Source organism: Haliotis cracherodii, unplaced genomic scaffold, assembly GCF_022045235.1.
Source record: "Haliotis cracherodii isolate W230 unplaced genomic scaffold, xgHalCrac1.p SCAF_11, whole genome shotgun sequence".
NCBI lineage: Eukaryota > Metazoa > Mollusca > Gastropoda > Lepetellida > Haliotidae > Haliotis > Haliotis cracherodii.
This window is the reverse complement of record NW_027266266.1, coordinates 4,023,564-4,095,652: the sequence shown is the minus strand read 5'-3', so window position 1 is coordinate 4,095,652 and position 72,089 is coordinate 4,023,564. Positions and strand designations below refer to the sequence as shown.

The 72,089-nt window shown below is 41.6% G+C and overlaps 2 protein-coding genes across 2 annotated transcripts; both read left to right on the top strand.

The window, feature by feature from the left end:
• Positions 1-12,783: 12,783 nt before the first annotated feature.
• Positions 12,784-32,141, top strand: LOC139455252 (protein ABHD15-like). Its single transcript, XM_071236803.1, has 3 exons — positions 12,784-12,870; positions 26,777-26,880; positions 29,818-32,141. Exon 3 carries the CDS (start codon positions 29,834-29,836, stop codon positions 31,028-31,030), a length of 1,197 nt encoding a protein of 398 aa, XP_071092904.1. The 5' UTR covers positions 12,784-12,870; positions 26,777-26,880; positions 29,818-29,833; the 3' UTR covers positions 31,031-32,141.
• A 4,086-nt stretch (positions 32,142-36,227) lies between these two features.
• On the top strand, positions 36,228-64,324 carry LOC139455251 (cytochrome P450 3A24-like). Its single transcript, XM_071236802.1, has 14 exons — positions 36,228-36,418; positions 43,451-43,544; positions 45,014-45,069; positions 46,366-46,462; positions 49,157-49,279; positions 49,534-49,625; positions 52,304-52,455; positions 54,797-54,921; positions 58,377-58,485; positions 60,102-60,259; positions 60,954-61,042; positions 61,769-61,906; positions 62,644-62,806; positions 63,399-64,324. Exons 1-14 carry the CDS (start codon positions 36,261-36,263, stop codon positions 63,468-63,470), a joined length of 1,626 nt encoding a protein of 541 aa, XP_071092903.1. The 5' UTR covers positions 36,228-36,260; the 3' UTR covers positions 63,471-64,324.
• The last annotated feature ends 7,765 nt before the right edge of the window (positions 64,325-72,089 follow it).

Sequence of the window (72,089 nt, the reverse complement as noted above, 5' to 3'; positions counted from 1 at the left end):
ATGTTGTAGTTCCTAATAATGTAAAGTTCCGCCGTCAATTTAAGCTTCTCCCAGGTCGTGATGTGGGTTTGTCAGTGACATGGAGCTGGTGGGGTTCGTCAGAACAGTAAACGTCCAAAACCTGCATCTCTTCGGGCAGTCGCTCCACTGAGGTGCATGCCGTGCTGAAACTGACCCGAACATACTCCCTCGAATTAGCATTATAATGCATGCAATACATATATTACAATTGCCAGTTGTCCTGGAATATGCATTATAGTGCATGCAATGTACATTACACTTGTCAGTTGTCCCTAGAATATACATTGTAACGCATGCAATATACATCATAACTGCTAGTTGTACCTAGAGTATGAATTACACTGCATGCAATACGCATTATAATTGCCAGTTGTCCTGGAATATGCATTATAGTGCATGCAATGTACATTATAATTGTCAGTTGTCCTGGACTATGCATTGTAATGCATCATATGTACAGTATGTATAACTGCCGGTTGTTCCGAGAATATATCTTCATTTTAACACGTATAACTCATAACAAGGCACACTTATAAGGAGGCATCCTGAATCTGCAGGACCCATCAAGATCCGGGGTAGAGTAGGTCTTCAGCAACCCATGCTTGCTGTAAAAGGCGACGATGCTTGTCGTAAAAGGCGACTAACGGGATCGGGTGGTGAGGCTCACTGACTTGGTTTGATGCATGTCATCGATCCCAATTGCGTGGATCGATGCTCATGATATTAATCACTGGATTGTCTTGTCCAGACTCGATTATTTACAGACCGCCGTCATATAGCTGGAATATTGCTGAGTGCGGCGTTAAATAACCAAAAACCAACCAACCTGAATCTGCAGATTAACACAGCCATTCTAGGTAGTAATCACCACCCCCATCACGTGTTTGTAACCTTTGTGTTACACTTTCCATTCTGCAGCACCAATGGCAATATAACACAATAACACAATAACACAATAACAGCATTACAGATAACATCTTCAGAAAAAGGGTAAGATAACGGTGTGACTCTAATATCCATTACACTGAGAATATATTTTCTCAGATGAATTTTATGTAATTTCCTCGAAACAAATGTCCAATAATTACATTGTTACTTTTTACTTATTTTCATGCGGTGTACGTGTATACGAATATCAACGAGTATTTTGATAACACGATCAGATATACCTCTATTTTCGGCGCTTCTCTATTTGACGATTTCAATCAAACGTTTTCAGGAGATACAATGGGTCTTTTCATCTTATTCATATGATGTTTTCGGATATTGGTTAAAATACTGAATCAAACAGATTGCCAGTTCAAATACACTGCGTTATACACTACGTCATTCATGAGAACAAACTACATGTGTGATTCGTGCGTGTCTGCTTGCGTGCGTGCATACGTGTGTGCATGCGTGAGTGCGTGTGTGGCTGCTTGTAGTCCGGACTATTGCCAAGTTTATAGTTTAACATGAATGCACCACTCAGACACAGTATAGTGACTCCGAGCTGACCAGTCCTTGGTTTATCCATTCAAAATACCGAGCGCCAGGCAGGGTAACAACAAGTACCACCTTTTAACGTCTTTTGGTATGAAGCGGACGGGAATCGAACCCCAGACCTTCCGCTCTCCGGGCGGGCGCTTAATCCACTGGACACGGGAGGCGACCTGCGCACAAGGGAGTTTAGATGTGTATATAATGAGATAACGTAATAGCCACAAAGGATTACAAAAGCAGAACCACACGTGGATAAGTAAGACCTGATTTCACTTTGTGTGAGTTCCGTCAAAGAATGAGGACCAACTTGTATGAGGTGAGGTGAGGTGAAATTGGGTTTAACGTCGCGTCCAAGATTATTGCACTTATATAGCCACGTGCATGCACGTGTATGTCTGTGTGTGGCTGCTTGTACTAGTCAGGACTGATGCCGATTTATAGTGCTAGCTCACTGAGATACCATGCCGCAGTTTAACATGAATACCCCACTCAGACACAGTATACTGACTCCGAGCCGACCAGTCTTTGTCTTAGCCCCTTAATGCCGAGCGCCAGACAGGGTAACAACAAGTACAATCTTTTAACGTATTTTTGTATGATGCGGCCCGGGATTGAACCCTAGACCTTCCGCTCTCCGGGCGGACGCTCTACCACTAGACCACGGAGGCGGTCTCCACATTGTATGAACGTCGGGACATGCGACAAAGTCACAAAATGCAAAAGCGAGCTACATGTATATAGAAATGGAAGAGACATGAAGCACAGGAAGGAAGTTTATATCATATAATGATATAACAGCGAGTATTGAAGTGTATAGAACAAAAAGCAATAACGAGGTACACGTGTACAGTAACATATGAAAAAAGGAAAGTGTAGAGAATATAAAGAAATACAGTAAACTACGGTTATAGCGAACACGCTTATAACGAACTGACCGATATAACGAACTTATCTTTAGTCCCGCCCATCGGTTGTATATATGCTTATAACGAACTACGGTTATAACGAACTAAAATTAGTGGTCCCTTTGAGTTCGTTATAACCGTAGTTTACTGTAACGAGGTACACGTATATTACACAGAGGTAAACAAGGGTGTTGTACAAACAGTGAAATAAAGAAGTACATGTACTAAGGACGATGTGGAAATAGGAAAACGTGGCACACAGTGAAACAAGGAATCACATATTCACGGGCCTTTGTGAAAAGTGTATATTGCACAATATAACAAACACGTATATGTAGTGGGCGGGCGAGTGATGTCCGATTGGGGGACAAAAGAAATGGAGCACCTTCAGAATACAGTACCACAACTTCTCGTGAGGACGATCTCTGCGTGTAGAGATGATAGATCACTTGGAGGAGCTTATGCACACACGATGACCCCTGACGTCACAAGGCATTGTTTCGCCGGTGTGACTTTCAACCAAATACTACAAATTACGTCAAAGGGTATTGTCACGTGTTTGAAAAGTTTATGGTACTGTAGGTACTGTAAAGGTAGCCCCCAAAAATTGGCTTCACGGACAGTGCTCATGTGGAAATCGAACCCCGGATTTCGGCGTGACGGCTCGGTGCTTTAACCACGACGCTACCCAAACACATTTCTATGATTATAATATGAACAATGACAAGTGGAGAACTGTTGAATCAGGTTTTTTAATAGATCAACAGCAAATTATGTCTCTATGTGAAATGCATAATCGTGTTTGCTTCCATAAAAAGAGCAAAAGGCCGGGTAAGCATTCAGAGGAATTTACTGAATATGACACTGCTTGACAACATGATGCGCGATGTTGCCAGATACAGATAGCCTCTTCGTGGAGTGTTCACACCTCCTTACGCCTACTTCAGTGGTTTTTGTGGTCAGGCTTGGTGACTTGGTTGATAGCGTAATGACGTGGATCATTGCTCGGGAATAATATCACTGGATGTTTCTGGACTTGGCAATATTGTATAGCACTTACTTTGAACCGAAAACTGTGTGACAGGTAGAGCATCACATGCTTACTCATTTCGAAAACATCTGATGTCATTATTGATTTCAGTGACTGTTGTCATCACTATTTTGCCTTTTACGCCCTGGGGAATCTGTTTCAGCAGATACGGGAGAGTGATTATTCTCTGGCGATGACGTTTAAAATTAGTTACCATGTTGGATGTCTTGTGTGGTGTCCACATTACAAAACTTTTAGGTACAATCGAACATCTTTCTTCGGGAACCGTTAAGGCCTCAGTGATGCAATTATCTATTTTGACTTGGACCATACGTTCCCCTGTTGTTTTCAGAGCAGTTGACTTGCCTTTGCATGTGTTTGTTACAGGTGCCACCGATGGAGCAGGATACGTTCACCTTTTCACCAACACCCCGTACCGTCAGTATGTGATACTGATTCTTATGGTATATATGAATCAAACTATGGACTTATAGAGATTACTACACGAGTGTCTGTCAGATACCATTGATCTTACAACGAGTTGTTTCAAAACGTATCTAACGAGCGAAAGCGAGTTAGATACGCTTTGTAACAACGAGTTGTAAGATCAATGGTATCTGACAGGCACGAGTGCAGTAATCTGTTTCTTACACACCCTAAAATCGCACCTTTTTAGCATCGAACCGATGAATTTTGTCTATTCTCATGATTGCAGTAGCGCATTAATACGTAACACCTCTGTCATAAGTGACGTCATCCTAATTGCTGCTTACTACTCATAAATAATGTGACCTTACACAAAAAGGGTTTCCGTCATATCTGTGGATTATCAAGGCGATGATGAAAATGCATACTAGACAAAAACCAAGAACACGCTGGGTGCCAAGTTGAAAGTTAACACCTCAAAGAAATTACCAAATATGTACAACAATATTTACTTCCGTATGACATCACTACCGGTGACCGACTTTTATAAAATGGCGTGTTCACTGACAACAGTACGCGGGATTTCCAGAGAAGGTTTTCGTTGATTGAGGGATCGTATACACATAAATGTGTCACGTAGGTAAATAGAAACATTCTGACAATCTGCGTACTGTTATTTGTTTACCATGTTTTCCAATGTATCAAAGAGAATTAGTCAGAAATGCAGACAACTACCGTCATCGTTGTGCGTGATTTAGCGTCAGTCATGGCGTCACATAGGACGGAAACTTTTACGGCTTCTGTTGAATTTACAACATCATTGTAATGTATATATGTGTAATTCCATAATTAGTGCAACGATACTCTTCCCATGACTATTCTCAAACGCATGATGGAGCCAATGTGTGCAACAATTAGTCGAAAGTACCTCTAAAAATGCTACACAGTGTAAAATCTGAAATTTGCTTTGTTTACATTTCAGCAAGTACAGTTTTCTGAGCACAGTTTTCGTTTCCATACCTAATTTATTTCGCATGATTTCATCTAGATAAATTGCATTGGTGACAAAGACCATTTATCTGTTGTTTCGAAAATGTATGAGGAATTCAGGGATGCATGTATAGCAGCTGAGTTTGAAATATACCTGATCAAATAGGCGTCTCATAACCGGCATTTTGTAAACAATCCAATATGGCGGAACGTACACTTCGGCGTTCGGATATGCGTATTTTCCAAAACATTCTAAACGATTCTAGTCTTATCAGCGACGTTTCAGAATTGTCATTAGTGATGTGATACCCGTGATCACTAATATGCTATTTTTCTACTTTAATTATTCGAGTTAATATCCGATATTTAGATTTCTAAACACACACGCCGTGAATTGTGATTTGGCGAGATTGTAATTACAATGTACCTAACTTTCAGTCACTTTCAGTAATTTTGAATTGCCTAAAATGACAGTAAATGATAAACAGAAGGGGGAATTCAAAACTGTGAAGATTCTGCGTGATGTATTGTGAAATTTATTCGATTTCGAAGTGAGGGTTGAAGAGAAGGGACATATGTGTCGCTGTGGCATCCAGGGGGTTTACACTCTGAAAAAAACGATAATGTTGCCATAAACACAGACAATGTAACTGATAATAATAACAAACAAACTCGCAGACGAAGACGAGTTTGTTTATTTTTATTATTAATTACACGGTCTTGCTGTTCAATACAGACGTAGGTGAACATTCGACTGAAGCACGAGCTACTTATGAATGACTTACACTCAGGAAAGTAGTCCGTCATCATCTGACCCCAGGTCATCACCATGGAGTAGCCAATCACGGGCCTGGAATTTGATCTCACACATATGTTTGATACCAGTTATCTCAAATGGGTTTCTCACCCACAGGTGTGTAAGAAATATTCTTCTTCCTATTATTATTATTGTTGTTGTTGTTGTTTTGTGGTTTTTACTTTCAAAAGTGTGGTAAAAACTATACACAATGACACTTCCCCCGAAATGAAACTCGGAGATGTAAATACAATCTACGTTTAGATGCTGCAAGGAATAAAGTTTATTTGTCTTTTTCGCTTTTCCGCTGTTGTTTTCCTTTCTAGAGAAACTGGGTGCCAAGTGACAAAGAACAGCGGCAATGGTAAAGCGTAATCGCCCTTTACACAAACTAATGAGGTAACACTTGTCAGGAAACAGGAAAACGGATTGGCCAAGTAGGGTATTTACCTTCAGTACACAACAGTTCGCTTGTAAATCAACGCCGACGTTAGGTTCACCGCGTGTTTTCATCAACATGGTTCAAATGACAAGATAATACTGACTATTAGACCCGCCATTACCATACCGTGCCGTATTATAACATAGTTTTAAAGTTCACTACAATCACCAATAAAAAGTCGCCTGTTATGAGAAGGGCACAGTGACCAACTGTTGGTAGATACAGTAGACCTTTGTTGTACTACCACGAGGAATACCCAGTGCCGAGCGTCTCGGTCACAAGAGTCACATGACGTCATAGTCTATTGATATAAATCTTGTTGAACGACCCCCTGTGGTTGGGAGACATAATTCATAAGGGGACACAGACCAGGGGGTAGATGCAACAGAAAACGGGAACAATACGGTTCTGTTCTTGGTTTAAGCAGATAAATACTTGCTTTATCAGTGATGGATACAGAGAGTCGTAGCTTGGTAAGTCCCACTCATCTGTCAGTAACGATGAGGCGTTTGTCATTGTGTCAGCGTATGTCATTGTGTCAGCGTACACAGACACATATGTCAAGTGGAAATAGTTCGCAGCACATTTAAGGGCCCGGAATGCAACAACCACCCTCAAACAAAAACAAAACTTTCAATAATTAAGGATAATAACATTAACGCTGCTAAGTAGAATAAATGAAGATAACGACTGCCTGTGATTCATACAGTCGCGGCTGACATTATCGACGTCGTGTTTGCTTCTATTCAGTCTTGTTATGTTTGTATTGAATGTCAAGGTCAATCTTCTAATTCAAACAATAACGGCCGCTTGTTGCGAACAAATACAACAATCTTAAGCCACAGTAAACTTCATTCAGACGCTAAACCTTCAAAAAGCGCTACAATAACATTTAAATCGAGATGCAAAAGGAAAGTCAAACATTTCCCGTTATCTTTTTAAAAAAAATGACGTAAACATTATTTTTTGTTGAAATAAAACAATAGGATTTCAAAGATTTTGGCAAAATTATTTTCCTTTGCTAATTTTCCCTGCTTGAATTCAGTTTGAAATAAACACCATCATTGTGTTTCTTCTGTTCATCCCCTTGTTCATGTCGTCAAACTTTATCATGGCCAAATCCGTCACCCTGACCTTCCAAAATTGATTACTCAATCCATAATGTTGCTTCACTTTATGTCGAAGACGTACATAAAACACAACCAAACCCATTCATACAATTGTTCGTAAAAAGAGTGCAAATTATTCCCATGTGTGAATTAAAATGGCATTTGATGTTTTTCGAGGGTCTTTTAAACGTGAAGGATAAGTTCAACCAAAACTCCAACTCCATTAACTCGAAGAACAAAGTAATTTTATGGCCCGACAGAACCCCTCAAAGAATTTGTGCCTGTTTCGAACAGCGGATGAGTACATATATCGTGTTTTTCAAAAATATTTCTGGGTACGATTAACTTCTTTGTTTTTTTATGTTTCAATCAGATTGTATTTTTGTTTGTTGCTTAACACATAATCAGCAATATTCAAGCTATATGACAGCAGTCTGGTATACGATGACATGCATCAACCAAGTCAGCGGTTATCCGTCTCCTCAGTCGCCTCTTAAGACAAGCATAGTCGCCTTTTACGGCAAGCATGGGTTGCTGAAGACCTTTTATACCCCGGATCTTCACGTGTCGTTTTAATAAGATGTGGTCATTGTGATTTGAAACTTATTATGGCCGAGTATTTTTTCAATTATTTCTAGAATCAGCATTTTGTTATTTAGTAAATGTTATTTAAAGCATCACTTCAGTAATATCCCAGCAATACCACGACGGTATGTAAATAATTGAATCTGGCTAACACATTTGTGATTGATATTATGAGTCCCAAAGTCCCTCGCCGTCAGAGCACAATGACACGCCAAGTCACCAAGATCATGTATATGATAATCATAAGATATCAACAAATACATAACGCGACAAAATCTCTGCATAAAAGAGCCGATTCCGACTGTGTAATTAGCATGTATTTATGAAACACTGTCAAATAGTGATGACACCAGGTGTTCGCGAAAAGATGAGCGTATCCTGCCACACAGGTGGCACCCGTCACAAACAACAAACACATGCAAAGGCAAGTCAATTGCAAATCGAGGTGCTGATGAGTTTCGAACTGTACTACATGCAAAATATCAAATGTTAATACCACTGCGATGAGGCTCGTGCTAACTTCTGATGAGCCTTCGTAAAGATCATGTTGAATGTTGAATGAATTTTTCCTTTTTCATCAAAGAAACACATTTTCCTTCAACTGAACCGACACATGAAAGGAGCTTGTCGCCACGTGTAACCTGCAATTGGTTTTATCCGTTTTTCTTTTATTGACATAAGAGATACATCAAAGCCTAAAGATGCCGTTTGATTGTATGAGGGGCGGTAGGGTAGCCTGGTGGTTAAAGTGTTCGCTCGTCACGCTGAAGACCTGGGTTCGATTCCCCACATGGATACATTGTGTGAAGACCATTTCTGGTATTCCCCGCCGTAATATTGCTGGAATATTGCAAAATGCGGCGTAAAACCTCACTCACTCATTGTATGGCCGGTCTTCTGGTAGCGTGTAGTATAATATAGACGGCCGTTAACAACGCCAGGATCTTTAAGTCGTGACATGTACTTAATTGCATATACTGACTAACATATACACATCCTATTTCTCCCAGGAGATGTTATTGTAGCAACAGATTAATTTCAATGGTATATTTTCGTTTGGCTCACGGACGACCAGTTGATAACAGTTTTAAGATCAGAATCAACAATCTCTGCAATAGTCGTCATCGTACTTTACATGGACGTATTGCAAACACTATAAAAGATGTATAAATGTTAAAAAGTTTTCCAAGGCATGTCGACCGCCTCCGTGGTCTAGTGGTAGAGCGTCCGCCCGGAGAGCCATACGCACTCACGCACGCACGCACGCACCCACGCACGCACGCACGCAAGCACACGCACACGCACACGCACACTCGCTCATAAGAGGCGAACTGAGGCAAACTCTCAGAGGCGAACAAGTACGTCCATCTTAATAAATGAACACCCGATGTCATCACATTTTAATGACACCCATGATATAAGTCGGAATAGTACAATCGACTGTTTTGATCAGACATTATTTATATATATGGAAGGAGTTTTGTCGCTTTTTATCAAAATGGATAAAATCACATTCAAGCATATAAATATGCCATCAGTGACAATTTTAGATTCTTTTATACACACACACAGCGGATATCCCTAACTTTATACTCCAATAGTTTGCGATTTGTAAGATAACGAACGATGCATTTAACAGACGTACCCACTTAACTTTCTTTTCAAACGACCAGTTCACATATTTCCATGATACAGTTCGCTTGGTGGGTATATAACGTAGCTATAAGCAAACATGCAAAGTCATTGTAAGTGTGTTGTTGATACGGAAGAGCACTTCAGGGCAAATATACACTTATCTAGGCAAGTAATCGTCAACAGGTACGTGTTAATATGTCGGATATGGCTTCCTGGTCAAGGTAATGATTTCAAGTTTACTCGGGAGTTGAGTGACTTTGAAGATGCCATGTCATGTTGGTTTTGATTCACTGGCTGCAAAAAAGAATATGTACATAAAAGCTACAAGAACATTTCCATAGACTTCAGGCATCAGTGACAAAAATTATGTTCGATGCAATTCCCTTTATTGACCTGTCCCACGTCTTCCCTTGGATTTTTTTAGATGGACAATTTGCTTGCCTTTGCATGTGTTTGTGATGATTGCCACAGGTGGGGAAGGATAGATTGCCTCAAGTTTTCGCGTACTCCTTGTATCGTCATTTTATATTTAATTGTAATTAAAAACACATGCTTACGATACAGTTCGGATCGTACAGTAGCAAATTCTTGAAATGGAAAGGGTTTTGTCGCTTTTATGTAACGACTTATATCTAATACAAGATAACGAACAGGAAATATACATACATACATATACACACATACATGTATAGAATCGCCCCACCACCACGGCTTCAGCTACATCATTACCATTGAAGTAACTCTAATATGAAGTGGGTTCTGAAATTTGTTCGTTACAATTAATCAATATGTATTTTCTCTTTAGATATCAGAAACTTATCCATAATAGATATACAGAAAACTACGTTTATAACGAACACGCTTATAACGAACTTGTGGATATAACGAACTGTTTTTTTGCACTGGACATTTGCTGTGTAACAAGAACACATGATTCTAACGAATTAAAATTATGGTCCCTTTGAGTTGGTTATAACCGTAGTTTACTGTACAGTAAACTACGGTTACAACGAACACGCTTATAACGAACTGACCGATATAACGAACTTTTTTTAGTCCCGCCCATTGGTTGTATATATGCTGTATATTTGCTTATAACGAACTACGGTTATAACGAACTAAAATTAGTGGTCCCTTTGAGTTCGTTATAACCGTAGTTTACTGTACTTTGTTTAGTAGTATAGATGTATGATCATAAGCATCATTATTCTTCCTTTCAAAGAATTGGCATTGGTGACGTACATGCAATACTGTACCTTCTGTAGTGTTGACGTGCTATCTGATGATGACAAACATAGGATGGCAACGTCACCACTGTGTCAAAAAATGACGTTATAGTAAGATGTTTACTTAATACATAGTGAATGGAATAATAACGATGAAACATAAAACAGCAATAAATGCGATTTTTAATATGCCATCAATGACGTTACATGAAAGCGACAAAAACATTCCATGAATATAAGAATTCTTTACCAGTGAGTGAGTGAGGTTTACGCCGCTTTTAGCAATATTCCACCAATATCACGGCGGGGGACACCAGAAATGGGCTTCACACATTGTACCCATGTCGGGAAGCGAACCCGGGTCTTCGGCGTGACGAACGAACGCTTTAACCACCTGGCTACCCTCCCGCCCCGAATTATTTACTTAAATCAGTCAAGTGAACGATTCCGATTATAAAATAAGCAAGTGTTCATGAAAAATAGCAATGAGTGACGGTATCAGGTGTTCGCGAAAAGGTGAGCACATCCTGCCCCAACGGTGGTAGCCGTTACAAACACATGCAAAGGCAAGTCAATTGTTCACCTGACAAAACACGGGAACCTGTGGTACAAGCCAAAATAGGAAATGACATCGGCCATAATGTTCGTCACTGTTGCGTCAAATTTTGGAAAGCCCCTCATCCAACAACTTTAGAGCAAGAGTCGTATGACGCACTTTGAAATCGTAGGAAGAGCATGCTCGATTGTAACTCAAAAGTTGTTAAAGGTAGACATCAAAGGCTAGACCATCTAGAACATTAAATATTGCTCGCCATACAGGGAAAGTTGACAACTGGAAAATTATATTTTATACAGGCAGGGACGCGCATGGCTTTCCGTCAAAGCTTAATGGGGGGCTTGTTATATGCTCCAAAACATGACATCATCGAATGCTGGTACTTGTGTAGCAATTCCGATACCTTTGCACGGACCAGCAGCTGATTGAGCCATCTTATACCATACATAATAACTACTAAATCAACACAGTAAGTGTATATTGATGCTACCAATAGGTTAGTAGACCCCTACTGTGAGCCTTCATGCATGTGTGAACTACAATCAAGAGCCCGAGGCGACGGCTAGTCGGTAAGATGACGTCGAGGGACCTTGACCTGATTATCGGGGGAGAAAGTAAATCCTGGCTTACCACGGTTCTACCACACAGCTTGCATTGAGGCCTTGTCACATATCCCCCATCACTCATTCGGGACGCAGTGCTGACCATTGACGGCTCATACAGCTGCATTCTGACATATACAACTGTGTCACGGGCATCAGGGCAATTGACATCAGTCAATCACAGCCTCCTGTTGTGTGTATGTATCCGTACCTTCTCTTTGAACTGTCATCTACAACAGTTAGTGTGAACTTGGTGAAATTGACTTTGACAGAAGGTGCATCGTTTCAGTTCATGGTTTCTTCCATATTGCACCTCTGTGTTCAATGGAACAGGTTATAACGTGCTCAGAAATTACAACCGGCCATCTGTCATTACTGCAGTCTACCGTTAGATGACGAGCTGAAACTGATGACCACAGCCAATTATCAGAAGTAGAAGTTGACCTGGTCCTTCACAACCTCATCAATCTCAGACTCGACCGTCTTGCCCATTTGGGCGATAGCTGTTATACATGTATCGACGAACATGGAAGCCTGACTGTTTATTGTGAATTGGGATACACTGAAGATATTAATTATCAGTACAGTGAAGTCACCTATTACCAGAAAACAGATTGTACTATCGTTTGAAATCAGATTGATAAGTGTACAACACCTGCTCATAAGAGTCTGTGAGATCACACATCGGAACTGGCGATCCGCTCAATTAATATTATCCTGTTATATTTGACGCGTCAGATAATCAACCCTCCCGTTGATTTACACCTGTACGGGGGAACGTTGAACCTAACGTTGTCCGTGCTACGGGAGTGCAGGTGGAGCAATCATCGCACCTGGCGCAGATGTTGTCATAGTCGAGTGTAACAGTGTGAAGCCAAGCCCTAGCTCGGTCACATCCTAATATTGACGCCCGGGCCTACTGCTAACACAGAAACATCCACACTACTACCGTTTCCTCTACCAATTGTCAACACCGTCGGTGGCCCGTCCACTTCCCCGCCACAACATCGTGAGAAGACGTGCAAGACCCCGGCACTCTCATACCTCTCCTGGACGATTGCACAGGTAGGACACACTTTCACCTGTGTTGTGTCACAGGCTGTGGTTAGAACTATATGAACAGGATTTAGGAACTTTAATCCAAATCTAACTGTAGCCTTTGGCATAAATGTATCGTTTCAAACAAAATCAACTAACCCTTTGTTGGAAGTGTTCTTCTTCGTGTTGTTACATTTGAACATTTGAGTTTATATTTCTTGACCATGTAAATGCTGCAGTCGTGATATCTCGCCTGCTTTGTAATACGTCAATGCCATCTGTTAAACAGTGTTAAACCTACTGCTGTGTGTACATTGCAGGGTCTGTAGTCAGACATCGGACGATAACATGGTTACTTTTATTGCATTTTTATGACATACACGAAGACCAATGTTATTGTTTCGCAATAGAGGTTTGTTCTGTATAATCAGTTCAGGGTTTAATAGCCGTCATAGAGTTCAACACAGTGTAGGTTTCGCTGCTGTAACCAATACATGTGCCTGGTATGGGTGTGTTTGAACATCTTGAACTCATTAAGATACAGAGGGTTTCGTGTAGCTGTAGCTCACCAGCTAAGACAATGACGTTAGCATACAGCTCCAATCCTCAGAGATTTGTATATATATGTCCGATCGTGCCAGCGTGACACTGTCGAGATGTTAGTCCATCTTTCACGCTAAAAATATTCACAATAATCAAAAGATAGAGAATATTTTCTGACAGGACAACTCTCAAAAGTTACGTTCAATATCTTCTATGTGGGATATTTCTGTTTTGTTTATATTTTAATTTCTTGAATCTTGATAAAAATCTTTATAATTTATTTCAAAATGTATTAGCAAATAAATATGAGCCGTTACCTAAACCTATATGGATAAAAGTTAACGTCTTAAACCTATCCTTAATTACGGAAGGCAAGGTGATGTTATGTGTCCTATTGTTTTAACATCAAAGTGACATTTTCTCGTTACTTCCCCATACCAAAACTAATGCTTGTAATAACACAACAAATTCGTCCTCCAACGCATATCTTCCTAATTACTAACTGACCACCTCATGCTTGAGGTCAAACAATCACAATGACAAGAGTCGCTGATCAAAGGTCCACGTAATTATATTATAGTTTATCAGAGTAATTAGCGCCGAGGACATACCCTTGTTTGCATCAAGTGGAGATTGTTTAGTCCACATTTTTTTCTAAAACTGTGGCTTAAGTTTCTTGTAATAAGGATAGATCCTCATTTCACAAATGTGAATAATATATACAGGTATATATCCTCTCGCGCTGCACTTGTTGGTGTAATATTTAAAGGGCGAACCAGTTGTTTTATGATTACTGTGTTTGGCTATGATCATTTTCATGCCAATGATAATATGTTACAGGGCGTTTGAGGTCATAATTATTGATGGTTATCATAGGACAAAGAACGAGGTTGTGTGTTGTTGGACAACACTTCCGCTCACCTCTTCCTGTGTTGTGAACAAACACTTCCTGGCTCACGCCCACTGTCATATAGTGCTTATTAAGAATGACAAATCTTAACAAGCATCATTTATACTACATTGTGTGCAAAGAATAGTAAAAAATTAGTATTATGTTATAAGCGTTAATATTTTTACCAAAAATGACAAACTCAATATTGCTATACTTAAGACCATATAAACTATTGTAGATTTTCGCAGAAAAAAGGACAAAATTTGACCGTTCGGTTTAAAGAGGTTTTATTGTACTATTTAGTCAATATCATACACTGGAACCATAATGCTCCCGGAATCGATATCCCCAGCAATCAGTGGTAAAACTGTTATTAGAACTTGATTCCAACAAAGAACGGTAAATATGCTGTTTGTTACCGTCCTACGGATAATCTTGGGGGCAGTTTCACTTTAAGACATGTTAAACTTCTACAAACTTTTTATTCATTGTGACACGTTAATGATAGCCATGGTTGGCGGTACAGATTTGTGGCAGAGGCTTTGAAACATTAACACTGGCGTGAATGCCTCCACATATGACAAGATTTAACCTAAAATATCTCCCTAAACTATGGTTAATCCGTGACCCTCCTCAGCAACAACTTGGGAAGGCCAGAGGACTTTTCGACAGCCTTGGAAGGGGATTTCCTCCGCCTCGCTTCAGCATCTGTGTGCCACATTCCCCCCGTCGAGTTCCGCGTTGTGGGGAGGAGGCAATGGTCAACAGGGCCGTGTTTGAAGAGTGTGAGACCAGTTTGCTCCTCATATCGTTACAACGCTCCCGTGATGTCCCGCAGGTGATCACGTCTCTCCGGACAGGGACGTTGTAGTCACTGCCATCATCGTACAAGGTTCAGGATGTCGCGATATCTGGACCATGACGTAGTCGTGTCGATGTCGTCGCTGGTGGCGCTGGTTGGCGTACATGACATACTTGCGGTGAGCCGGCGGTGACTCACTGAGAACATGACAGTGTGAAGAGCCTGCGACTCTTGTCACGGACCCACACAAGTTTCTATTGTCTCGCGCTGACCTGACGGGGTGCTGTCTTACACCGGACCGCTGACTCAGCACTTGCAGCACATTGCTTTCTACATGTGGAGCACGCGTGACATACAGATGATCACAGGTCATCTTTCACAGTAAATTCAACCAAAGACATATTTAGATACACCAGCATCGGTGGAAACACGAGAGTCTGATAAACAGGGAATCTGAATCTGAAGTGATGCGGAGATGGATTGTTAATAGACATCCACATGGATGATGGTTGGATGGTGGGTCGATGGGCATACAGACGGGTGGGTGATTGGGCTAGCGGGTGGGCTGGGTGGTTGGCTAGGTTGACGGGTGTGTAGGTAGAATTGTACCAATAGTCAGTGGATGTATAGGTGTGTAAATAGAAACGGGTATGTGCACCATTCGGTAAAGTAGATCTGTCAGTAGACACTTGCCCGAGGGAGTAGTGAGGAAGGGACGGACAGAAGGAGGCAGATAGGTAGGGTTGTTTGGGAGGGATGGTAGATAGGAAGGGAGGGTAGATAGGTAGGAGAGGTAGATACGGAGGGAGGGTAGATAGGGTGGGGTGGTACTTAGGGAGGGATGGTACTTAGGGAGGGATGGTAGATAGGGATGGGTGGTATTTAGGGAGGGAGGGTAGATGGTAGAAAGGGAGGGATGGTAGATGATGGATAGAGAGGGGATGTAGATAGGGAGGGAGGGTAGATGATAGGTAGAGAGGGGGCGTAGATAGGAGGGATGGCAGATAGGTAGGCGTGGTAGATAGGTAGGGATGGTACTTAGAGAGGGAGGGTAGTTGGTAGATAGGGATGGATGGTAGATGTTAGATAGGAAGGGATGGTAGATGTTAGATAGGAAGGGATGGTAGATGATGGATGGAGAGGGGATGTAGATAGGGAGGGGGTAGATAGGTAGGCGTGGTAGATAGGTAGGGATGGTAATTAGGGAGGAAGGGTAGATGGGGGCTGGGGTGGTAGATGGTAGATAGAGAGGGGCGTAGATAGGGAGGGATGGTAGATAGGTAGGAGAGGTAGATAGGTAGGGATGGTACTTAGGGAGGGAGGGTAGATGGTAGATGGGGGCTGGGGTGGTAGATGGTAGATAGAGAGGGGCGTAGATAGGGAGGGATGGTAGATAGGTAGGAGAGGTAGATAGGTAGGGATGGTACTTAGGGAGGGAGGGTAGATGGTAGATGGGGGCTGGGGTGGTAGATGATAGATAGAGAGGGGGTGTAGATAGGGAGGAATGGTAGATAGGGAGGGGCGGTAGATGATAGATAGAGAGGGAGTGTAGATAGGGGGGTAGATAGGTAGGAGAGGTAGATACGGAGGGAGGGTAGATAGGGAGGGAGGGTAGATAGGGAGGGATGGTACTTAGGGAGGAAGGGTAGATGGTAGATAGGGGTGGGGTGGTAGATGATAGGTAGAGAGGGGGGTGTAGATAGGGAGGCAGGGTAGATAGGTAGGAGAGGTAGATAGTGAGGGAGGGTAGATGATAGGTAGAGAGGGGGGTGTATATAGGGAGGGAGGGTAGATAGTTAGGAGCGGTAGGTAGGGAGGGAGGGTAGATGGAAGAAAGGGAGGGAGGGTAGATAGGGTGGGAGGGTAGACAGGGAGGGAGGGTAGATATGTAGGCGCGGTAGGTAGGGAGGGAGGGTAGATGGAAGAAAGGGAGGGAGGGTAGATAGGGTGGGAGGGTAGACAGGGAGGGAGGGTAGATATGTAGGCGCGGTAGATAGGGAGGGAGGGTAGATAAGGAGGGGTGGTAGATATGGAGGGATGGTAGATAGGTGGGGATAATAGAAAGGGGGGGGGCTGTATATAAGGAGAGGTGGTAGATATGGAGTGGTAGATATGGAGGGACTATTTCATCAGCATTTGTTTATGGATCACTATCAAGTAGTGATGATACCAGGTATCAGCCAAAGTTTAGCATATCCTGCCCCACCGTTGACATCCATTACAAATACATGCAAAGGCAAGTCAAATGTTCAACTGCACAAAAACGGCATCAAAGTAAAACTAGCGCGTCGCGTAACGCATAAACGTTAGATACACCTGGTCATCCCACAATTCATACTGGATGCGACAGATGCATGAAGCGTCCTCGCCCACTCATGACATCGTCGTGGGGTAATAGCGAAGACGTCAACAGTGAACCTGCCGAGATCAATACCACACCTGTCATCACAGCCATTAATTGCCACCGCTCAATACTAATATGATACCTGTCACGTTTACTTATAGCGCAGCACCTGGGGGGCAGTCAGTGGGTGCGTGGACGTACTTCAAGGAGAGTGTACAGCTTTTAGGCCAGGAGTGAATGAAGTGTCAGGGAAGTTACCATAACAGATTAGTGGACGGGATGGGGCAGGATGCCTTCAGGGGGACAATGAGCAGCTTATTTATATACTATGATAAGTAATATAGCAGGTTAATTAGGTGTTTTTATTGGGTAAAATCCCTTCGTCATGTTTGTGATGTTAGATAAGATAAGAATTATGAGGGTGTTTATGAAGTTTTTGATAGGTGTTTATGTTGCTTTCCTTCACAAATATCGGGTTATTGAATTATGTAGTTTAATCAGTAGCTCGGTTGATACCAGTAATTCTTAAATTTATTTATTATTAGTATATGTGCAGAGTTGCGTCCCTTGGGCACGCCAGAAACCTATGATTATGGGTTCGAATCCCAGTTCGCCCCGATTATGTTTCTAGGTTTGTCAGCACCAAACCCGTGCTCGTGGGTTTCACCGAATTGGTAAACGTCTGAGACCTGCATCACTTGGGGCTTTCCTCCCACATTAAGCTGACACGCCGCGATATAACTGGAATACTGTTAAAAGCGGCGTAAAACCCAACTCACCCACTAATAATATTATTAGTATAATACCTTTAAAAAGATATTTCGAAAAAACAAATTGAGATTTTACCGGTGTGCGCATGTATCGAATGGTAATCAAAGTATTTTTTAAAAAGTGTTCTTGGATATAACAAATAAAATCGGTTCACTGTATAAAACCTACATTAGCATGGACCTGCACTGACCTGGAGAATGTGAGACTTACTCCTTACTTTTGGAGCGGATACAGTGACCGCTTACAATTACCGCGGCCCACTTTCTCCGTGTAGCCATGCATATACAAGCGCCCAAGCAGGTTCAGCGTCCACACGCTGACTCAACATTGTGCAACCACCGGGGTTCAAGTCACAGCTGTCTGTAGTACTAATGCTCTGAGTCTATCTTTGGCAGAGTATAGATTAGCGAGTGAGTTACAATTTAACGTCGCATCGGCATTATTTCAGCCATATAGCGACGAGTACAGCGTTAGAAACTAACAGTTTTCGTCCACTAGTCCTTATAATGATAACATACAGCAAAACCCTTAAACATGGCAATTTTCTACTAGTCCTTATGATACCTTTACCATTGAGCAGTTTGGCAAGGACTGTAGGACTAGTGCCAATTTCTAACCCTGGAGTATAGATTAAAGCCAGTTTATAGCAAACAGTGTGTATATCAATGTAATAAATAGAATATGAAATTGTATTATTTATAAAGATGTAGATGACGAATTCAATTTCATATTTATCCATATTACTGGAATATGCCCAACAGTGGTCAAACTTATACAACTTTTACGTTTAAAAAATGTCAAACAGTTTCGTACTCATTGAATATTTTATATAAAGCCTGTTGTTTCGAAATGAACTCTAAAGTGATGATATATTAAATATTAAGTACATTCTTCATACATACACAGTCCATTGCTACTGATATTAATTAACAGTCTACCTATATCAAGTTGTCTGCATGTGTCAGCAGCCGCCGATTGTCTGTAAAGATAATGGTTAATTAAGAATTGAATTGAACTGTGTTCGTACGTCAGGTGCATATATGTAGGTCATCGCCATATGTTAAAGACGAGGCTGCTATTGTTCCATCTACTTCGTGACAACCTTTGACGTATTACCGGCCGTGTTTCATAGCAATTATAACATCTAAAGGGTTATTAAGAGCACAGGTCATTGCTCTACGCTGACCTTGGTGCGTGCTCTCTTATGGTCATGTAAATACGTAATAATATTTAAACAACATATTTTAAAATGAATACAGACAGGTCAATTGCACTTGAAGTCAGAATATAAAATATATATATATAAAATATAAAATATGTATGTACGTATGAGTATGTTATCTCAGTGTGCTGATAACAGCTTTATCTTCATCGATATAGCGTTATATGACGTTATACTTAATGAATTCAGTTTTAATAGACTTGAAAATATGAGCATGGGGCGTTTTGATTACAGATTTCATTCCATCGAGATATGTTTTTACAAAATTAATTAAGAAATTTACAATGACTTTTAAACATATTTTATTACAGAAATAGCTAAAAATGTTTCTACCTAGATGTGCACCTTGCGCGACGTTCTAACTTAAATAGGTAGTTTTATCGAAATGTGAAAATATATGTTATGAAATGTTGTCATTCAACATCCATATTAAACTATTCATATTTCATATTAGAATCGACTTTATAAGATAGTGTACCTTTAACTACATTTGTTTAAAATGGCTGAGCAGCTATTCTAAAACATGCACACAATACAAATAAAAAAAACGAAATATGATTTTATCAAAAGAATATCCCCCTACATTCAACAATAGAGTCTGTGAATGTAATCGAAGCACGAGGCCAGGGTGGGTCGTCCCTCGGATCCCTTCAATCAATTTTGATTTCAAGTTTTAATTCTACTTAATTCTACGTCAAGTGGTACTCAGCATAAAATCACCAAAGCCCTTATCGTAAGTAAGAAACCTAGTTTCCTACTCCTGTGTTTTAACAAGTAAGACTCGGCAAATATTGTCTTTACGTTTACGCCAAGGAGGAAGGGAAGACCCCCCGGAGAGCATACCAAGTGACGTCACCGATGGCTGTGTTTGACCAATGAGGCACAAGCAGAGGTATGCCGTTTGGAGGGAGGACAAATAAAAGGGAGACTTCACATGTCAACAAATATCAAGAAACTTCAGAAATTTAAAGAGAATCGGATTCCTTGTTGGTTGTGACGTCAATGAAGTTCAGAGGTCATGAAATGTGGATCGCGAAGCTGAATGGCAATCTCTCTGCACACATGCGAATTTTCAAATTTCCCCTTCAAATGATTTTGTCCCCATTCGAAACAGTTATAGACCGTCGATATGTAGTTTAGAATGTTTGTGCTATATTTCGCTGTAAAGAAATATGTATTTTTTGTTAAAATTATTGTCTTGGTGGTAGGCATTGTCTGTTGGATGCATTATGTGAGTCCGGGCGTAATGACGTCAATAGCCTACAAAGGTCCCGTTGAAGGCACGTTTTTCTCATCACAAACCAGCTCCAAGGTTGTTTTTATCTTACGCCCAGAAAACGACCGTGTTAAAAAAAATAACAGCCGCTTCCAATTCTAACCGTTCTCCAAGAAATGAATTTTAACTTGGTCAATTTTATTTTGATTTAATAAAAAACGCAGTCAAGTAGGCCCAAAGGGTTGACATCTACACTGTGTTATCTATAGTATATTCTCAGCATTGCCGTTTTTTAACAATTGTGCCTTGGTGTAACAGTGGAATGTTCGGTATTCGTGATACGTTTTCCACAAAGCTCTTGCCCCAGATCTGTAGATGTAATTAACATAATGTACGTGTCTTGTATGTAATAAAATATGAACTAAAACTAAAGTTAAACTTAAACATCAATCGTACGTTTCGAATTGTATCTTCTCTCGCATTGCATCACGGTACAGTGTTTATTTACGTGGAAGTATGTCCCGCGTAATGTTTATCAAAGTAAATCCTTATCACTCTGTAATACACGTCTGTGGTAATGCGCTGACAACCTGCCTTATTTTTGTACAAATTTAGAATTAAACAGACTAAAATAATCTCATGCAGATACAGCACACGGACAGTGGTATAAGCATAAGTTTAATTAAATCAACATGAGGATGTTTCGTACTGTTTCACTTTCTTCATAGTATTAGAGTGCGAGCGAACTCATTCATGAAAGGGGCGGTCGGGTAGCCTAGTGGTTAAAGCGTTCGCTCGTCACGCCGAAGACCCGGGTTCGATTCCCGACATGGGTACAATGTGTGAAGCCCATTTCTGGTGTCCCCCGCCGTGATATTGCTGAAATATTGCTAAAAGCGGCGTAAAACCATACTCACTCACTCATTCATGAAAACCTACCTAGGCCTAAGATCAATTGCGTTTACACAAGATATATATGGTTTCTTTCAATACACAACTTTTGATGGCGTCAATCGAAATAATTGGCATCTTAAATGACTGGTTTCTATGGAGACAGTTGGTGATACATAGTTGTGCCTGTGTCCACGCAGTGTATTTATCCTCCATTTAATTTCTTATTGAATTTAGTAAAACAATGGTTAGACTAACACACGCCACCGGAACATGGTGTAAATATTTTCCCCGTAACTGTTTCTTTCATTTTCTACTATATGTTCATTTCATTATCATTGCCACGTCCTGTTTTAAATGTTTTTCAATTATTTCAATTTAATAAGTTTCAAAACACAAATTTGATTACTTATTGTCAGGGTTTAAAAATCTTTTTATAATTTTCTCATCTGACCTGAATCAAATCGAGCATCTGTCAATCTTTTTGTTTGTTTGTTTGTTTGTTTGTTTTGTTTGTTGTTTAACAAAGCACTCAGTCATGTTCCAATTATATGACGGCGGTCTGTAATTAATAATCGAGTCTTGACCAGACAATTCAGTTATTGATTCCCACTCAATTGGGATACGAAGACATGCATCAACCAAGTCAGCGAGCCTGACCAACCGATCCCGTTAGTCGCCTCTTTCTACAAGCATAGCCGCCTTTTACGGCAAGCATGGGTTGCTGAAGACCTATTCTACCCCGGATCTTCACGGGTCACCTATCAATCTGGACAATGCCGTTTGCTATGATGTCTTCCAAATTAATTAAGTACGAGAACGTATTAACGATTTTTAGTTATAATTAGACACATCGGAATAACGGTGCCAGACTAAAAGGGTTGAGCTGTATTTGAATGACGTCATCAACGCAATCGGTTTCCGCCATGTTGTTTTTTGCGGAAATATAGACTCATTGTGAAACATTCATCACCAAATTATTGACCGCTGTCTAATAACGGGCACATTATATTATCACGTGAGAAGAAACTCAGAAGCATGACATTATCGTTAGAACATTGTTCCTCGTCATATGATCAATAGGTTTCTAAATAGTCATTGCGTGAATATAATCAATCCTGTCGTATTTCTTGCGACCGATAGTGCCTCATAAGAATATATTGATCATAAAGCCACACAACAACGAATTCGTCCACTGTTTGGAATTATTTTATGGTGATATTATTTCGTTTTTTGTTTTTTGTTCTTATTTATGCTTTTTTATTTAATTAATTTTCAGAGATGTTATCATTGTTCTATAGTTTTCATTTTTAATCTATTTGTTATGTCATTCTTTATATCTTCTTTTGTTACTTGTTTTGAGAGTTAGGTTCATCCTTGTTTACGTTCTACTTCACTCGAGACTTTAAGGAAATGTTGAAATAAAGCAACAAAAAATATCGCTATGAAAGCGCCATTCCCATATTTTACATTGCAAAACATTAACACTATCAGAGGCGGATCCAGGAAATTTATGGGGTGGGGGTGGGAGGTTGTGTCGGAGAAAACCCCGGCAGAATAATTGAATTCGCATAGGTGATACATATATGACGTCAAAGCTCTTTGTTGTAACAACTTCATACGAACATCGTTGATTCCCTCCTGGCGAAGCAGTTAATTGATTGATCTTGGTTCAAAGTGTTCACTTTCAACCACACCTGGTGGCCCCCTGCACTTGTGTACGTATGGCGCAGGTTCCATGCGAGACCACATGCCGCTTGCGGCCTCTAGAACCTTGTCAGTGTAAGTCGCCTTATGAGTTGTCATCACAAATGACTCCCTTGCGTTGTAAATGCCAACTGAATATTTCTGAATATCGTATGAATCAGTAAATTTAAACTACCAGAGCAGGCTTTCTGTGTTATCATCCTTTCAAACCGTACCTTGTTTGATGTGTCTTGTTGGGAGGTACGGCATCAAACAACATTCAGTCAGTCACTTACGCTTTGTTGGTGTGAGCTTGGGCCATGTCGTGTCCCCGACTGTACTTAAAGCTTGTCTGCAGGCAGCCATTTAGACTTCGGTGTTGGAAGTTGGGATACGATGACATGCATCAACCAAGTCAGCGAGCCTGACCAACCGATCCTGTTAGTCGCTTCTTACGACAAGCATAGTCGCCTTTTACGGCAAACATGGGTTGCTGAAGACCTATTCTAACCCGGATCTTCACTGGTCTCGTAGTGAAAACTAAATTTTGCGTTCTTCTTGTTTTTGACTTCCTCCGACGATAGCTTAGTAAATTGTTTGGTCCTTAAAAATTGAAACTTCCGATTACGACGAATAAGAATATTTACGTTATTGAATAATGTTTATTACTAACGAGTCTCATGCAATAAACTTAGGAACGAACACTTATGAATAACAACACTGCGTGGCGATGTATTTAATACATCATGACATGAGGCAGATGCCTTATCAGGTCATCGATGCCACGAACAACATCTACAACCCTACTACGACATTAAATGACCAGGACATCACATCCCCAACAACACATCTGCATGTGAAGGAGTACGGCTTCTTCGCTGCGAGTTGCGCATTCGATCATATAGATAACGCCAGTTTATTGCAAAGCACCCACTCCACATGTCAGTGTTTTGCCCGCAAGCTGTCAACTATTGAGGGAATCCTAAAGTAGGATGACGGTGACGGGGTTGGGAGAGGCTGCAGACGTTGTACTTTCCGCACACTTCGATTTTTATAGAAGTTCCGAAGGTTTGAAGATTAACTCATACCTAAAAAACCCGTGAAGATCCGGGTTAGAATAGGTCTTCAGCAACAGGCGTAAAAGGCGACTACGCTTGTTGTAAGAGGCGACTGACGGGATCGGGTGGTCAGACTCTCTGACTTGGTTGATGCAAATCGTATCCCAATTGCGTGGATCAAAGATCATGATGTCAATCACTGGATTGTGTGGTCCAGACTCGATTATTCCATACAAGCTTTCTTATCGAAGTATATGGTTGGTTTGTCTCGATACTGGGGCGGTCGGGTAGCCTGGTGGTTAAAGCGTTCGCTCGTCACGCTGAAGACCCAGGTTCGAATCTAGACATGAGTACAATGTGTGAACCCCATAGCTGGTGTCCCCCGCCTTGACATTGCTGAAATATTGCTAAAAGCGGCTTAAAACCATACTCACTCACTCACTCACTGTCTCGATACCCCGATGTGGAAGTACATGCATGTATCGACGTACCTCTTTATCTCGACACGATAACAGTTCAGGGAATAGTAAAACACATTTATACTCATCCTGATATAGTTTCCGCTACTTTATGTCTCCGCTATTAGGGGCGGTCGGGTAGCCTAGTGGTTAAAGCGTTCGCTCGTCACGCCGAAGACCCGGGTTCGATTCCCGACATGGGTAGAATGTATGAAGCCCATTTCTGGTGACCCCCGCTCACTCTCCGCTATTATATTTTTGTGTAACTATTCCACGTGTCTTTTTTTCTATTTCTTTTGGTTTCAACATTTTAACATATAAGAAACGGGCTGCGCATATTGAACCCACGTGGGGAATCGAACCCTGGCTTTCGGAGTGACGAGTGAACGCATTAACCTCATGGCTACACCACCGCTCCCAGTGGAGGATAGCTTCCCTACTACATCCGGCTCGGTAAACAAAATTGCGTAACCGGAGAACGTCAACACGAATGACTTGTCGCTATTCTTGTAACAGAGAAAACATCGTCATCGATTGGCTTTTCCAAAACTATTGTTATTTATTTTGCATTTAGTGACGTAACACTATATTTATCTTAAAGTATGAAATCGAAATTTCATTCCAGTGAAATATCATTTTAGCGGGAAACAGTTTGACAAGATCAGACAATATTCTCCACAACAAACAGCAACAATCGTAAGTGAAGCGTAAATCCTAAGAGATAGTGGGTCAGTCAGCGCTGAACTAATGAATACAAATCATGTACCGTGTAAAAGGAGGTGTAGGCGTCACTCCCCTGTTTTTAACTACCGCTCACGGGGGTAGATCGGACCCTTTCTAACAAATCCCGCCAAACACCCTTAAATATATGTCATTGTTGTCCATGACAACCACCTTTCACTTCTCTACGAGGGAGTGCTGTTGTTGACAGACATTCACGGATCTTCCTTTGAAAGGACATAAATAACGAGTAGCCATTAATCACAATGTTACACATATTCATAATCATAGCTTCTTATAGGTTCACTCGCTTTGTCCGTTGTACTATGCACGGGTATGGCACCAGATCGCACCGAACGGCGCCTTTAAGACCATATCACACGGACTTAACAAATACATGTATAATCAGTGTGTGGTATTCAGGCTGCCATCCCCTTTTGGTACGCGGTATTCGGGGGTGTATAGAGAGGGTATTCGACCTATAGCAGTGTAGTACACAGAACGCAAATAAAATCGTGTTTGGTACGCAGGTTCAACGTTTTATAAAATATATAAGGTGTATGTAAAAATTTCATTTGTGTAGTTTATTATTTTGATATATTATTTCGATTTTTTTTCGGAAATTCAACTTCAAATCCCACACTTGTCTCAATGCTTTTGGGATTTGTGTTAGTAGAATTCGGTATTCAGGAGATGGGGTGGGGGTAGGGGGGTGGCACCTTCAACAAGGATATTGATGCAACCACATGGAGATTGGAAATTAGTCGCATAATAGAGTTATTATTATCATCAGCATTATTATTATTATTATTATTATTAACCCAAACTCATATTCTTATTTATATCAGTGTTGTAAAGGTGTCACGAAGTTTCCATTTGCAAAACATCATTTGTTATTGAAGTTCAGGTACGCAGACAATCGCTTGATATCTTATCAACACCTTTTCACCAGCTGATATTTGGCGAATGTCAGAATTCCACCAGATATATATCTCACCGCAGAGTTCGCATTGTTCGGTTCAGTGGGTAATCGGTTTAAAATATCCGAGAATTTAGTACATTGGTATTCGAGCAGTAGATAACATCGACCCCGGAGCAGGGAAGCGGTGTGGCATGAACCATGTCTCCAGCCCGGACTGGCTCGCGCTGTATATTCGACGGCTTTGCGAGATAGCATTTGTAGCGAGCGCTGTCCGCTCTGTTTGCTTGCATCCCAGCTCCCGTCAGAGCGTGTCCCGGAGCGACACCTATCAAACGACCAGACTGCTGTAACTGTCAGGCACAGCTCCTTGCTCCTCACGACTAACAGCCTCAATTAAATCTCTTACAGGACCAGAGCGGCGCGCGCCGGGTGTGACGTCACAAGCTCTAGCCTAGTTAACGGAAAACACCGTGGTGCAACTAGAATCTTTCTTCCGACCGAGCACTTGCGAGGTAGGTTTGTTTGCCTTTCTCACTACTGTAGATAACTGGCAGTGAATTTCATACGATGTCGCAACCGTTTTGCTTAGCTATAAGTACCTTTAGATTTAGATTTCACTAATTTTATCATAATTATACATATCTGCCGATACTGTTTTATTAATAGTTATAGTTTACTTGTACAAATTGTTGTACGACTATTATTTTAATTGTATTCTATTTAATATTATAACAATGTTTCGAAAATCCTATATTGTGTATGTGTAAAATTAATGTTGATCTCAACAGATCATTAATGTATTTCATAATATTTTGAATATCTAATTAATGGATTTATTTTAAATTAAATTTTAAATTTTTCAAATTCTGATTAGTTAACCACTTAATGGTTCCTTTTATAACATGTATACGTTTATTTAGTTAATGGACTCAATTAAAATGTGTCACCTAATACACTTAATTAACAGTGGAATAAGGTGTGCAGTTGTGATAATCTCCTTAAGCAAACTCAACAAAAAGCAGGAATTATTGTAAGACAAAATGATTAATAAACATGCGAGATACCACAGATTTCGAGATTACTCTGTGATAATCTCATAAATAGAGGGTATTAGGAGCCTTAGTAAAGCTTAGCCTGTGACGAAAGCTCCGACACCTATGTCTACTGACGTTCGTAACTTGTAAGAACGAGACAATCTCTTCCGACTGATTATGTTTTGACTGACATGATGGTATTGAAGATTAATCAGACTTGACTAACAGACCCTGTCTGGGGAAGAGGTTGACTTAGGTACAATTATAACTAGGTCGGATGACATGCGATGTGATTTGGACCATTTAGTTTGAGAGATGAAATTGACACACCTGCGCGCGGACGTCGGAGAAAGCTGAAGGCTTTCTTTACAAAGCTGACTTTCACAGTGTCGGTCTATTTTCATTTCCTGAAACGAGTAATGACACTTTGTACGTGTCTCTTTTTCTTGCTCGTGATGAGGTAGTGGAACGGAAATGTCTTCCTGGTTTAATCCGACAAAAAATGAACGGTAATCAATAGCAGCCTGAGCAAATACCATTTACGACATGCTTGAAAGAACAGCTTTTGTTAATGCGAACAAGGATGTTTACAAAGATCTACATCTTTACTCAACCACGGACTAAAACCATGAATTAAGGACGTGACAGCGCTATGTTCACGTTGACACGATACGTTTAAGATGAAATTGAGATATATGTCTGGATGCAGTGTATGAAAGAGTCATAATTATTTAATACAAAAGAGATATTCAGGTTTTTTATTTACATAGGAATATCTGAGAAAATACTATTTCAATTAATATAAAATGCAATGGTAGTGCACGAAAATCACGACTGTGAAATGTTACTGCAATATTATTGCATCATGCCATATGTCGTGTAGGACATACTGTTCAATACTATAGAGTGGGTGGGATCGCCTCTTCACAGTTTCCCGACAGATGTCATCAAAACGATCAATTTGAAATGTCTTTTTGTGTGTTAACGTCGACAATGTGTCCATAAACACCCCTGGACGTATCGACAGCTTCGGCTTTGAGTATCGACAGGTGCTAGTTATTTCATTATTATATATATTGATATGTTTTATTATGTGTGGGCAGCGAATAACGGATACAAATCACTGAAATCATCCGGAAAGCACTATAACCCACGCATTAGTTGGAATATGCATGTGCCTTTGATGAAATACGTCACAATAAAAAAAAGAAGTTTAGGCTTGGCAAACTTGGCAGCAACCCAGATGCAGATCAAATACGAAAATGATACGTGTTAATGATACGGAACAGTGGTTCTCCCTCAAACCTACCAGAAATGTCGTATACAAGGGCGCCGTATTGTCAAAGCCGAATTAGTTTGAAGATATTAGTCACGGTGCGTCTCTGATTACATGTGCAAGATGCGGCCACACGGCCCCACAGGGTCGTTCAACTCAGTTTATTAAACTCAAATTATGTATCTGACTCTGTGGATATGCAGCCCGAAAACCCAAACCAAAATAATCTTCCCAACGTTGACTGCAGCTGTGGCAACGTGACTGGGTGCTTTTGTGTCACTCTCGTCTTAGTACGTGACTTCAAGAACTGAGGGTGAGCTCGACCTTCCTACAACATGACTATCTTCTACATCTAATTCAGTTGTAGTGTCATGTAATACTATTGTGTTGTCTAAACTATGTATAGCAATAACACAATCCAAATAATACTTTCACAAAGATTTACATTAAACAAATGGAATGCTTCCTCCTTAAACTAACCTCTTTCTCCTTAAACTAACCTACATAATCTGATAATCTTTATAAACACGATAAACGTGTTTAAGTTTCTATGAGAATATGCTCATTAAATTACATATTATTTAAAGATAGAAACAGGTTCTAAATAAAAAGGGGAGATGGGGTAGTCTAGTGGTTAAAGCGTGCGCTCGTCACTCTGAAGGCCTGGGTTCGATTCCCACATGTGTGAAGCCCATTTCTGGCGTCCCCCGCAGTGATATTGCTAGAATATTGCTCAAAGCGGTTTAAAACCATACTCACTCTAAATAAAAAAGCAAGAGTGGGTTCTTGTGCACATTTTTCAAGGCAATTTTAAAGAGCCTCAACAAAGTCAAGGTGTCACGATTATCCTTTTTAATGCAACCACGGAGTCCACATACGATGTATATACACAGTCTTATCTAGACTCCCTTATGTAACAGAATTAATATAAAGCTCGCTCTGTTGTTACCAGGGCTAAACACTTTACCAGCCTTTGACAGCCTGGCAATCTCCGACGTGTCCTAAAAGCAGACCACCTTGTTACCTTGTCGTGGCTGATTCACTTCAGACGCCATAATGTCGCTTTGGCTGACTGCACAACTTTACACCCGACCTTTCCTCGTCAACCGTCTTACTAATCATCCCATCCTCTCTTTCAGGCTTCATCCACCGTCCATGATGTTGATGTCAAGTGTTTTCTGGATGATGCTGTCGTACCCTTTCACCGTCGTGATGACGTTCCTCAGCACTGTCGTCCTCACCGCAGTCGTCTACGTTAAGACACTCTTCAGACCCAAAGAATCGATTCCCAGGCTGTACTTCCGGGATTCCGCCATGGCGCAACACATCGTTAACAAATGCACGTCACTGCGCCGACCTATGAGACTTCCGGTCTGGCTACAGAATGCGCATGTGCAGACACTTTGTGGCTTCTTTTTAAAACTTTTCAGAACTCAATTCCGTAGAGAATATGTGCAGCTCGAAGATGACGGAGTTGTCGCCCTTGACTGGACCGCGACCTCGCGGTATATGGGCAACGCTACGGCTATTATCATCATTGTGCCAGACCTTAATGGCGACGCCGCCAGTATGGCGCAGTACTGCAGCGTCTTTACCTCCAGAGGCTACCGCTCCGTTATCTTCAACCGTCGTGGTCACGGCGGGTCCTTCTTGACTAGTGCTGGACTCGAGGCTTACGGCTGTTGTTCGGATCTCCGCGGTGCCATACAATCTCTCCGACACCGCTTCCCTGGGTCCCCCATCGCCGGACTCGGGGCTGGAGCGGGCGCAGATCTACTCATGTCCTACTTAGGGGAATTCGGCTCTTCATCCCTTCTATCCTCAGTCACGTGCATTTCACCAACATATGATTCTGAGGATGTGTATATGAACAAAATTCCTAAAATATACGAAATGACATATCTAATGTATTTGAAAAAGATTTTGGGACGCCATGCGGAGAGTTTTTCTAACGTTGTTGATGTTGACGCTGCCCTCCGCGCATGGAATTTCAAGGACTATGATTCACACGTGTACAGCAAGCTCGGCGGATATCCGGGACTTGAAGAATACTGGGAAGAAAATTCGCCCATGCGAGATGTGGACGAGATTTCAGTTCCGGTGTTGTGCATCAACAGCATGGATGATCCAATCAGTGTTAAAGAAAACATTCCTTATGACTTGTTCAGATCTTCTCTCAATTTCTTCCTAGTCACTTTAGAGAGAGGCGGACATTGTGGATTCTACGAGAAGGCCACGGGTTCTGCATGGACAGTGAAACCAGCTCTTGACTTCATCGATTCTGTGTTCAGTTTCCCTTCAGCCATTCCAGCGACGCAAAGGATTGTTGGCGAAAGGGCCTGGCAAAGATGAACTACCCCCCTTGTCGCTGACGCAGCGTGATCTAGTCACATGACACGACTCTTCCCGAGTCGTGTCACAGTCGTTGAGCTCGGAATGGCTTCTGGGGAAGTACTGACGAATTCCTGTTTGACAAAACCGCACAAGACCAAAGACAGACCGTGAACTGCACAGACAACTGCACACGCAACTGCACACGCAACAGTTGAAAGCAGAGAAGTCAGATCTGGCGAAGTAGTTGCGTGCAGGACTGTTATCTGTTTCTCTCCAGCTGACAGTGGCGTATGACGTCATGAAGGTGATGACGTGCGCTACAGAGGAACATTCAGAACTGTTCGATGGTGGCGTTGGCATTGGTCAGAGAGCACAACTTTGTATTTCGTTTCCTCGGCTTTGACAACAGAAAGTGTCACAAAGCTTGTCTCAAATGACGATATGTTTCGTAAAATTGAAGCCATCAAGAAAATTGTTAATTGGAGATATAAATTGCAGTAGCGCTTGGTTGCACCGAGGTGATTACTTGTATTTCACCAAGCAAGGATCTACCCTGTTGACACTAACGCTATGACTGACCATTTGTGTTCTAGCGAGTAAATTCACAGAATGGGACATGAACAAACTACGACCAAGTCCAGCGGGTGACCATCGATGGATAGATGTCATGACAGATCGGAGCCATGAAAGACATTAGCCTGAAAGGCATTGTTTTGAATACCACAAGTCCATGAAAGTATTTGATGATATACTAGCTGTAGGCATTTTGTATTGTCTAAAGAGAAACGATCAGCCGCCATTAATTATATATTGTTTGTCTTTAAACGGTTTCAGAAAAGAATTGATCGGGTCTTATACAGTGTTTCGGTTTAATAGGAAGCTCCGGTACATGGTAACCATGGTAACTTTAAAAACTGTGTTCCTGCTTTGATGATGCTTTGATAAGGCAGTTCGGTGAAGATGAGTGGCAGGCTGAAGCAGCTCTGCGGTGTACAGTGACCTCAAGGTGACCTCTGAGAGTAGTGTGCATGGCCAGGCTGGCCCTGGTTACATGTAGTTACATTTTGTTACATTTATAGAAATGTTATCTTATGGTGTAATGTTCGCTGTTATTGCTGCAATGCCGACATTCCTGTGAAAAGTTTGATTCATCTGTGATGTACATATTATAATAAATTATTATATTACATAACTTTATAATAAAACTGAATTGAATTATAACACCGATTTGTGTTATATATTGGAATTGTGCATTTTGATTGCAACGATGCATACATATACAATATACGTAGCTTGACAGTGAAATTGGGTTTAACGTCGCGTCCAAGATTATTGCACTTATATAGCCACGTGCATGCACGTGTATGTGTGTGTGTGGCTGCTTGTACTAGTCCGGACCGATGCCGATTTATAGTGCTAGCCCACTGTGATACCATGCCGCAGTTTAATATGAATACCCCACTGAGACACACTATACTGACTCCGAGCCGACCAGTCCTTGTTTTAGCCCTTAATGCCGAGCGCCAGACAGGGTGACAACAAGTACCATCTTTTAACGTCTTTTGGTATGACGCGGACGGGGATCGAACCCCTGACCTTCCGCTCTCCGGGCGGACGCTCTACCGCTAGACCACGGAGGCGGTCCGTATGTTAACGAGAGGACTGGTGCTGATATGTGTCTTAATAGTAAATTACGACGCGTATCTTGACCACAACCCATGCTTGCCGTAAAATGCGACTTTGCTTGGTCCAGACTCGATATTTACTGACCGCCTTCATATAGGTGGAACTTTGCCGAGTGCGGCGTTAAATAACAAACAAACAAAGGTATATACGAACACGATACGTATAACGGTATACATATCGATAGTAAAATACATACTTTATGTATCACAGTGTAAGGTATAAACTATACGTATCTCGGAAGTAAGGTATATACTACACGTTTATCATATAACGGGTAGGTTTCTCGGCAGGATAAAGCCAACGGATAAAAACGATATCCGTTGTGGTCATATGCGGATAGAGATGCAAATATCAAAGGTCAAGTAGGGACTACTCTCAGGGTTTATAAACAAACATGGCGTCCCCCTCGTCATTCGAGTCAGAATTTACCATCGGCGATCTGGATAAACTACAGAGATAATTGCTTTCATTATCAAAAGAACAGTCTTATATACTTAAAATCAGTGTCTGTGACGTAGCAAAGGCATTTCATACGTTTTTTCAACTGTGGAGATATAAATTTCGACACAATTTTGTAGACCTCTGCGGCTTGAACCTTTCTCCACAAATTAAAATAGTTGGATTTGGCCGAAATATGTTTGAATGGTTACCTTGTTTCGTTTTGTCGCTGTGTGTACATCTGACCACATTTTAACGTCATGACATGACAGACTGACTGTCAACAACGTCTAACCTTTGACAAAGGGCAGTTACTCTAGCAGGCAGACCGATGGATTGCCGCGAAAGGCAATTAAAAACAATTGTTGTTTTGCGTATATGTTGCTTCGCCACTGTATAAGAAACAGATTTGAGTTGGAACTATATTGGCTACTGTCACTGTCACTTATACCCTGTGACGTAATAAATATTAATGCGCGCATTCCAGGAAAACTCGCAATGTTTCGGTAATGTTTGTGAGAGAGGGAAAGCGATTTTGAAGCACAAAATTAAAGAATGACATTATATGATAAAGAGGTTATCACGCTTGTGTGTTTGGGGATGGCAAATGTCCCGTATTAGGAATAAACACGATGTATTTAGCTAAATACAATGTTTATTCCTAATGCAGGATATTTACCATCCCCAAACACACTCGCGTGATAACCTCTATATCTCTACAGCTGGTATACCGTTCTTCCAAACTACCTTAGTATTTTTAGATAAATTAATCTACCAATATCATGACATGGACTAACATAGGAACAAGCAAAAAATGAAAGAAAAGGGGAGTCTTGTGAAAGAAATGGAGTCCCGGATGATTGAGACTCATGAAATAGTCAAGGAAAATCTTCAAAGATCATCCCAGTGTCGGAAGCAGTATTATGATCGCAAAGCTCAGGCTAAACCATTTTTATCCATTGGTTTTATCCAACAATTTGTTTGTTGTTCAACGCCGCTCTCATCAATATACGGTTTTGTCCTAGAGCGAGTGAGTGAATGAGTTGGGTTTAACGCCGCTTTTAACAGTTTTCCAGTTATGTCAGGGCGTGTCAGCCTAATGTGGTAGGGTAGGAAAGCCGAAGTGATGCAGGTCTCAGACGTTAAATTACCACTTCGGTAACTTAGAAACAGAAATAGAGAATACTACATTCATGGTGTATGGTTGATACCATAGAAAGTTCACGAGTTTCGTTAAAATGGTATCTAACGAGAATGAGTGTGGTATTTTATTTATTACCCACATTAAATATATATTTGAGTGTAAATACTTAACAACTTTCGTTCGTTGACCGACCAAACTGAAACCGGTTGCAAAATCTGGTTGCGCATGAATATTGATATATGCTCAAATATGGGCATTGTTGACAAACAAAACAACACCGACACTCAAGATCCTTATGGACGAAATTCTTCAACTTAAGGTAATTCAAGCGCCATGTTTTTAGTACGAAGGACACCTTTATGAAAATTTGAAAAGTCACATAAGCCCCGCTTTGAATATCGGACTAACAGTCGGCCACTCGCGCTGCCGGTGTCCCGTCTGTGCAATCAAAATGGTTCGGTTTCCTTGATCTATCAGCAGAATCTATATCATCGTACCAGAGGGAAATCAGAGTGTTCGCCAAAGACATTCATGTTAACTGTACCACCCTATACTCAAGACGTGAAAATCAACAAACTCAAGTCTGCTTGCATGTCAGTGACAGCTTCGAACGATCGAAGGGCAAGGTCACCACCGGAATAAGAAAAGACAACCGTGATCTGGGCCTGCTCACAGCGTTTTACGCTAGAGATAGGGAATGTTATTGTTCACATTTGGGATGTTTGGGGCCACAAAATCAGAAGTCAGGCACACTTCCACGGAGCTTTCGAATGATTTGTATCAGAATTGTTCACTTTTGGTGATATGGTAGTGCAGTCGTGTACGTTCATTCATGAACAACATCTCCCGAAACAGCGCCACAAAATACACTTCGAAGGGAACACTGATGGCACAAACGGATCATCCCAAGTAAGGCTAAATATCTGTCCAGATAGTTTAAACATACTCCATTTCACAACGCTTATCCCTTTACGTTAAATCAAATTGAAAGTTGCGAAAGTGGTCGGGTGCGTCACGCTCATGGGAGCCCTCGCTCTATTGATCGGTAGTCGTACATTGTAAATAGGCCTAGATATCGCTCGATTATATAATGTTTGTAGAAGCTCTATGCATAACTTATATTGAATGCAAACTGAATTTGATGCCTGTGACTATTTTGTTTGGTTTAATAAAGTGTATGTAAATATCTCTCGTTCTCATTAATTTCTTCAGTTCTGCCTTGTGGTTGCAAAATGAATGACGTCTCGCAATTTTTATGAATGAAAAAAGTAGTCCCGGTGTGACAGAGGTCACGGTTATCAAATCAAAACGAATAAAACAAGGTCAACCTTGTACGACACACGTGTGGCGTACGGATTTAGTATCTTACCACCTGTATCTTCACCACGTGGGTAATAATCTGGGCGAATCCACAATCATAGTTTTCTGGCGTGCCAGAGGGACGCAACTCTGCACATCGAATCGCCTTAGACGACAGGGACCCCCTGCCCCCCTTATCCTACAGTTGTTTGGTGGGTTTGTTGTTTAACGCCGCAGTCAGCAATATTCCAGCTATATATGATGGCGGTCTGTAAAATAATCGAGTCTTGACCAGATAATCTAGTGATTAATTCGCGCAATTGGGATCGATGACATGCATCAACCAAGTCAGCGAGTCTGACCACCCGATCCCGTTATAGTCGCCTCTTACGTCAAGCATACTCGCCTTTTACTGCAAGCATGGTATGCTGAAGACTTATTCTACCCCGGAACTTCACAGGTGGATTAAGATAATAAAAAATCGGACAAGAAAGTACCTAATGTATCGAACATTTTTCTTTTTCTCAGATATAGGTTTTAGATTCAAACAAGGGGGAAAAAACGAGCGTTGCCGTTTTGTCTAAAAACTGTGTTGCCTTAATGGGTACATCCGTTTTCGACTGTTGCCGTTCACAGTGTAAACACTGATCATATTTGTAACAGTTCAGGAAGTAGCAAGCAATGGAGAGGTTGTGGTCAACTGTGGAGAAGTTGTTGTCTCCGGAGACGGCGGGGGTTATAAAAGAGAAGGCAGGAGAAGGGCTTGAGTTAGTTGTCAGACTGTCAACGGATTACAAGCTCGTCCTTGTCGGGGCCGGGGCTGTCGTTGGGTTGTATTGGTGAGTTGTCATCTCATAGTATCAATACTATCATACGTCTGTTGCATCGTTAAGTCGAAATTTCACCTGTTTTGGAAGCAGATTCTATATAAATTGCTGTGGGTACACCTGCAAAAAATGAAATGGTGTGATTATAATTTTACTTCAATAAGCAATAAATCCCTGTATATTTTCTGTGCAGTGACCAAGAAATGTTATTGTGTAGGCTTGCGCAAGTTCACACCCGATTTCACTACAGCTGATATCAGAGACCATATTTGGTCATTTTCTAGGTTGGTTTAATTATGCGTCATATATATATATATAAATATATATATATATATATTAGCTTGCAGATAAATGAAATAATTTAAGTTAAATAGCACAATTCTAAATAGGCTACACCTCAATAAATATTTAGAGGTTACAACACAGCAACTTTCATATCCTATCCTGTATTCACCCTTGACCCCCGTGTCAGGCTGAGGGTAGGACATTCCAAACGTCTCGGATCGATAGGGGTGTCTCGGGTTGATAGGGGTGTATCGGGTTGATATGGGGTTCTCGGGTTGATAAGGGGGTCACTGTTTGATATGGGCCTGGCTCTCGGGTTGATATTGGGGTCTTAGACTGATATGGGGGTCTTGGGTTGATATGGGGGTCTTGGGTTGATATGGGGGTCTTGGGATGATAAGGGGGTCACTGTTTGATATGGGCCTGGCTCTCGTCTTGATATTGGGGTCTTAGACTGATATGGGGGTCTTGGGTTGATATGGGGTTCTCGGGTTGATATCGGAGTCACAGGTTGATATCTGGATGTCAGGTTGATATGGGGTCTCTTGTTGATATGGGGGTCTTGTGTTGATATTGGGGTCTTAGGCTGATATGGGGGTCACTGTTTGATATGGGGGTCTTGTGTTGATATTGGGGTCTTAGGCTGATATGGGGGTCTCGGGTTGATATGTGAGTCACAGGTTGATATGGGGGTCACTGTTTGATATGGGGGTCTTGGGTTGATAGAGGGTCTTGGTTTGATAGGGGGTCTTGGGTTGATATGGGGGTCTTGTGTGGATATTGAGGTCTCGGGTTGGTCTTGATTTGATAGGGGGTCTTGGGTTGATATGGGGGTGTCGGGTTGATATGGGGGTCTAGGGTTGATGGGGGGTCTTGGGTTGATATGCGAGTCTTGGGTTGATAGGGGGTCTTGGGTTGATAGGGGGTCTTGGTTTGATACGGGTGTCTTGGGTTGATAGGGGGGTCTTGGGTTGATAGGGGGGTCTTGGTTTGATAGGGGGGTCTTGGGTTGATAGGGTGGTCTTGGGTTGATAGGGGGGTCTTTGGTTGATATGGGGGTTTTGGGTTGAAATGGGGGTCTTGGATTGATAGGGGGTCTTGGTTTGATATGGGGGTCTTGGGTTGATAGGGGGGTCTTTGGTAGATATGGGGGTCTCATGTTGATATGGGGTAGGATATGAAAATTGCCATATAGCAATATTTTTATGATATTCCATAATAAAATTTAAAACAAAGTTACATGAACATAAGTCATTTTAGGAGGTCTCCAATAGTGGACGACATCCTCCATTACTGAGATAATTTACAGATAACCTCCACTAGTTCAACCTCCATTAGTTGAATAATTTACAGTACATTAGTAACGCACAAGCTCTGCGTTTTCAGTCAACAGGGTCAGCCCATGCAGGTGGTTGGTTCGTTTCGGGAGAGACAAACTGACAGTCTACGTATATTATAAGACAAAGACAACAAAACAAATGATTTCACAAATCAATAAATATTTAGAGGTTACAACACAGCAACTTTCATATCCTATCCTGTATTCACCCTTGACCCCCATGTCAGGCTGAGGGTAGGACATTCCAAACGTCTCGGATTGATAGGGGTGTCTCGGGTTGATAGGGGTGTCTGGGTTGATAGGGGTGTCTCAGGTTGATATGGGGTTCTCGGGTTGATAAGGGGGTCACTGTTAGATATGGGCCTGGCTCTCGGGTTGATATTGGGGTCTTAGACTGATATAGGGGTCTTGGGTTGATGGCAAGTTTTCGGACATTCTCCTTCACGTAAAATGTATTTCTTTTGCAAGAGAATGCAGTACAGTCTTACCTTGTTTGGAAGACTGTCATGGGAAAGCTTGATGAGCAGACAATGCACTAAGGGACATAACTCCAATTTCTTACCACCAAGGCTGATATTGATTGCCAGTTCAAAATGCATTGACAAGCCATATCAGCCTGGCAAGAGCTGTAATACGGGTCTGTGTAATATGGGTCTGGTTATTACACCCCCTGTGATATGACAGTTTCTATCTTGCCTTCGCACATGGAAAATGCAAATGCACTGACAGGCATATTATACAATTTCACTTTATGGCTATAGTCTACTGCTATGGCCATCAGGGGTTGAAAAATTATTTAAAATGTTACTTGACCAAGGGCAAGTATGACCAACATTCTCACTTGCCCTATTTTAAAATGTACTAGCCTCAAATCAAGCTAATAAATTCAGTAAAATGTTACTGCTGCAGGACTGAGAATAAAATTCAGAAATTTGAACATCCATCAATAAAAGTTCTCTTACGATTGCAAGCGTGTATGTTTGGGTACTTGGAACAAATGGTGCACTTCATGACATTCGCTGTGTCATCATACGCAACCCAAGGAAACTGGTCTTTCCACCCAGCGATGAATGTTCGTTTTTGTTTACATTCGTCATACTTCTTATTCTTTACCTATATACAACTTTCGGAATTTCCCTCTGCCTTCCTTTAAAGTTCGTCCCCACCGCCAAAGAAACTTAAAATAGACCGCTGAGACATGATCGGCCATGTGCGGTACTGGCAACATAAATTGTTATTGCAGATACCCCTCTGGGTGCCAATGAGGCAAAGGGAGGCTACTCTGTCCTTTACTAGCTTACTCATTTGAAACAACAGATTTACTACAGTGATCCCTCGCTATTGCACTCTTCAATATAGCGCTAACTCGGTTATTGTGTTCGGTAACACGTGGTTCCCCAAACTTATATACACCTTTAGTAAACTCAAGTCACTGACACGATGTCATTTCCCCATCGCAAAAACATTACCACCTGCACGCAACACCGGAAATACCAATCAACAAATTCCGCAATTAAATCCTATTATTACTATCTGGTTATAAAAAAAACACGTTTGTACCTTGACATATGTTTGTAGCATATTTTATTAATTTTATTTAAAATTTCATTCAGTACAGTTTAGATCAATTTTGCCGAAATCGTGCGTAAAGGGGTCGATAGATCGCACAACTCGCCATTATTTACAGCAACCACGGTCAGCGCCTCGAATAAACTTTAGTTGACAACGAAAAGAAACACATATCAAATAAATGCCATACTTTCACTCGTTAAAAGTCCCGTTTGTTGTAGTTCGACAAAAGTATATTTCATCAAAGCTAGGCCTAACGAAGCATCTAAAGTCGGAAAATGTTTCAACCTCGCGTTACAATTTCCAAGAAATTCCATTTCCGAGAAACATGTGCCATATATGGAAGTGTTACTACGATTTAACAATGAAACGAGCCTGGTTTTCGTTGTTGACCTGCCTGACATCGAAATGTATTAATCCCATTGGTTGACTGGCGTAGCTGTATGCAAATTACATTGTCAGTCTGGGATACTAACAAAATATTAGCCAATCAAATACCGTAACATGATCACATGATTACATTCGCGTGAAACTTGACCCAGTTCATTTTGTGTGCTCTACTTGTCCACGGGCATGCTAGAAAACGTATATTACACGCCCGACATCTAAACCTTACTTGGCACGGGCGTCGGGCAATGGTATTTTTCAAGCCCTGGCCATACCTGAAAACACAACCCGTGAAGATCTTATGATAATAAAATAGGTCTTTAGCAATCCATGCTTGCCCGAAGCGGTATCTAGGCTTGTATCCCTATTCCGTAGATGGATGCTCATGATGTCAATCACTGAATTGTATGGTACAGATTAATCATTTACAAGCGGCCGTCACATAGCTGGAATATCGCTGAGTAGGGCGATAAACAACAAACAATCAAACCTAAAAAAACACTGTCCACTCACTCACACAGTCCACTCACTCACACAGCCCACTCACTCACACAGTCCACTCACTCACAGTCCACTCACTCACAGTCCACTCACTCACACAGTCCACTCACTCACACAACCAACACACACAGTCCACTCACTCACACAGTCCACTCCCACACACAGTTCACTCACACAACCCACTCACACAGCCCACTCACTCACACAGTCCACTCACTCACACGGTTCACTCACACAGTCCACTCACTCACACAGTCCACTCACACACACATCCACTCACACACACAGTCCACTCACACACACAGCCCACTCACACAGTCCCCTCACTAACACAGTCCGCTCACTCACAGTCCACTCACACACACAGTCCACTCACACACACAGTCCACTCACACACACATCCACTCACTCACACAGTCCACTCACACACACAGTCCACTCACTCAAACAGTCCACTCACACACACACAGTCCACTCACACACACACAGTCCACTCACACACACAGTCCACTCACACAGTCAACTCACTCACACAGTCAACTCACTCACACAGTCCACTCACACACACATCCACTCACACACACAGTCCACTCACACACACAGTCCACTCACATACACAGTCCACTCACTCACACAGTCCACTCACACACACATCCACTCACTCACACAGTTCACTCACACACACACAGTCCACTCACTCACACAGTCCAGTCACACACACATCCACTCACTCACACAGTTAACTCACACACATCCACTCATTCACACAGTCCACTCACACACACATCCACTCACTCACACAGTCCACTCACACACACACAGTCCACTCACTCACACAGTCCACTCACACACACAGTCCACTCATTCACACAGTCCACTCACTCACACAGTCCACTCACACAGTCCACTCACTCACACAGTCCACTCACTCACACAGTCCACTCACTCACACAGTCCACTCACACAGTCCACTCACTCACACAGTCTGTTCACTCACACAGTCTGTTCACTCACACAGTCTATTCACTCAAACAGTCTGTTCACTCACACAGTCTATTCACTCACACAGTCTATTCACTCACACAGTCTGTTCACTCACAGTCTATTCACTCACACAGTCTATTCACTCACACAGTCTGTTCACTCACACAGTCTATTCACTCACACAGTCTATTCACTCACACAGTCTATTCACTCACACAGTCCACTCACTCACACAGTCTATTCACTCACACAGTCTATTCACTCACACAGTCTATTCACTCACACAGTCTGTTCACTCACACAGTCTATTCACTCACACAGTCTATTCACTCACACAGTCCACTCACTCACACAGTCCACTCACTCACACAGTCCACTCACACAGTCCACTCACTCACACAGTCTATTCACGCACACAGTCTGTTCACTCACACAGTCTGTTCACTCACACAGTCTATTCACTCACACAGTCTGTTCACTCACACAGTCTGTTCACTCACACAGTCTGTTCACTCACACAGTCTATTCACTCACACAGTCTATTCACTCACACAGTCTCTTCACTCACACAGTCTGTTCACTCACACAGTCTATTCACTCACACAGTCTAATCACTCACACAGTCTATTCACTCACACAGTCTGTTCACTCACACAGTCTATTCACTCACACAGTCTATTCACTCACACAGTCTATTCACTCACACAGTCTATTCACTCACACAGTCCACTCACACAGTCTATTCACTCACACAGTCTGTTCACTCACACAGTCTATTCACTCACACAGTCTATTCACTCACACAGTCTGTTCACTCACACAGTCTGTTCAATCACAGTCTATTCACTCACACAGTCTATTCACTCACACAGTCTATTCACTCACACAGTCTATTCACTCACACAGTCCACTCACACAGTCTATTCACTCACACAGTCTGTTCACTCACACAGTCTATTCACTCACACAGTCTATTCACTCACACAGTCTGTTCACTCACACAGTCTGTTCAATCACAGTCTATTCACTCACACAGTCTATTCACTCACACAGTCTGTTCACTCACACAGTCTGTTCACTCACACAGTCTATTCACTCAAACAGTCTGTTCACTCACACAGTCTATTCACTCACACAGTCTATTCACTCACACAGTCTGTTCACTCACAGTCTATTCACTCACACAGTCTATTCACTCACACAGTCTGTTCACTCACACAGTCTATTCACTCACACAGTCTATTCACTCACACAGTCTATTCACTCACACAGTCCACTCACTCACACAGTCTATTCACTCACACAGTCTATTCACTCACACAGTCTATTCACTCACACAGTCTGTTCACTCACACAGTCTATTCACTCACACAGTCTATTCACTCACACAGTCCACTCACTCACACAGTCCACTCACTCACACAGTCCACTCACACAGTCCACTCACTCACACAGTCTATTCACGCACACAGTCTGTTCACTCACACAGTCTGTTCACTCACACAGTCTATTCACTCACACAGTCTGTTCACTCACACAGTCTGTTCACTCACACAGTCTGTTCACTCACACAGTCTATTCACTCACACAGTCTATTCACTCACACAGTCTCTTCACTCACACAGTCTGTTCACTCACACAGTCTATTCACTCACACAGTCTAATCACTCACACAGTCTATTCACTCACACAGTCTGTTCACTCACACAGTCTATTCACTCACACAGTCTATTCACTCACACAGTCTATTCACTCACACAGTCTATTCACTCACACAGTCCACTCACACAGTCTATTCACTCACACAGTCTGTTCACTCACACAGTCTATTCACTCACACAGTCTATTCACTCACACAGTCTGTTCACTCACACAGTCTGTTCAATCACAGTCTATTCACTCACACAGTCTATTCACTCACACAGTCTATTCACTCACACAGTCTATTCACTCACACAGTCTACTCACCCGTGTTTCAGGTACACCACCTGGACACATGGATTCTTTAAGAAGTTGGGAATTCCCGGTCCAAAGCCAGGAATATTTGGAGCAATGTCTCAATTCAAGAAATTTGTGAGTTAAACCAACACCTTCTGATTTCTAGCTTTGCACATCTGTGAACTCCCAGTGGGGAAAGGCGAGACACTGAATAGGTATTCAGAACTACTTGTGGGTTATCATAAGACATACATATCCTGAAACACTGGTGCCAATCTGATACCTATCATGATATTCACACTTATAGTGATCAAGTCACAATTATGAGTTTCAATTAACTTGTCCTTTGTTATCCAAGATGTAAACATCACAAAGAATCCAAGATGTTTACAGTAAAATGTTTCTAAAATGTCAACAACACTCGTCTTGTAGTCTTTGCCAAACTGCCCTGTAGTTAAGCTCTCATAAGGACTTGTAAAAACTGACCATATTTAAGGTTTTTGCTGTTATCATTATAAGGACTAGTTTCCACTGCTGAATATACATTACGGTATTCGACGTAATAAGCGCCCCGCTCTAATAAGCGACCATGGCGATATTTGCTAAGATATTGGCTAGTGAACAATCCTAATTAGCACCCCTTCCGATAGATCAATGTACATAAGACTTATTTATTCGTTTAAAATACGCACTCGTGTGTGATATGCACCCTTAATTATGGGCAATTAAATTTTGGAAAAATATATCTGTCGCATATATAAACATTTCAGGCTGTCAGCAAAAACCACGAAATTTATCTTTTAACTCTTTTTTTTTTCACCAATATAATATTCTAATAAGAGCCCACTATTTCTAATTTGGAGAGCACCCTGGGCGCTTGTTATGTGGAATACGGTAATAACATTATTAATGCAAGGTGTAAACAAGATAATGAATCCAAGAGGTAAACAAAATAATGAATTCAAGGTATTGACAATAACAATGAATCATTGGTCCATCCTTCATGTAAGTGAGTGAGTGAGTGAATATGGTTTTACGCCACTTTTAGCAATATTCAAGTATTATCATGGCGGGGGACACCAGAAATGGGCTTCACACATTGTACCCATGTCAGGAATTGAACGTGGGTCTTTGGCGTGACTAACGAACGCTTTAACCACCAGGCTACCTGACCGCCCGTATCATGTAAGTACTTGATACAAAAGATAACCAATACCAACATGTCTCACTTAAACCGACTTTATTTCACTTTTGAACATTTTTAAAAAAAAATTTCAACTTAACATTTTCAGTCAGATCTACGAACCTCACTATTGACACATCCCAAAATATCAAAACCGTTGAACCCCCCAAAATGTGAAAAAGTATCAAAGAAAATGCATTGTAGCGTATTCTGAAGCATTAAAAACGTGTACTAGAACTGTTCAGAGAATTGAAAAATATCAGTGGAAAAACATTGTAGCATAGTTTATTGTATTTTTAGCCGACCATCTTCACTCATGTTTTATTTAACTGAATAAAGGTGAGCTTCTATACCTCTAGTAATCAGGTTCATATTAAACTAATCAATGTTTTTGTTTTAAACAATTTGCTTTCCATTTTAGGGGTCTATTCCAAAATATGACCAACACATTATTGAGAAATACGGCAAGGTTGTCGGGTAAGTAGCATGTTCAATAGGTCATTAGTTACAAACGTTCATTGCACCATACATTGGTGATTGTTTAAATAGAATGCTACTGAATATTAATTGAAGAAAGACCTGCAAATCGTATGTAACTCAATAATCTTTCCTTTGATGGAAGACAAATCTGTTCTGACAGAAAAGAAATATTTTACAACAAATATCCTGTATATTTACTTCAGACAGATGATGTGTTGAACCCTGTGATACGGAAACTGTCAGTCTGCCTTTAGATCAGCCCTTTCTGCATGTGTCATGTATATTTGATATGCAATTAGCATGGGATGTATATTAACATTTGTTAAGTGTTTGGGCATACTATATTTTTTACCCTGTTGTGACATTTGTCCGTCTCATACCCTCTTAAACTTCACACATTCCTCCCCACACCATAACACTCCATCCACCACCTGAACACAGCATGTCGCCGTTCGTTCTTCCCTTTGGCAGTAAACACGCTGTCTTCCATCAGCTCTAACCAGAAAGAACCGACTCTCATCGCCGCCGGTCACATCACTGACAACGATTTACCCATCTCAATCTCTGACAATGATGTTGTCCTGTCAAAAACTGTCTTCTGTAAAGTCTGTAAGCCCAAATTCCTTGAGCCCTGAGTTGCCTTGCCATTATCTGTCTACTAACCATATGCCCTTAGGCATTTGTCGCTGATGAAGTCACTCTAAGGAATCAATTCCAGAGATGCAAAGTACACAAATACCGGTCTTCATTGTGCATAGTTACCTTGGGTCTGCCTGTTCTTGGCCTCTCTTGGCCTCTCTTGGCCTATCTGTCTGGTCTGTTACAGCAACACGGGAGAAACCAAAAGTTCTAGCAATGTGGGCATGGGTGGCTCCAATCCGTGTCATACCCGCTTTGCTCGGGTGCCAGTCGTGGCATTTCTATGGTAGATTTTTATCAGTGTCAGTATCTGACATGCCGTCTACATCATTTGTATACCCTTATTGCATGTGTAGTTTCGGCTGTCAAGCGGCACTTGTTTTTCACCTTTTTCACATTTTATACAAAACAACATACCATGGACGTGTATCATTTTGGCATCGAGCATTGTTGTGTTTGGTTGATGTGTTTTGTGCACTGATTTAGTTTGAACTTGTTTTTTTAAATTGTTGCAATTGTGTTTATAAAGATTTCTTTTGGCAGTCAGTTTACATCTACTTCCACTGTGTCATAAATCTAAATTTACTGAAATAATATGTATTTTTATATATATATATTTATATGTATGTTTATATATATGTTTATTTTTTCCAGTCTTTTCCATATGCGCAAACCGATATATCTCATTGCCGACATCGACATAATCAAGCAGATCACGGTTAAGGAATTTTCATCATTCATTAACCGCTCAGTGAGTAAGATATTCATTCTCAGGATAGACTGGTCCCCAGCACTGTATTGCTAAGCTTGTTTGACTCCTTGTGTTGCCTTGACTGTTGTACTGCTATGACTAAATTAATGTACTGGTTTTCCTAGTCTACTGCCTTGAATGTCATACTGGTTTAACTGTTGTATTGATTTGAATGTTGCAGTGATTTGACTGTCAAACTCGTTTGACTGCCTCTACTAGTTTGACTGCACTGATTGACAGAATCTATTGCTTTCTTTGCTTCTTTAACTAGTTTGACTGACTACTGGTTTGAGTGTTGCAGTGTTTGACTGTTGTACTCGTTTGACTGTTTGTACTGGTTTGACTGTTGTACTGATTTGACTGTTCTACTGGTTAACTGTTTGTACTAGTTTGACTGTTGCACTGGTTTGACTGTTGTACTGGTTTGACTGTTGTATTGGATTGACTGTTGTACTGGTTTGACTGTTTGTACTGATTTGGCTGTACTAGTTTGACTGTTGTACTGGTTTGACTGTTTGTTCTGATTTGACTGTTCTACTGGTTTGACTGTTTGTTCTGGTTTGACTGTTTGTACTAATTTGACTGTTTGTACTGATTTGAATGTTTGTACTGGTTTGACTGTTGTACTGGATTGACTGTTGTACTGGTTTGACTGTTTGTACTGGTTTGACTAAACTAGTTTGACTGTTTGTACTGATTTGACTGTTTGTACTGGTTTGACTGTTGTGCTGGTTTGACTGTTGTGCTGGTTTGGCTGTTTGTGCTGGTTTGAGTGTCATGCAGGTTTGACTGTTTGTACTGGTTTGACTGTTTGTACTGGTTTGACTGTTTGCACTGGTTTTACTGTTTGCACTGGTTTTACTGTTTGTACTGGTTTGACTGTTTGCACTGGTTTGACTGTTTGCACTGGTTTGACTGTAATAGGTTGTACTGGTTTGACTGTTTGCACTGGGTTTACTGTTTGTACTGGTTTGACTGTTTGCACTAGTTTGACTGTTTGCACTGGTTTGACTGTTTGCACTGGTTTGACTGTAATAGTTTGTACTGGTTTGACTGTTTGTACTGGTTTGACTGTTTGTACTGGTTTGACTGTTTGTCCTGGTTTGACTGTTGCACTGGTTTGACTGTTGCAAAGGTTTGACTGTTGTACTGGTTTGACTGTACTGGTTTGACTGTTGTACTGGTTTGACTGTTTGTAGTGGTTTGACTGATTTTGTGGTTTGACTCTTGTACTGCTTGTAGTGGTTTGACTGTGGTTCAAATTTTACTGCACTGTTTGACTGAATCTAGTGCTCTGTTTGCTTCTTGTACTGGTTTGACAGTTGTCGTGGTTTGACTGTCGCTATATCCAAGCTGCACCAGTGCAGGTAAAACATTGCAGGTGCAGGTAACTTTTATTGTCAGGTTGCACCGAGTGCAGGTAACATTTCCCACCACAAGTGCACAGCAGCAGTCAAATTTAACAAAAATAGAAAACTGAATTCTTTTAAAACTTGCCGTAGATCTTTTAGAATCCAGGAAACAAAAGTTCATGAAAATAGTGAAATACACAGGTGGTCTGAATACTGCGAATTTGCAGAACTAAATCTTCCTGATTAGCACTGGAACAGTCATTCATGCAGTTACAATCACAACAAACAGACACTTTGAAACGTCTGTTTAAGTTTTTTTACTGGATATCAAGATGTGAAAAGCCATATACAGATTTCCTCAAAATAAGCACATTCTAAAGTTTATTTTCTCTTTGAATTTAATTTATATTCAAATAGCTGAACATACAGTGTTTCAAGGTACTGGTATGATAAAATGGTGCAGCCAATATTTGGGTGTGCAACCTGATTACTTCACTTGGTTGCTCCTGGAGCAGGTGGTAAAACAGACTGCATGTTTGCTTCTTTCACCTTTATTTTATGTGATTGGAATTAAGTCAGTTTGCCATTTCTCCATTTGCAGACAATCACATTGCCACATCTCCTCTAAAGGCGTCATACACATGAAAGGTTGTGTGAATGGTGCGAGCCATGGTGTCTGTAAAGTTCCTCACGGAATTCTGGTCTGACTTGATAAATATTCACCATCCAAAACTAAATGATCTCGCAGACAAGTCATCATTGGCTCAACCTCTTTGTGCAGGTATCCCAAATTCCTGTCTGTGGTCAATTTTATAAAATTCAGCTGCTATTTTGAAGCCACAGCTACCAGCTACCACCTGTTCAGATGTAAAAAGTAGATGTTTCTTCATGCCAATCAATTGTTGTGTATTGCACCTCCTCCTCAACAACCCTCATTAGGTCCCTCTCCTCCCCCACCCCTCCTCAACAAGCCTGGGGAAATGACAGTGTTACCCCTCTCTCAACAGGTCCTCCTGAACAACCCTCCTTGGGTCTCTCCCCTCTCTCCCCCACCCCTCCTAACCAAGTGTAGAAGCAGTCATTCTGGGAATTCCCCTTCTGCGTACTCCCATACATTTTTCTTTCGTACAAATCAACACACAGAAGGCAGATGTACAGTCCCTGAGTTGTTGTGTATTGCATCAATCATATTCAATTTAACATTTAACATTGTTGCACATGTCCAAACTTTTGGCTCAGTGAAGTTTTATGCAGGAAATATTTGAACATCATCGCTGACAGTAAATGTTCTTAAATGGGTGTCAGAGCTACAGTGCTGTTGCAATCTTATTTAAACTTTCAGAAAAGCTCCAACTTTCCACGAGACCCACTGTTAAAGGAGTCGCTTGTTTTCTTGGTTGATGATCACTGGAAGTTCATTCGAGGCATCCTGAGTCCCACGTTCACAGCAGGCAGGATGAAGGAGGTAATGTCATGCTCAGGTCATGCTCAGGTCATGTCATGTCCTGATTGTCCTGAGTCCCACGTTCACAAGTACAGCTGACCCTACTTGAATCAAGAGAGAAAAAATATAATTCCCTGACCCTTAATACACCCTCAGCTTCGTCATGTAGCAGAGCACACAATGTTCTTTTTGATCATACTTCAAACAAAGGAACTATACTATGACTGGAATGATTCAATGGTTATAGGACTGAATGGAGGAATATTAATTGACAGATGATACCGCTGATGCAGACTTGCATGGCTTCTCTAGTGACAAACCTCTGGAAAACTACAGAGGAAGGCACGAAAACAGTCAAAATGAACGAGTAAGTTAACTTAAAACTCATAGGTTGAGAGTCCCTGTGTAGATTCTGGGGCTGAAGATGTCCCCAGTTGCTCATGCTTGGTGCAAGGGTCAGTAACATTGTGTCGGATGGACAGGCTGATTTGTGTCATCATTGCCTGATGGTGTGGATCGTTGCTCATGCTTGGTGCAAGGGTCAGTAACATTGTGTCGGATGGTCAGGCTGATTTGTGTCATCATTGCCTGATGGTGTGGATTGTTGCTCATGCTTGGTGCAAGTGCCAGTAACATTGTGTCGGGTGGTCAGGCTGATTTGTGTCAATATGGCCTGATGGTGTGGATCGTTGCTGATGCATGGGGGAAGGGTCCAGTAACATTGTGTCGGGTGGTCATGTTGATTTGTGTCATTATGGCCTGATAGTGTGGATCGTTGCTCATGCTTGGTGCAAGGGTCAGTAACATTGTGTCGGGTGGTCATGTTGATTTGTGTCATCATGACCTGATGATGTGGATCGTTGCTGATGCATGGGGGAAGGGTCCAGTAACATTGTGTCGGGTGGTCAGGCTGATTTGTGTCATCATGACCTGATGATGTGGATCGTTGCTGATGCATGGGGGAAGGGTCCAGTAACATTGTGTCGGGTGGTCAGGCTGATTTGTGTCATCATTGCCTGATGGTGTGGATCGTTGCTGATGCATGGGGGAAGGGTCCAGTAACATTGTGTCGGGTGGTCAGGCTGATTTGTGTCATCATGACCTGATGATGTGGATCGTTGCTGATGCATGGGGGAAGGGTCCAGTAACATTGTGTCGGGTGGTCAGGCTGATTTGTGTCATCATGACCTGATGATGTGGATCGTTGCTGATGCATGGGGGAAGGGTCCTGTAACATTGTGTCGGGTGGTCAGGCTGATTTGTGTCATCATGACCTGATGGTGTGGATCGTTGCTGATGCATGGGGGAAGGGTCCTGTAACATTGTGTCGGGTGGTCAGGCTGATTTGTGTCATCATGACCTGATGATGTGGATCGTTGCTGATGCATGGGGGAAGGGTCCTGTAACATTGTGTCGGGTGGTCAGGCTGATTTGTGTCATCATGACCTGATGGTGTGGATCGTTGCTGATGCATGGGGGAAGGGTCCAGTAACATTGTGTCGGGTGGTCAGGCTGATTTGTGTCATCATGACCTGATGATGTGGATCGTTGCTGATGCATGGGGGAAGGGTCCTGTAACATTGTGTCGGGTGGTCAGGCTGATTTGTGTCATCATGACCTGATGGTGTGGATTGTTGCTGATGCATGGGGGAAGGGTCCTGTAACATTGTGTCGGGTGGTCAGGCTGATTTGTGTCATCATGACCTGATGGTGTGGATCGTTGCTCATGCTTGTTCAAGGGTCCAGTAACATTGTGTCGGGTGGTCAGGCTGATTTGTGTCATCATGACCTAATAGTGTGGATTGTTGCTCATGCTTGTTACAAGGGTCCAGTAACATTGTGTTGTGTGGTCAGGCTGATTTGTGTCATCATGACCTGATGGTGTGGATCGTTGCTCATGCTTGGTGCAAGGGTCCAGTTACATTGTGTCGGGTGGTCAGGCTGATTTGTGTCATCATGACCTAATAGTGTGGATTGTTGCTCATGCTTGTTGCAAGGGTCCAGTAACATTGTGTTGGGTGGTCAGGCTGATTTGTGTCATCATGACCTGATGGTGTGGATCGTTGCTCATGCTTGTTCAAGGGTCCAGTAACATTGTGTCGGGTGGTCAGGCTGATTTGTGTCATCATGACCTGATGGTGTGGATCGTTGCTCATGCTTGGTGCAAGAGTCAGTAACATTGTGTCGGGTGGTCAAGCTGATTTGTGTCATCATGATCTGATGGTGTGGATCGTTGCTCATGCTTGTTGCAAGGGTCAGTAACATTGTGTCAGGTGGTCAGGCTGATTTGTGTCATCATGACCTGATAGTGTGGATCGTTGCTCATGCTTGGTGCAAGGGTACAGTAACATTGTGTTGGGTGGTCAGGCTGATTTGTGTCATCATTGCCTGATGGTGTGGAATCGTTGCTCATGCTTGGTGCAAGGGTCAGTAACATTGTGTCGGGTGGACAGGCTGATTTGTGTCATCATGACCTGATGGTGTGGATTGTTGCTCATGCTTTCAGTCACTGGTTTGCCTGGTCCAGTTATTTACATCATGTTGTAGCTTGAATACTGCTGACTGTGCATTAAACAATCACTCACTCACTTATTCTAAGCAGGAAATGTCCCTTGTCATAGAAGTTGACAAAATAAATGGTGGAGTGGATTGATGTCGTTAGACAATCACCTGTAACTTCAGAATCATTTGTAAGGCCATTTTCACTTTGAGATACTACAGCAACAATCCCACATAATTTTGGGCAGTGGGGTAGCCTAGAGGATAAAGCGTCGCTCAGCACGCCGAAGACCCAGGTTCGATTCTCCACATGGGTACAATGTGTGCATGAGGCCCATTTCTGGTGTCCCCCGCCGTGATATTGCTGGAATATTGGTAAAAGCAGCATAAAACCGTACTCACTCACTCACCCATATGAAATAAATATTTGAAGAAGTGAATAAAAGCATCCAATTTGAAATTGTGAAGAAAATATATTAAAAAAAGTGAAAAGAAACATGTTGACACTGTCCTCAAAGTTTAAAACTTGACATTAATTTGTTCCAGTGTATTTGGACTGTATTCTCTGGATGTCATCGCCTCTACAGCATTCGGCATTGAGGCTGACTGCCAGGCAGACCCTGAAAATGCCTTTATAATCAACGCTCGGAAGATGACAGAAAGAGGACTCAAATTGATTGTTGTTTTTATGCTCTGCAGTAAGTTTCTGAACATTCACTTTCCTTTCATGGAACCTTGGAAATACATCTTAGACTTTGACTTCAGCGTGTATCCCCATTCCTTCAATTTTACAAACATTTGCTACCGGGGATTTTTTTATTAAACAGCCTTATGTAAACGGTGATGCCTGAATTTGACCACCTCCAGTGCTATGCTTTGTCTTTGTAAGCACTGGGTGATTGGTCATCTCATGTCATATCAGGGAAAACTCTAATAATATCGCTTGGAAATATTTGTGACAAATTCATATGTCACGTCAAAGGTCCGGACCATATGCTGAAAAATGTTTGTTTTCCAGAGAGAAGGATTAGGTGAAAGTCAATAACACTTAGTCTCTGCATTCCTTTTGGTCGAGATGCGGAAAGGTTGTAAGTGAACTATGTTTAGGGTCAAGGTCACATTGAAGGCCATTCATCTGTATGTATCACTGAGATGCTGATTTTTGCAAATATTATACATGTAGTTTTTATGTAATTTGATAAGAAATTTGAGATGCACAGTATTACCAGTATACCACGATTTGGAATAATAATTAACATGTATCACAATACATTTGAATAATACCGGTGTATTGGGTTTGCGACTGAATGTGACTTGAAATTCTGAAATTCCGAAGTTAGATTTCAGTGATCGAATTCAAGCGAAACTATTAGCAAGTAGCTACCTGTACGTCATGTTTGACGGTGGACGACTACAAATTTGTCAAAAACATCCTGGGGAGGTCCAATGTCAGACTTAAGAAAGAAAACATGATCAGAAAATTGATTATTATATCTTTTTTTGTCATTTGGGTTATTTTTTTTCAGGGTTCATAACAAATTACACACACATGCAGTATATTGTGGTACATACAGGAGTCGTTATTGCAATACGAAAGTCCAGCCAATATCCATCACTGGCCATCACTAATACAGATGTATGACAAGTGATGAAAGGTCACGGTGACCGACCTTCAATAAGGAGCCATATTTTTGTTGTTACATTGAATTCCTCCTCGGGACATTCGATTTGGTTCTTGGTTAGCACTTTAAAATGTTCTTGAAATACTTGTCACAGATGTTGAAGGTCAAATTCACTCTCAAGTTCATATGCTAAAAAAAATAATATGTTTGAGATAACTCAACTGGTCATTGTTGGTACTTATGATCCTTAGGGTTGGGCCAAAATTGGTTAGGGTTTAGTGACCTTCATTGAAGGTCAAGGTCACTGGAATGATCATTCTGAATTTATTTCTGCATCTTTGTGTACAGATCCAAAACATGTTTGTATGAGCGTATGCCCATGTTTTCAAACAGAAATAATCGAGCATGTGATTGTTTGAAATCGGGACTTCAGTTAAAAATGCCATGCAGAGAGGATATGTTTTCCTTAGATGAAAGTAATACTAGTTTCTGGGGCCAATATTTTTGTGTGTGGAGATATGGCTGCTTCTGTTAGTCCATGTAACGCAAACACCATTCTAGTTTTTGAGGCATTTCCATGGAGAGAAGTAGGAATAGTTTAGAATGTCTCGCTCAGGAAATTAAGAACTCTGATACTCGTTGTGTAAAATCAGTATGACACACATGCTCATATACTTCTATGCATATGGTCTCTGTCAAGGAGAAGCATTGTGTCTAGCTTAGATGCCAACAAATAACAATCAAAGAATCAATTTGAAAAATATGTGAAATATCGAGGAAAAACAAATATTGGTCGGTTTGGCCCCACTATATACAGCAGCTGTCTCGACCAGGGCCTGGTCAATTTCACATGTGTGATATATTTCATGCAACAAGTTTGTATCACACATCTGAGGCACTGTCCAAGGATATGGCCCTTGCTATGCATATACATCCCAGAAGCATGACCAATGACTTTCAGATGTCCCAGCAAGCATCAAATACCCCAGTACAACCATCTTTGGCTTTTTGAGTCATTTTGTGTTGCTCTAATGGACAGACCCTTTGGTATTCTGTGCGTGTCCGCAGGTGGGAAGGACATCATTATACACTTGTTTTAGGATGTCCAGCATGTCTGGTGAACAGTCATTTTTTTTTACCTGCTGAAAAAATGTATTGTCAGGAACAAATAATGTTAATTCCAAATCCCAGCCTCCTGATCTGGTGTATGCCTTCTTCTGATGACTCTGTAGGACAGGACATGTTTTAACCACAAATTGAATAAGTTCTGGCTAAAACTGTCAACAGTGATCCCTTGATAACCCTGGGTTCATCCTTGACAAAATAAATCCAATGATCAGTCACTTCTGTAAAAGCAACAGATGCTGTGCTTCCATCAACTCCCTGCCACTGTTGTAGGAAAACTTTCTTGTTGCAGCTTTGTTTCCCTTCCTGACCAAATTGTTGGAAGCTATTGGTTTCAAGATGATTGATGCTGGTTGTCGAGAATTCTTCACCAAGGCTGTGCTCCAGACCATATCAGACAGAAGAGAACTTAACATTGTGAGTACTACTTTCATGACGCACAGAATCCTCAAACAATAAACTGATTTGTAAAAACTTGTTAAAGACACATAAGAATGCTGGATTCTTATTGGTCAAAGTAGGATCAAAATCAGGTATTGAATTCCATTAGATACCTCTAAAGTAACAAACCCTTTCACACTAAAGGCTTGCAGATGAATACATAAATCAATGGATAGCCTACATATAGATGCATGAAACAATGGATAGCCTACATATAGATGCATGAAACAATGGATAGCCTACATATAAATGCATGAAACAATGGATAACCTACATGTAGATGCATGAAACAATGGGTAGCCTACATATAGATGCATGAAACAATGGATAGCCTACATATAGATGCATGAAACAATGGATAGCCTACATATAGATGCATGAAACAATAGATAGCCTACATATAGATGCATGAAACAATGGATAGCCTAAATATAGATGCATGAAACAATAGATAGCCTACATATAGATGCATGAAACAATGGATAACCTACATGTAGATGCATGAAACAATGGGTAGCCTACATATAGATGCATGAAACAATGGATAGCCTACATATAAATGCATGAAACAATGGATAGCCTACATACAGATGCATGAAACAATGGGTAGCCTACATATAGATGCATGAAACAATGGGTAGCCTACATATAGATGCATGAAACAATGGATAGCCTACATACAGATGCATGAAACAATGGATAGCCTACATATAGATGCATGAAACAATGGGTAGCCTACATATAGATGCATGAAGCAATAGATAGCCTACATATAGATGCATGAAACAATAGATAGCCTACATATAGATGCATGAAACAATGGATAGCCTAAATATAGATGCATGAAACAATAGATAGCCTACATATAGATGCATGAAACAATGGATAGCCTACATATAGATGCATGAAACAATGGGTAGCCTATATATAGATGCATGAAACAACGGATAGCCTACATACAGATGCATGAAACAATGGGTAGCCTACATATAGATGTATGAAACAATGGGTAGCCTACATATAGATGCATGAAGCAATAGATAGCCTACATATAGATGCATGAAACAATGGATAGCCTACATATAGATGCATGAAACAATGGGTAGCCTACATATAGATGCATGAACCAATGGATAGCCTACATATAGATGCATGAAACATTAGATAGCCTACATATAGATGCATGAAACAATGGATAGCCTACATATAGATGCATGAAACAATGGGTAGCCTACATATAGATGCATGAACCAATGGATAGCCTACATATAGATGCATGAAACATTAGATAGCCTACATATAGATGCATGAAACAATGGATAGCCTACATAAAGATGCATGATACAATAGATAGCCTACATATAGATGCATGAAACAATAGATAGCCTACATATAGATGCATGAAACAATGGATAGCCTATATATAGATGCATGAAACATTAGATAGCCTACATATAGATGCATGAAACAATGGATTGCCTACATATAGATGCATGAAACAATGGGTAGCCTACATATAGATGCATGAAACAATAGATAGCCTACATATAGATGTATGAAACAATGGATAGCCTACATATAGATGCATGAAACAATGGATAGCCTACATATAGATGCATGAAACAATGGGTAGCCTACATATAGATGCATGAAACAATGGATAGCCTACATACAGATGCATGAAACAATGGGTAGCCTACATATAGATGCATGAAACAATGGGTAGCCTACATATAGATGCATGAAACAATGGATAGCCTACATATAGATGCATGAAACAATGGATAGCCTACATATAGATGCATGAAACAATGGGTAGCCTACATATAGATGCATGAAACAATAGATAGCCTACATATAGATGCATGAAGCAATAGATAGCCTACATATAGATGCATGAAACAATGGATAGCCTAAATATAGATGCATGAAACAATAGATAGCCTACATATAGATGCATGAAACAATGGATAGCCTACATATAGATGCATGAAACAATGGGTAGCCTACATATAGATGCATGAAACAATAGATAGCCTACATATAGATGCATGAAACAATGGATAGCCTATATATAAATGCATGAAACAATGGATAGCCTACATATAAATGCATGAAACAATGGATAGCCTACATATAGATGCATGAAACAATGGATAGCCTACATATGAAGCATTAAACAATGGGCCCCAAAAACCCTTCAAACTTGAGGAAATCTATTTTTGAACATGCACAGTTAAGTAAAACATACACTAATCACTGTGTCACGTGACACTTCTTTCACATGCTGCTGCTGAAAGCAGTTAAATCATGAAACTGAACATGTACTGGCACTGAAGAAATAATCTCAAGTCATGACACGACATCACTCACTAACACTCTTCCATATCACTCACTCATCTCCTGTATATAACTCACTCTCATCCATTAAACAAACTCACTATCCATTAAATCTCACATAACTCACTCACTCACTCTCACCCATATCGCTCTCTCCTCCATATCACTCACTCACTCACTCTCAACCATATCACTCTCTCCTCCATATCACTCACTCACTCACTCTCAACCATATCACTCATCTCCTACATAACACTCACTCACTCACTCTCAAACATATCACTCATCTCCTACATAACACTCGCTCTCAAACATATCACTCGCTCTCAAACATATCACTCATCTCCTACATAACACTCACTCACTCACTCACTCTCCACAATATCGCTCTCTCCTCCATATCACTCACGCACTCACTCACTCTCAACCATATCACTCATCTCCTACATAACACTCACTCACTCACTCTCAACCATATCACTCATCTCCTACATAACACTCACTCACTCACTCTCAAACATATCACTCATCTCCTACATAACACTCACTCACTCAGTCTCAAACATATCACTCATCTCCTACATAACACTCACTCACTCACTCTCAAACATATCACTCATCTCCTACATAACACTCACTCACTCACTCACTCTCCACCATATCGCTCTCTCCTCCATAACACTCACTCACTCACTCACTCTCAACCATATCACTCATCTCCTACATAACACTCACTCACTCATTCTCAACCATATCACTCATCTCCTACATAACACTCACTCACTCACTCACTCTCAACCATATCACTCATCTCCTACATAACACTCACTCACTCACTCTCAACCATATCACTCATCTCCTACATAACACTCACTCACTCACTCTCAACCATATCGCTCATCTCCTACATAAAAAACACTCACTCACTCTCAACCATATCACTCATCTGCTACATAAAAGTCACTCACTCATGCTCCAACATGTCAGTCACTCACCTCCTACATAACTTTTACTTACTCACTCATTCTCAACCATATCACTCTCTCCTCCATCTCACTCACTCACTCACTCACTCACTCACTCTCCACCAGAGCCGGAGAGACTTCCTGCAGCTCATGCTTAACTCCCACAAGCTGGAGGTGAAACAGGAGGAGAAGGATTCCGATTCCTACGTGGAGATGGACAAGTCAATGAGAAGAGGTGAGCTATGCAGAGGAGATATAAGGAGGAGTTTCAAATGTTTGTTTGTTGTTTAACAATGACATGCATCAACCAAGTCAGCGAGCCTGACCACCCGAATAAGTTTTTCGCCTTTTATGACAAGCACAGGAAGAGTTTCAGTTGATCTTTAATAGGTGAATATCTATTGACGACTATCAGAGGTCTGTTCAGGGTAAATATCTATTGAAGACTATCAGATGTTTGTCCCAGGTGTATAGATAGTGTAGACTTTCAGATGTCTGTCCAAGGTAAATAGGTAGTGTCAACTTTCAGATGTCTGTCCAAGGTAAATAGATAGTGTAGACTTTCAGATGTCTGTCCAAGGTGAATAGATAGTGTAGACTTTCAGATGTCTGTCCAAGGTAAATAGATAGTGTAGACTTTCAGATGTCTGTCCAAGGTGAATAGATAGTGTAGACTTTCAGATGTCTGTCCAAGGTAAATAGATAGTGTAGACTTTCAGATGTCTGTCCAAGGTGAATAGATAGTGTAGACTTTCAGATGTCTGTCCAAGGTAAATAGATAGTGTAGACTTTCAGATGTCTGTCCAAGGTGAATAGGTAGTGTAGACTTTCAGATGTCTGTCCCAGGTAAATAGGGAGTGTCAACTTTCAGATGTCTGTCCAAGGTAAATAGATAGTGTAGACTTTCAGATGTCTGTCCAAGGTGAATAGATAGTGTAGACTTTCAGATGTCTGTCCAAGGTAAATAGATAGTGTAGACTTTCAGATGTCTGTCCAAGGTGAATAGATAGTGTGGACTTTCAGATGTCTGTCCAAGGTAAATAGATAGTGTAGACTTTCAGATGTCTGTTCAAGGTGAATAGATAGTGTAGACTTTCAGATGTCTGTCCAAGGTAAATAGATAGTGTAGACTTTCAGATGTCTGTCCAAGGTGAATAGGTAGTGTAGACTTTCAGATGTCTGTCCCAGGTAAATAGGGAGTGTAGACTTTCAGATGTCTGTCCTAGGTGAATAAGTAGTGTAGACTTTCAGATGTCTGTCCAAGGTAAATAGTTAGTGTAGACTTTCAGATGTCTGTCCAAGGTGAATAGATAGTGTAGACTTTCAGATGTCTGTCCTAGGTGAATAAGTAGTGTAGACTTTCAGATGTCTGTCCAAGGTAAATAGTTAGTGTAGACTTTCAGATGTCTGTCCAAGGTGAATAGATAGTGTAGACTTTCAGATGTCTGTCCAAGGTGAATAGATAGTGTAGACTTTCAGTTGTCTGTTCAAGGTGAATAGTTAGTGTAGACTTTCAGATGTCTGTCCAAGGTGAATAGGTAGTGTAGACTTTCAGATGTCTGTCCAAGGTAAATAGATGGTGTAGACTTTCAGAAGTCTGTCCTTTTGTGTATAGGTAGTGGAGACATCTTTAAGGCATCTGTCTCAGCACCCTGTCAGCATGGACTGTCTCTCATGCAGTCAGTAGGTTCTTTGCCAGACCCAGTCTGAATTATTTACAGGCTGTCATGATGAAGATTGCAAATGGCTTCCTGTGGCATTAAACACATTCACGCAATCACTCTATTACACAATTATGAACTATAAAATGTGCAACAAAATGTAAGATGATATTTTTACTTTTTCACAAAGGCATGACAAACGATGAGATTCTGGGCAATGCCATCCTGTTTCTTTTTGCTGGATATGAAACTACAAACCTGACTTTGGCGTATTTCTCCTACAACCTAGCAACCAACCAGGACTGCCAGGACAAACTGATAGAGGAAATTGACCGCGTTCTCAATGGGGTAATTAACAGTTTGGTTTAATTTCACATTACGTTGATGGTAGTGACTATTATGTGTTCAAAACCAGAGAAGTTTTTATCCGAATTCACAGGGACCATTTCATCAAGCTTTACTGCATTTTTGACGTCACCTCTCATACCTATGATCTGATATTTGCAAGTCAAGCCTAAAGCTCTAGTGGGGCCTGACAGTGTGATCCATTTTTGTTGTGTTGTCATCATTGTGATTTTGTAGCTAGTTATTTTGTTTTAAAGTCTTATTCCTGTGAACCACAAGGCAAAGAAAGCTGAAACTTTGTTCAAAAGGCCGTCATAATCAGCCTTCTGCTTAGGTGGAGCAGACGATGGTGCTAAACTACTTCTCTCTTTTGGGTTCACATGACTGAGATATGCCTTGACATGACTGAAACTTTTACATTTTCCACTTTTCCTCTGGAACTGCTAGGTCGATGAAGCATGAACGATCCCAGCTGCACTGTCTCTAATTTGATCTCAAGATCCTAATTGGAAATGTTATCTTTGCAAATTACTCATCCTTTTCTGCATTTATCACTGCAAGTATGCAGAGTACCATATAGTACTTTTGGTAGGCATTTTTTGCATGAAAGCGCCGTTTAGCGCTCACAGAATTTTGATGCAAGTTATACATGGCTTCCAAGTGCGTTTTTTAAAGTTACTTTGATCCCATTTTGCAGCAGCCCCCAGATTACGAGAGCATGTCAAAGTTGGAATACCTGGACGGTGCCTACCTGGAAACTCTGCGACTCTTCCCACCAGCTATAAGGTAGTCATCGGTACACGCACGCACGCACGACATGGAATGCATCAGATTGTCTGGTCCAGACTTGATTATTAACAGACCACCGTAAAAAATGCTAGAATATTACTGAGTGCGCTGTTAAACAACAAACAACTAACAAATACACAGTTGCCAGTGAAACCGAACTTCAGATGTTTACAAGTTAGCTTGGCCCCACAATACACTTGTGGAATGTTTCGACTCAGGTGATTAAACTGAAGTAAATTATTATAAAAATCTAAATCTAAATCCTTCTTATTGCTGCATGAAATATCCTGTCTTATGTTCCCTGCAATGGAAATAACATTTTTCCCGACTTCAGAACACTCAGTCTTTCACAAAGAAGTAATTAATAAATGCTTCTGTTATCTTACTCCACACACTCGACACTTCTCGAATATCCGGGGCAGCAGGGTAGCCAAGTGGTTAAAGTGGTCGCTATTCATGCTGAAGACCCAGGTTCGATTCCCCTCATGGGTGCAACCTGTGAAGCCCATTACTGGTGAGCTCCACCGTGATATTGCTGGAATATTGCTAAAAGTGGTGTAAGACCATACGCACTCACTCTTCAATTTCAAGAGTAGCAGAACAGAATGTCATGATAAGGTGTGATTCGAGTCTGATTAGGGTTGAAACTGTTCATTTGAGGATTGGTGATATAATCTCAAGAGAGGTTTCAGATATCTTATCATACATGCTTGGCCATTCCAGGATGTCCAGAATAGCAGAAGATGATATCACGATTAACGGTGTCCTCTTCAAGAAAGGAGTTGAAGTGCACATTCCTGTTGGTGCCATACACAAAGATCCTGAAAACTGGCCTGATCCAGAGACTTACAACCCAGAGAGGTAAAATAGTTCATCGTGTTCATCTCAGTTGGCAGTGGTCAAACATTCAATAACTCCTTTTGAAGAGTTGTGAGGTTTGCCTTGTTTTCATTATGAGTCTAAATAAAGAGGGTTTAGGTGATACGTCTGAGGCTGTAAACGGGCCTATTCCTAAGGATTTTTGTATTGATCATTTTCCGTGACGCTCTGTACATATTCGGGGTCGTACCATGGATGGACCTCTGTGTCAAAACCACAAGCATGGCGAAGACGGTAATAAAATCATCATGCCACCCCATCATGTCACTTAAGATACTGTGTCTGTGCCAAAGCTGGGCATCCACTCACAATGTGTTGGACAGTCTCATTAAATTCATTACATAATCTACATTTCATATTCATATTTTGATGCAAAATCACACATTGACGGTTTCGAGTTGGAAGTGACTGGTCCTGAGCAGCAAACAGAAAGCCTTCTGTTTCACTTTTCAGGCCAAACAACTTCATCCAAGTGACTCTGCAGGATTGCTGATCTTCTCAACACACTGCACATAAACTCGATGCAGTGGTCGTGGAGAAATCCTCTCCTTGATAAAGGACGATTTGATATGGCACTTTACTTGGTTGACACTCATCAGACAAATCAATGTGTGCAAAAGTGCACAAAACAATTCATGAAGAGCCTCCACATTAATCAAACCATGCCCTCCCATCATATTATCATTATTATTATTATTATTATTATTATTATTTTGTAGGTTTCGTCCAGAGAATCGCCCGGAGAATTACAACTATGTGTTCCTGCCGTTTGGAGCTGGTCCTCGGAACTGCATCGGGATGCGGTTTGCTCACCTGACTGTCAAGATGGCCATTGCAGGAATTCTCCAGAAGTACCGTTTTGTCCCCGGTCCGGAAACAAAGGTAGCAGTCTCCTTGACACCAGATTTGAATTAATCTTTACATTTATACTGACTGATAGGACAAATGTTGGAAATTCTGTGACTGAGTCATACCATAGATTTGTGGTTATGTAGACAAAGTGCCCAACCTTGGAGCAGAATGTTTTGGTTTGAATCTCATCACGAGACTCGTACAGTTTATGGCCTCAATATTGGCCCCCATCTTGGGGCTAAGCATGTTCATATTAAATGTGAGCAGAACCTTTCTCAGTACCCTACCCTGTGACCAGTCACGTAGATGTTGACGGAATTGGGCATGGATTCATCTGACAGGTGACATCCTTACCTTGTCAGCTTGCTTCAGTCTTGTGGACAAGACATCCATTATCTTTTCAATCCTACCATAGGACTGCTACACTGATGTAGCTGGAATATTGCTGACCCACTCCTTGTATGGCAGGGGATCAGGCACCAGTGGATGAGGAAGCAGTTCACTGTGTGGAGTTGCGTCCCACATCTTTGTCTTCCTGTGTGAGAACCAGGGTTTGATGTGGCTGTGAAGAGAAAACTGCTGACAGGGTTGTTATTCTAGTGATTTTCTTTCTTTCATACAGATACCTCCAGAGACGAGTGTCTTTGAACCAAAGCCATTGGATGGAATGATGCTGAGAATTGAGAAAAGATAAAAGGGGAAGTCACTCAATTTCATTCATGAAAGGGAGATCACTCTGATATATATGAAAGAGAACAAACTCTTCCATTTTGATCCAAAGGGACATCACTGTTGTATTCTTCAAAGGGAGATCACTCTGATTTTTTCATGAAAGGGAGCAAACTCTAATTCATTGACTAAGAGGCTTTTCTTACATTGATTCATTTATCAAAGGGAGGTTACTCTGATTCATTTTAAGAGGAAGTTAATCTGATTGGTGATGGATTGATATTGTGCAGCCCAGCAGCCTGTCAGTGGGTACAAGCACGTGGTCTTGTTCACAGCGCACAGGTCACAGGTCACAAATCAGGTGAAGTCAGACACAGTTGGTCGTGGAGAATAGTTGAAGCACATGTCGTGTCTCCTGAGGCAGGGTCGTTGTTCACCCAGCAGTGAATGGGTACCTGGTAGGATGAGATGGTAATGTGACTGTTAACCTGATAGTGCCTCAAAGGCAGCCAGGAAGCTCAGAAAGGAAAATCGAGTGCACACTGATCAATTGACTTGGGTAATATGGTAGGTCTTTGAGCATGCTCGAGGGCACGGATTTCACGTAAAATAGATGTGCATTATTATTATTATTATTATTATTATTATTATCAGGTTTGTTGGCCTGGATACGTCTGAGGCTGATTCAGGCCTATTCCCAAAAAATTTGTATTTACTTTTTTTCCATGACGCCCTCTACATACTTCAGGTCGTACCATTGATGGACCTCTGTGTCAAAACCACAATGATTATTATAATTGTTATTATCAACTATGTAAATTCACGTCTTTCATACAGCCATTTTGATGTTACAGCAATACATATTTTATAATTTCATCATTGTTTTGATTATTTGTTTCATTTACATTTTCAATTTACACATTTACATTTATAATCCACACTCATCAATATTCAAGCTATGAGTATTTTATTTCGTGATTCAGGCGGTTGTTGTATGGCTGACATGAAGTCCCACAAGGTACTAAATCAAATTGTGTATAGATATGGACCTACATCCTTCAAAGTAAAAAATAGCTATATAAAAAGGAACCAGAAGAATTGACTTTCACTCTGTGGGTGTTCATTGGTGTATCATGTAAAGCTGTTACCATCAAAATTAGTAATCCCTAAGAGTGAGTGAGTGAGTTGGGTTTAACGCCGCTTTTAACAGTATTCCAGTTCTATCACGGCATGTCAGCTTAATGTGGGAGGAAAGCCCGAAGTGATGCAGGTCTCCGACGTTTACGACTACGGTGAAACCCACGAGCATGGATATGGTGCTGACAAACCTAGAAACATAATCGGGGAGAACTGGGATTCGAACCCACAATCATAGGTTTCTGGCATGCCCAAGGGACACAACTCTGCACAGTGAATCGCGGTGCCTTCGACGACTGGGCCATGAAGCATGTGATTCCTATTGATACCTAGGTATATAACCTACTGTACACAGCGAATATGAATCAGTGCTCAGATTGTGCCTGGTGGCTTAGATTGTTTGATCATGCCTTCAGTCACTGGTTTGCCGGTCTTATGTCCGACTGGACAGACAGCAGGAATACTGTGTCTGAGAGGGGTATCCATGTTTGACTGCGGCATGGTATCTCAGTGGGCTAGCACTATGAATCAAAGACGGGCAGATTCGGAGGCAGTACACTGTGTCTGAGAGGGGTATCCATGTTTGACTGCGGCATGGTATCTCAGTGGGCTAGCACTATCAATCAAAGACTGGCTGATTCAGAGGCAGTACACTTTGTCTAAGAGGGGTACCCATGGTATCTCAGTGGGCTAGCACTATGTATCAAAGACTGGCAGATTCAGAGGCAGTACACTGTGTCTAAGAGGGGTACCCATGGTATCTCAGTGGGCTAGCACTATAAAAAACAAAGACTGTCTGACTCAGAAACAGTACTCTGTGCCTGAGAGGGGAACCCATGGTATCTCAGTTCTCAGTGGGCTAGCTCTATAGAACCGGAATAAATCAGACGGCGGGGGACGTTGCTCATTATTCCAATCACTGGATTGTCTGACACATACTCGGTTCTATACAGGCTGGCCATCCCAGAAACCAAGTCAGTTTCCCTGCCTCCCTCCCTCACTCACCCGACCGTATGGTCCAGGCAGGTGGCGGCGGAACGAAGCTGAGATTACAGCTATCATGAGCAAGCTTAAGGCAACAGCATACAATCTGACTGAAACGTGCCCAATTCTGTCAACACCCTTGCAAGCCTGTGATGCTACGTATCTTCTGTACATAGTACGTAAACATTGTCATTCCACGCGCAGTCTGGGAGATGAGGTCAACAGTCACGTGGTTTAGGGTACAGAGTCTGGCACAAACCCGCAATGATCCAGTTCTGGCTGGTATGGACAAGCTCGTGCGTCGTGAAAGTACAATGTCACGTGGGTGTGTAGGAGGTCGTGCGTACCGGAGAAGTGTCAGAGAAGCACAGCACGGGCCATCTGTCTCAATACTCTCCTGAAAAAGACATTTTATTTGGGTTTTTTAAGTAAATATTCACTGAGCGAGATTCGTGTGGTAATGAGAATTTAACCTAGGATCAAAGTTGTTTTTGATCGTGGCCCTACCCATAGACAGGGTCTTGTATCACAGACATGGCAGTTACAAGATCCGTGGTCACAAGAAGAGTCAGTACTAAATGAAAGGGAGATAGCACTGGCAGCGGTTGTATCAATATATCCTGTATTTGTTATTTGCGTTACAAGCGCCTATGGACCAATGGTCCATATGCAAAAGGGGCGGTCGGGTAACCTCGTGGTTAAAGCGTTCGCTCGTCACGCCGAAGATCCGGGTTCGATTTCCGACATGGGTACAATGTGTGAAGCCTTTTCTGGTGTCCCCTGCCGTGATATTGCTGGAATATTGCTAAAAGCGGCGTAAAACCAAACTCACTCACTCACTCCATATGCAAAAGAGTCGAATCGCATTTCAACTCTTGTGAAAATGGCCGATTAAAATGATTCAAAATTATTTTTCTTACATAGCACGTGCATATGTGTGTATGTGTCCGGACGAATGCCGCCTCTATAGTGCAGGTCCACTGAGATCACTATGGATACCGACTCCGAGCCGGCCAGTCCTTGTCTTATCCATCAATGACGAGCGCCAGGCAGGGTAACAAGAAGACATGGGGAATTCAACCCGGAAACCTGGCTATACCACCTTCAGGAAGTGTACGAACCAAGGGAATGGGGAAGTTGTCCGTCGGTGTTTGCTTCATTTCAAGAATACAGTCTCGTGAAAAACGTATGAACGTCAAAATGTGTCGTTCATACACTTATGAACGTCAGTTTCGCGGTCATGTGGCCGATCTCTCGTCCAATGGAAAAGCAGTGTATCGTGGAAACATCACATCAGAAAATATTAAGAACTGACTTTCAGTTTGTGTGAGTTCATTGGACTATGAACCTTCATAGAGTGAGGGACCGCCTCTGTGGTCTAGTGGTAAAGCGTCCGACCGGAGAGCGGAAGGTCCGGGGTACGATCCCCGGCCGCGTCATACCGAAAGACGTTAAAAGATGGTACTTGTTGTTACCCTGTCTGGCGCTCGACAATAAGGGGCTAAAACAAGGACTGGTCGGCTCGGAGTCAGTATACTGTGTCTGGGTGGGTATTCATGTTAAACTGAGGCATGGCATCTCAGTGTGCTAGCACTATAAATCGGCATCAGTCAGGACCAGTACAAGGAACCACACACACACGTGCATGCACGTCGCTATATAAGTGCAATAATCTTAGACGCGACGTTAAAACTCAATTTCACCTCACCTCATAGAGTGAGGGCCAAACATAGCTCCACGCAATTGTTATACGATGACTTTCATCAACGAAGCTAGAGAGTCGGACCACCCGATCACAAGGAAGGAAGATTACCCGAAAACTCGAGAATGAAGAAATTCTCTGATCTTCTTTCAAGTGTGAATAGAAGACAGCTAAACAAAAAATCTTAATGTGTTTCATTTCAGATACTTAATGTTAGACAACAAAGAGAATTGTTTGATAGGCATTACTTTATATAAAGAAGTTGACGGATGACAAGATAGACAAAGCTTAGGCTTATGATACACCTTCTTAATCATAATATCCCAATATTGTAGGACCTGTGATGATGGTCCTACAATGTCTTCAGCAAACCATGCTTGCCGTAAAAGGCGACTTTGCTTGTCGTAAGAGGCGACTAAAGGGATCGCGTGGTCAGACTCGCCGACTTCGTTGATGCATGGCATCGTATCCCAATTGCGTGGATCGATGCTCATGGTGTCAATCACTGGATTGTCTGGTCCAGACTCGATTATTTACAGACCGCCGTCATATGGCTGGAATATTGTCGAGTGCGGCGTTAAACAACAAACAAACAAAATCAAACCCAATTGTGTATATTGGTCCGGATTCGATTCCCCACATGGATACAATGTGTGAAGCATGTTAATGGTGTGCCGCGCTGGAATTTTGCTCATTTTGCTGGAACTCACTCAGACGGTATAGTTTTAAAGACGTTGTTATTCATAACATCTGCCTACTTTACCTGTCGGGTCGGATCACAGCACAAAGGTAAACTGGAATCTTCACGGCACTAGAGTCACATGTTTCGTTGGTTATAGTGAGTGAGTGAGTTGGGTTTAACGCCGCTTTTACCATTATTCCAGTTACATCGCTGCGTCACGTCAGCTTAATGTGGGAGGAAAGCCCGAAGTGATGCAGGTCTCAGACGTTTACCACTTCGGTGAAACCCACGAGCACGGGTATGGTGCTGACAAACCTAGAAACATAATTGGGTCGAACCCACAATCATAGGTTTCTGGAGTGCCCAAGGGACGCAACTCTGCACAGCGAATCGCGGCGCCTTAGACGACTGGGCCACCCGTGCCCCCTTCCTTGGTTATAATTATTTGCCAGTTACTGTGATTATTTGCCGATGTACGGTTGTCGGCAAGAAGTTGGTACAGTATATAGGTAAATATATTCAAGAAGTATTTTCCCCATTTGGCCAGCCAATAACCTGTTCGTAATAATTATGATCTTAATCACTTGTAATGTTTGTGTAGGGTAGTTATAGGTACCACTGCGGGCGCTTGGGTAGCCTGGTGGTTAGAGCATCGCCGGTCACGCCGTTGGTCCGGGCTCGAATCCAAACAAGGGTACAATGTGTGAAGCCCATTTTCTTTATCCCCGCTGTGCTAGAACGTCGCTCAAAGCGGTGTAAAGCCATACTCACTCACTCAAACGTTGTAGTGAATCGGTCGCTAGAACAATACGCTTGCCTACAATCAGCCCCGACTGCTGGATCCGGGTTTGTCGGAGCTACTACTCACGCCATCAGAATGCAAGGATGGGCGACATTTTCCAGAGCAGCATACACATGCGTGTGAAATAATTCGCCTATTTTTTAAGTTTCAATTTCAGCCACGTGTTTTCAAAGGTCATACCACACGCGAGGTCACGTGTAGCGGCGGCTCTAACAAGTACAATTTTCACTTCGAGACTAACACATCTTAAAATAATGAAGAGAAAAACCTGTTTTCAAAGACTTCTTTGTCTTCTTTAGCAAACTAACGTGTCTCAATTAGGTCAATTGTTTTAAGCTAAATCTAGATCTGCATCTCTTAGTGTATGCGTAAATTGTATATTGTGTAGGGGTTTTAAGTACCGTAAAGAGCTTTGTATACTAAGATCAGCGACCCACAAAGCGATCGTAGCGATAAGACGATCGTAACCCCCATACTTCAGTTTAGACTTATGACAGGCTTAACGCTGTCATTGCTTTGATGAACGGGTCATTAATAACACTTAGAGGTTAAAACATCAATACATCAAAGATATATATTACAACATTTAGACAGAAGAATTGATCATGCCGCTTTGAGATCAAAGGCTTCATGGACGCTGTCCTACTACAATAATCACTGTCATTGCGTGAATGAATGTTGTTTCCTGCCGCAGTATTGCAGTATTACAATGCGATCTAAATAATCGAGTCTGGACCAGACAAACTGGTGACTGGGAGAATTACCAATGACACACGTCTGTAATTAACGTGTGATTGAGAGTTTGATTGAGCGCCGCTGTAAACAGTATCTCAGTTGTGCAAGGATGTGTGGAAAGCAGCCTGGCCCTTGTTCACAACAGGGTGATAACTCAGTCTGTTGTTTGTTTGTTTGTTTGTTGTTTAACGCCGCACTCAGCAATATTCCACCTATATGACGGCGGTCTGTAAATAATCGAGTCTGGACCAGACAATCCATTGATTGACATCATGAGCATCGATCCACACAATTGGGGACCGATGACATGCATCAACCTTCTCGGGGTGGCACATCCATCAAGCCTGCACCAGTTGTCATGGCAATGAATTAACAGTAACTAACGGCTGAGGTCATGGAACCTTGTGAAACGGCACAATGAAAAATTATTTCGATTATGGTTTTTTTAACGCCGTACTCAGCAATATTCCAGCTATATGACGACGATCTGTAAATAATCGAGTCTGATCCAGGCAACCCATGGAATGACATGACCATGGATCCATGCAATTGGGTTACGATGACATGCATCAACCTGGGCCCACTTGCACAAAGCGATCTTAGCGCTAAGGTCATCGTAACTCCCATACGTTAACATAGGCATACGGTAGTCTTAGCGCTAAGATCGCTTTGTGCAAGTGGGCCCAGGTCAGGGAGCCTGACCACCCGATCCCGTTAGTCGCCTCTTCTGACAAGCATGGGTTGTTGAAGACCTATTCTAACCCGGATCTTCACGGGGGCATACATCTACTACAAATTAAAGTACTAGCTCTGTATGCCATCTCCAGACATGTCGGCTAGGAGAAAACATCACTCGACAATATCGGGGTGCGGGGGGATCGGTTTTTAGGAGTCTGGGTACTGCTCGTGACTTGACCTTTCAGCGTCACATTTGGAATGTGTGCAGGATGTGTACGGGGCCTCGGCACAAATAGGTCAGGGTTTATTTAGTTGAGCAGCAAATACAATTAAAATTGTGGCGAGGAAGAAGTAGCTGAGTCAGCAGTATCACACGCACCTTTCACGCGTCACATTTGGAATGTGTGCAGTATATACCTATATATATATATATATATATATATATATATACGGGGCCTCCGCACAAAATAGGCCAGGGTTGATAGCGTTAGAAATTGGCACTTGTCCTGTAGTCCTTGCCAAACTGCCCAATACTTAAAGTATCATGAGGACTAGTAGAAATTTGCCATTTTAAAGGGTTTTGCAATACGTTATTATAAGGACTAGTGGACTAAAATGTTAGTTTCTACCGCTGCATGGGCGGATACAGAGGAGGCGTGCGTCTACCACCAAAGACAATAAATAGATCTTAATTGTGCACCCCCCTCCCCCACCCCACCCCCCTTTTCAAAAAAGCTGTTTCCGCCCCTGCGCTGGTTTATTTGGTTGAGCAGCAAATACAATAAAAGTGTTGGCGTGTGAAGTCGCGTAGTCAGCAGTATCACACGCACCTGCTCGATCCAGGCCATCGATCCAGGCCAAGGTTTAGGAAAAATTCTTTCACTGAGATGGTTTGCCTTTAGGACCCTGTGTTCATGAACCTGCTATTACTGAACTAGACTTGCACAAGTCTCTAAGGTAATAATTATCAGTTTAAATAATAATTCTAGATTATATAAATAACAAGAAAAAGATTTCCCTATAAGTGAGTGAAAATGTGGTTCTCAACACAACAACACACCCCCCCCCCCCCCCCCCCCCTCCTTCATCCTTTCCTTTTCACACTCTTAGCCTCTGCCTGAGGCCTACCTCCATCTTCCCATCCTTCATGTGTCCCTGTCCCTTATCCATCCCCACCATTCAAGTGGTCAAGTGTAATCCCCATTTTGTAAAAAAAAAACAAAAAAAACCCAAACATCTACCCCAAAAAAGTCATGTTGCATAGTCCACATTTCACCTCCATTGGAAGCACTCATAAAATCCCGCTCAGTCATCTGCAGTCGGATAATGCCAAAAATGTGGTAACAATGTCGCTACATTGCCACGAGTAGGTCGCCACCAGTCATGCCTCAAACCAACAGAGAAACATGTGTAAAGTATGGTCGTACCCCACATAGTCAATAGGTGTCTCACACTGAACGGTTATAGGAGTGAAGGTTTTACAAGCACTTCTTCCAAGGAAGATTGGGCTAGAATTAGTCACTAGCAACCCATGTTTGTAAGAGACAATTAACGAGATCGAGTGGTCAGGTTCACTGACTTGGTAGATGCATGTCATTGTGTCCCAAATGCGTAGTATTGCTACTCATAATGTCAATCACTGAATTGTCTGGTCCAGACATTATTATTTACAAATCACCATCAGAGAGCTAACAAACATATGAAAAGAGTTAAACAACAACAACAACAACAACACAAACAATAAAAGGATATATGTGTAGTGCGCTTTTCCATTCTGCTCAAAGAACACCATTATAACCCCAGTCAGTGGCTCAGTGTACACTCGAGTTTCGTTCTCGGCTCCCTGGGCAGTATGCAATATATAACCAAAAAAATAGAAGGAAATAATTTTATCATCCAAAACTGGCTCCCACAGGAGATATCG

Excerpts from the sequence above, each read along its gene's own strand:
- LOC139455252 (XM_071236803.1), top strand. The coding sequence starts at position 29,834 with ATGATGTTGATGTCAAGTGTTTTCTGGATGATGCTGTCGTACCCTTTC.
- LOC139455251 (XM_071236802.1), top strand. The coding sequence starts at position 36,261 with ATGGAGAGGTTGTGGTCAACTGTGGAGAAGTTGTTGTCTCCGGAGACG. Across the intron at positions 54,922-58,376 it reads ACAGAAGAGAACTTAACATT|AGCCGGAGAGACTTCCTGCA; the intron begins GTGAGTACTACT and ends ACTCTCCACCAG. Across the intron at positions 58,486-60,101 it reads GGACAAGTCAATGAGAAGAG|GCATGACAAACGATGAGATT; the intron begins GTGAGCTATGCA and ends TTTTTCACAAAG.